General features: G+C 34.7%; 3 protein-coding genes across 5 annotated transcripts; 1 reads left to right on the plus strand and 2 right to left on the minus strand.

Annotated features, from left to right (window-relative positions):
- The first annotated feature begins 39,817 nt into the window (after positions 1-39,817).
- Positions 39,818-42,580, plus strand: LOC112275861 (uncharacterized). 2 transcript variants are annotated; one of them, XM_024506551.3, is made up of 4 exons: positions 39,818-40,198; positions 40,301-40,406; positions 40,551-42,112; positions 42,339-42,580. In XM_024506551.3, the coding sequence occupies exon 3, from the start codon at positions 41,083-41,085 to the stop codon at positions 42,097-42,099; it is 1,017 nt and encodes a 338-aa protein (XP_024362319.3). In that variant the 5' UTR covers positions 39,818-40,198; positions 40,301-40,406; positions 40,551-41,082; the 3' UTR covers positions 42,100-42,112; positions 42,339-42,580. The 2 variants fall into 2 exon arrangements, with proteins under 2 accessions (XP_024362319.3, XP_090102889.1); XM_090246763.1 differs by having other exon boundaries at positions 39,885-40,406.
- Positions 42,581-42,771: 191 nt separating this feature from the next.
- On the minus strand, positions 42,772-43,594 carry LOC112275862 (uncharacterized). The gene is made up of 3 exons (XM_024506552.3): positions 43,353-43,594; positions 43,139-43,217; positions 42,772-42,965 (listed from the first exon to the last, which is right to left on the minus strand). The coding sequence occupies exons 1-3, from the start codon at positions 43,505-43,507 to the stop codon at positions 42,897-42,899; spliced, it is 303 nt and encodes a 100-aa protein (XP_024362320.1). The 5' UTR covers positions 43,508-43,594; the 3' UTR covers positions 42,772-42,896.
- A 927-nt stretch (positions 43,595-44,521) lies between these two features.
- Positions 44,522-48,571, minus strand: LOC112275860 (HIPL1 protein). 2 transcript variants are annotated; one of them, XM_024506547.3, is made up of 7 exons: positions 48,399-48,571; positions 47,415-47,557; positions 46,231-47,156; positions 45,918-46,134; positions 45,650-45,816; positions 45,324-45,547; positions 44,522-45,209 (listed from the first exon to the last, which is right to left on the minus strand). In XM_024506547.3, exons 2-7 carry the CDS (start codon positions 47,515-47,517, stop codon positions 44,822-44,824), a joined length of 2,025 nt encoding a protein of 674 aa, XP_024362315.1. In that variant the 5' UTR covers positions 47,518-47,557; positions 48,399-48,571; the 3' UTR covers positions 44,522-44,821. The 2 variants fall into 2 exon arrangements, with proteins under 2 accessions (XP_024362315.1, XP_024362317.1); XM_024506549.3 differs by having other exon boundaries at positions 47,799-48,462.
- Positions 48,572-72,089: the final 23,518 nt, after the last annotated feature.

The following is a 72,089-nucleotide window of genomic DNA, read 5'->3' on the forward strand; positions in this document are numbered from 1 at the left end:
TTTCCAAAAGGTCTTGTAATGCTGATAGTTATTTGCATATTGCTTCTGTTAATTCTGTGTAGTAAGGAGGCAGTGCCGTGCTTCTTATAAGGCTATTGTAAGCCATTGTAAAAATTCTCCCATTATCGGGTTGTTGGTGTCGATCGAATAATGGAGAGTTACTAGCATAATCAGATATTGATTGATATTTGCTTGAATACTATTATTATAAGCAAACTCTAAGAGTGTCAAGTATTCATCACAATCATTAAAATGAACCACCACAAATATCCTCAGCATATCTTCCAAGATTCAATTTACATGCTGTCATATTATGATTCGGCTACCATGTGAAAATAATGTGATTATATATTTAATGTAAAATTTATTTAGCAACATGGTGAAAGCCATGTTATTGGATTTTAGTTGGTTATAGAATGTGGTTAAATTACTACTTTAAGATGAGATTGTTTAAAAGGATTACTATTAGAATTTGTATAACTTTATTTTCTTTTTATAGTGGCTTTTGAGATTGATTTTGTTGGTAGTAACTTTAAATATTTAGAGTCATCTTTATTAGACATTGGTAATCCTTGAAGTTTTATTTTGTTTCTTTTATTTGATATTTAGGACATATATTATATAAATCTTATAAGAAAAAAGATTGGAGAAGGGTCTCGGTAGCAAAAAAGAGAAGTTAAGTCATCCATATGGATGAAAGGAGATGGATGATAAAAATCTCCATTCCTATTGGTCAAAAATCATGACCAATGAGCTTCAAGGATGCTGCCTGAGAGCATATTAGAGATTAGGGTTAGTTTTTGAAAGAGATTCGAATATCAAAGGCTAAAGTCTACAGATATAAAATTTTGACCATGGTTTTGGTGAATATTTTGAGTCATTTGGAATCTTTATGAAGGAGATATAGGCACTCAAAGTTGAAGTACTGATTTTGTACTTACTATGACGTTTTTGGATATAATGCATGCATACAAAAAGCAATAAAAGATCGGCAATTAGGATTAAAAAGAACACTTTCTCGGCTATACTTTACCTATATTTCTTGATGAATTCTAAGCTATGATAAAAGAGATATTGGAAGTTGAAGTAAGCATTTGGAATCTAAGGAATTGTAAGTGACCCAAATTGCTAGTAGTTGTATTTTGAGCTATATCTTATGCAATTTGACAAGATTTTGGCTAAAAATTTCCAAGAATGTATATTTTTATGTAATAAAACTTTTTACATAAGTTTTGTGACATTTGAATTTTGGATTTTTGAGATATGAAGAAACTAGTACTTAGGTGCTTGTGAATTAGGATTTTAGAGCACTTGCTTAGGTTTTTAAGATGCCAGACGATCGGTAGTGACTTTATAGTTGAATTATTTTAAAGTAAAGCTTAAAGGTGAATTCTATGATATCCATAAATTTGGCAAAATCTAAATGGTTGGATTAAGAGATATGAATTTCTAAAGTTCAAAAAATAAAAAATCTTTTGCATGAATATTATATTTTGAAGGGATTTTATGATAACTTGAGTATTTTATACAAAGTAAAGGAGTATTTTAGAAGCCAAGACTTTATATATATGTTAAAAATGGATATGTGGAGCTATGGTTGAAGTTTTGTATAAAGATGAGCTTTTGAGAGGAGATTGTGGATTTCCTTTGAAGTTATTGAAAACCTAATCTACCAGTAAATGGTTAGCTATGATTTGGTATAGCCAAGAATATTAGAAAATTTCTAGATATTTTAGAAAGCCTTATGTATAAACCTTCTTAAGTATAAAAAGATTTATTAGTATAATATCTTTTTGATATTGTAGTATTTATTTGTCTTCTATTTTTAAGGTTAAATAACTTATTGGAGCTTGGCCAATAAGTTAAAATTAAACTCTCTATAGCTAGGTACCCAGTATATTTTCATATAAAAAACTATGCAATATGACAATGCTTTGTTTGTCCATCTGTTTGAGGATGGAAGATTATAGACATGGCAAGTCATGTGCCTAGTAGCTTAAACAAGCCTTGCCAAAAACTTCTTGTGAAGCAATGATTTGGATTTGAAATAATGATATGAGGTAATCCATAGTGATCAAAGATTGTATTAAAAAATACTTATACAATCATTAAGGCATCAATATTCTAGTGCATTATGGCCAAGTAAAGTTGCTTTGAGAATCAATCTACAAAGATAAAAATTGGGGTATGATTTTGAAGTGTCTGCAGCAAATATGTAATGAGATCCATAGTCACTTGCTTCCAACATGCAATAGATAGCAAAATTAACTGTAATAGTCTAAAAGATGCTGTATTGCATACTTTATTATATTGACATGACTTGTAGGAGCATATAAAGGCTTGAATATCACAATCCAAACTTTCCTAAAACTATGTCCTTGAGATCCATTCTCAAGTCTTTTCTTATTCCAGATGTCCAGATATTGGAATATCATATCCTTTGTAAAGTATACACATTTGAAGTTTAACATTATCAGGTACATAAATTTACTTCTTGAAATAGAACAAGCCATTACTGAGAAATTAATCTTCATATTGTATATTGCCCACCTTTGGTTGATGGCTAACCATCTTGAAAAAAATATCTTGATACATAACTTCCTTCCATTCTACCTCTATAGTTTGATCCGAAATAATACTACTAATAGTAGTAATATCTACCTTATCTCCCAATTTTTCTTTCAAGTTGGATCTCTACGATAAGCTGTATGATATTGTATATTATTACCATTGCTTGTCCTCAAGCTGATTATCAAAAAACTACAATTGTTCTTTCCAACGATGATGTTATGAATTTATATTTTTCAAATACAAATCATGTAGCAAGAGTCAATGGTTAGTCTAAATAACCATTGGCTTTTCCAATAAATAGTTTTGCCACACCTTTTTGGCATGTACAATCACTAATTACTCCGGATTACATGTAGAGTAATTATGCTCTATCTTTTGAGCTTTTATGATTTATACGCCACAGGTTGAAGGCTTCTACCAAAGTCTTATTAAAAGACCACTTCAATAGCAAAGTTAAAAGCATCAATGTCAAGTGTACAAGGAAGATAAAGATTATATATTTGTAATATTGGAATAGTAATGAATGCATCTTTCAAGTTATCAAAGGCATTTTACTGCTCTAATTTCCATTCAAATGAAGCACCTTTTTCTAATATGTTTGTCAATGAGGCAGCAATGTGAGCAAATCGCTCAATAAAATGTTGATAATATCCAACTAGGCCTAAAAATGAGCAAACTTTAGAAGCATCCTTAGGGATTGGCTAATCCTCTATTTCTTTTATCTAATCTTCCTCCATATGTATGCCTTTGGAGGACACCACATATCCCAAAAAGATGACTTTTGACTTCTAAAGTTCACATTTGATTGCTTGTAATAAAATGGACTATCTTATAATTGGCGTAGCATTTCTTGTAGGTATTGCTCATGCTCTTTAGAAGTTTTACTGTATACAAGGATATCATTAATGAAGTCAATTATATACTAATCCAAAAGGTCTCAAAATATTTTTTTCATATGACCTATAAAAGAGGTTGGAGCATTGGTGAGTCCAAAAGATAAAACCAGCCATTCAAAATATCCATAGAATGTATGAAATACCATCTTTTTTATATTCATTCTTGCAATAGGTGTTTGTCAATATCTGCTCCAAAGATCCTATTTACTTAAGATGGTTGTACCTCGAAGTTGATCAAAAAGGTCATCTACATGTTGTCTTTATATAATAAAACTATATAGTAAAACTATAATCAAAATTAAAATTCTAATTAATATCTAATTATCTTGATTTAATAATAATTCAAGGTACCTAAATATGATTTTTATGAAAGCCTCTTGGGTTATTTTCTTATTTTAATAGTTGATAGGTTGAAGGTTAATTAATAATTTATCTTTTAGATATAGAGACTCTTTTACTATCTTAGAAAGATCATAAATTAATAAAATCAAATTAGATGAAGTAAATAATTAGTATAGTTGATATTAGGATTAAGTTGAAGGTAGGATTGGGCTAAAAAAAATCCTTAGGATATGTTAGGTTAATACCCGAGTGTCGACCATTTGTGAGACAAGGTCGACATCAGACCTTTGGCCGCAAAAACGACCACCTAAGGTAAAATTCAAGGAGCATTCAAACATCAAAGGCTAAGATCAACAGATTCAAGTTTTTGGTTAGGGTTTTGGTAAAATTTTTGAGTCGTTTGGTTTTTTTATGAAGAAAATATAGGCCCTCAAAGTGGAGGTGTTGATTAGATACTTGTTGTCACTCTTTTGGATATAATGCATACATACAAAAAATAATAGAGGATCAAAAACTAGGACTGGAGAGGACACTTTTTTGGCTATATTTTATGTATATTACTTGATGAATTCTAAATTGGAAGTTGAAGTCAGTACTTGGAATCTAAAGAGTAGTAAGTTACTCGAATTGCTAGTGGTTGTGTTTAGAGCTATATCTTCTGCAATTTGACAAGATTTTGGCTAAAATTTTTTAAGAATGTGTATTTTCATGTTACTAAACTCTATACATGAGATTTGTGGTATTTGAATTTTGAATTAGCAAGATATGGTGAAATCAATATATAGATTTTTGTAAAGGTGATATGTATCAAATCTGCTACTGAACAAACAACATCTAGAGTTTGATAACAAATTTATAGTTTACTTTTTTTTGTGTGGTAGAAGTTATAAATATTATCTTACTCCTCAAAAATTTTGAACTCAATCCAATAGTTGGATTGAAAAAAACTGAGAGCTGAAGTTTTGTAATTTTAAAAGGAGTATTATTATTGCTTATTGATTAGTGTTACTACTATTGGTTATTATTATTAGTTATTGATAATTATTACTATTATCAGTTACTATTATTGCTATTGGTCATTGTTACCATAGTCAATTATCATTACTAGTTATTGATTATTATTACTACTATTGGATATTGTTACTGGATATTGATTACTGTCACTACTATTGATTACTACTACTAGTTATTGTTGCCAAAGCCAATTATTGTTATTGATTATTGATTACTATTAATATTATTGGTTATTGTTACTACTGCAGTTATTGCATTCATTGGATTTTGGTAATTTTTGAGTACTATAGATAAATTGGTTGTTAAATAAGAAGCTATTAAACCAAAAATAAGCTCTCTATAGCCACATACTCAATGTATTCTAAGATAGAAAAATACGTACTACGACAAACTTAGTGAATCTGACATGAAAAAATCTAGGATAGAAGGTATATGATGATATTTGTAGTTACTTAGAATTAATGGCAAAAGAAAGCAAGAAGGTTGAATTTGATGTCTTTGATGGAGCTTTGGATGGAACTAGAAGTAGATCTTCAAGTGGAGATTCAAGTGGATTTTCTACTAGTGAACAAAGGATGTACTTTGATCCAAATACTGCAAAAATATTTCAAGCATTTATATTATTTATGCAACAGCAATATAGCAATAATCGCAAAGAGATTTTGGCAACTAAAGCATTATAAGCAATGGTTAACAAGATTGGCCAATTTGATATGAGAGATATTTTTAAGTATTTAAGAAGATGATTGAACTATTTGAGAAGAAGATGATTGAACTATTTTAGCTTATCACAAATAAGAGAACATGTTTTAGCAATTATGAAGCATTATAAAAATTCATAGGTGACTTTTTCACATGCATTAAAACACAAATATTTCTTCAAAGACATCAATCATGTTATTAAGAAATTATTTCTAGAATGGATTGAATGGCCTAGCAGGAATTTACAAGCAACACAGCTATTAAGAAAATTTGAGAGGCAATATTTTTAATTGTCGAAGATGGAAAAATTGACATTAGAGCAAAACAAGGTTGATTTATTTGTTCAAGTTGCTGATAGAGAATTACAAGAAAAATTGGAATTACTTCTTGAAGACAAAAAAGAAGATGAAGGATTGACAAAAAAGTAGAAAAATATTAAAGATACAGTGGGATTGCTTGCAATACAAGAAAGGAGAAAGGATAGGATTAATATTTCAAGGATAATACAAGCACCTAAAATTCAAGTACATACAACACGACCAACAATACCTACTACTCAACTTGTAATATCTTTATTAAAGAAAGAAGATATGGGAATTAAAGAAATTATATGTGGAATGCAAGATCTTCAAATCAAATTAATAAGACTTGAAAAAAAGACTTCTACGAATAATTTGAAGAGTGTTTTTAAGCAAGATTTTGTACAAAGGTACATTGGATGTGATGATACTTCTCATATTAAGAAGGATTGCAATGAATTTAATAATATAGTACAGCAAGAGATTATTTATTAGAAAGATGGAAAGATAGCATTAAAGAATACAAAGGATTTCTTTCAAACTAATTTTGGTAAGAGAGATATGAAAGCATTGATTCAAGACTATTTAGTAAAAAATACAATAACAACAGAAGATAGTATAAGTTATAGTACTTGGATAGATGATGACCTTAATAGAAGTATAGAGATAAGTAGATTTTGGAATTTTACTATTTTTGTAATATAAAAAAGAAAAAGGCCTTGAGAAGAATTATTGGAAACTATAGCTATAATATGAGGTACAACAGGTTGGAAAGATCATATGTAGGCTCTTTCAGTTCATACATATATTAAGAAATAAACTTGAGGAGACAAGGCTCGTGAGAGAGCTTCACAAGAATTACCTATAAAAGATACTTCAACAACATCGGAAGAAAAAAATAAAAGAGATAAAAGATGAAGATAAATCAATAGCTTATAAACTACTCTTTGATATTGAAGCAACAACAGATTTAAAGGGAGTATTGAAAAAACATTTTCATATTGCATGGTTTTTTATATGACAATATACTAGATACTTAGCTATAGAGAGTTTAATTTTAACTTATTGGCCAAGCTCCAATAAATTATTTAACCTTAAAAATAGAAGACAAATAAATACTACAATATCAAAAAGATATTATACTAATAAATCTTTTTATACTTAAGAAGGTTTATACATAAGGCTTTCTAAAATATCTAGAAATTTTCTAATATTCTTGGCTATACCAAATCATAGCTAACCATTTACTGGTAGATTAGGTTTTCAATAACTTCAAAGGAAATCCACAATCTCCTCTCAAAAGCTCATCTTTATACAAAACTTCAACCATAGCTCCACATATCCATTTTTAACATATATATAAAGTCTTGGCTTCTAAAATACTCCTTTACTTTGTATAAAATACTCAAGTTATCATAAAATCCCTTCAAAATATAATATTCATGCAAAAGATTTTTTATTTTTTGAACTTTAGAAATTCATATCTCTTAATCCAACCATTTAGATTTTGCCAAATTTATGGATATCATAGAATTCACCTTTAAGCTTTACTTTAAAATAATTCAACTATAAAGTCACTACCGATCGTCTGGCATCTTAAAAACCTAAGCAAGTGCTCTAAAATCCTAATTCACAAGCACCTAAGTACTAGTTTCTTCATATCTCAAAAATCCAAAATTCAAATGTCACAAAACTTATGTAAAAAGTTTTATTACATAAGAATATACATTCTTGGAAATTTTTAGCCAAAATCTTGTCAAATTGCACAAGAAATAGCTTAAAATACAACTACTAGCAATTTGGATCACTTATTATCCTTAGATTTGTAAGCACTGACTTCAACCACCAATATCTCCTTCACTTAAACTTGAAATCCATCAAATATTATATTAAAAGTAGAGCAATAAGAGTGCTTTTTTCAACCCCAGTTGCTAATCATCTGTTTCTTTCCGTATGCGTGCATTATATACAAAAGAGTGATACTAGGTATAAAATCAATACCCTAACTTTGAACACCCATATTTCTTTTATATAAACTCCAAATGACTCAAAATTTTTACCAAAACTATAGCCAAAAATCTAAACTTGCTGAATCGAGCCTCCAAGGTTCAAATGATTTCGAAAAATTAACCCTAATCTCTAGTATGCCCTCAGGCAGCCTCCTTGAAGCCCATTGGTCATGATTTTTGACCAATAGGAATAGAGATTTTCATCATCCATCTCCATTCATCCATATGGTTGTCACGGCCATAATCATGTAAGCTAATAATTACATATAGAAATAGGTAGAAGTAAGTAAAAGTAGATAAAAGTAAGTTAATTCTATAATATTTAATATAAAAGCTTCCTAGAAACTTCCTAGATGCTGCTTGACTTCATAGATGTCTTTAATTGACTTTTTGGATTAGAAACGTGGTCAACAAGTTGGCCATGTGCTACACATGTTGTTAGCTTGAAGATCAAGCTAACTATGTGGCCCACACGTAGAAAAACTTGCCTTGTAAGTCAAGGCATGTGTCCTACAAAGTCAACACATATTGGAGGTCCTATAGAACGTCGCCACGTAGCCTCTAATTAGATAGTATATATAGAGACAAGAGTGAAGGCTTCTTCACTCTTGTCAACTCCTTTCTTGCTTCTAGTCTAGTTTCAAGGGTTTCTAGTTTCCTTGTCTTTTGGCAATATCCATTCTAGTTTCTCTTTTCCATATACATACTTATTATTCATATTTTGTTACTTTTCTTTGAATGAAGGCTTACTTGTCTGAACTGTTTTTTCATCGAGTTCTTGCCCATGACAGATTGACAAGAGTGTACTTACAATATCAGAGCTTTGTTTTTCTTGAGTAAGAGTGGATTACCCCTTTCTCTTGACAAGGCATAAGCGTATTAGAAGTTTGCGGATTACCCACTTCTAAACTGATATTGTTTTTAGTATCTTCTTTGTTATCAAGTCTTTCTTTTCTTTTGTCTTGAGCAGTATCAAACAAATTTTTCTTCTTAGTGTCATTATGACAGAGCTTGTTGAAATAAAGAGTGCAATGGTACAAATGCAAGAGCAAATGAAGGAGTTAATGCTTGCGATGCATCAACTCAATTCACCAACACAAGAAAGAACAAGAATAGCAAAAAGTGGAGATATAGAGATGATCGGAGCTGCTTCAACATCTACAACAAATCACGTTCCTTCTCCAATTGTACAACACCCTGTAAGCACTAGAGAACCAAGAATTGCCTTACTCGAGAAATTTGATGGTACGAGATCAAAGTTTCGAGGATTCATCAATCAAGTACAATTGGCAATTGAACTTCAACCGCAAAGCTATCCAACTCCAGGATCACAAGTCAGGTTTATTGGCACTCTACTTTTTGGTTCTGCATTATCGTGGTTTTCATCTTTTCTTGAACAATGAAATCCAATATTGGACAATTTGGAAGCTTTTTTGGCGGAGTTTCGATCTATGTATGGTGAACACGATGCAACTCGTGTTGCAACAAATAAGATCCGAATTCTGCGACAAGGAAATTGCTCAGTAACAGTATATGCTTCACAATTTCGACAACTTGTAATTGACATCAAGTGGGATGATGCTGCACTCATCAGTCAATTTCTTTATGGATTGCAATACGAAGTAAAGAAATTGATGCTCAACTTACCTGATCCTCAAACTTTGAGTCAAGCAATCGATTTTGCGATAAAATGTGATAATCGACTTTTCGAATTTTGATCCGAGAATCATTCACAGGAACCTCAATGTTATTACTCAATGGCAACATCAACATCTTTGCCAAACGTACATTTGGAAGTAGAAGACATGCAAATTGACGCGGTACGTTTTAAACCCCTAACTGAGCAAGAAAAGATTCGTCGTCGTCAAGAAGGATTATGTTTATATTGTGGAGAACCTAAGCACACTGCTTAACATTGTCCAAAGAAATGACGCAACTATAAAATGAGGGGTACGACGGTCAAAGAAGACAACATGTCGGAAAACGGATTCGTCCAGCTACAATAGGGACCGTGCAGCTGGAACCTTGTACAATTCCTAATGAAGGTCCTATCCTCTCCTCAGAACCCTCTCCTTGTTTTATAATAGACTTATATTTAGGACCAAAGAATTACAAAGCCTCTGCTTTATTAGATTCGAGAGCCTCAGCATGTTTTTTAGATGAATAATTTGTTAAAAGTCGTAAAATACCCTTTGTACAGAAACCTAAACCAGTACATGTAGAAGTCATAGATGGTCGTCCCTTGTCTTCTGGAGATGTCACTCATGAAACTCATCCTATAAAAGTAACAATAGAAGGTCATGATAGCTACATAGTTTTTAACATAATTAAATCCCCGTCCAATCCAGTTATTTTAGGTTTATCCTGGTTAGAAAAATATAACCCTCGAATAGATTGGAATTTACGTAAACTTGATTTTTTCCAGAGCGTTATTAATAGTTCTACCAACCAAGTAAAAAATTATAAGTCTAGTATAGTAAAACCCGTACTGATAGGTGCAAAAGCATTTATACACGCAGCAAAAGAAGGATCAACTTTTGCTATTTATGCTGCACCTATTTCTGAAAACGTAAAGACTTCAAGTGGCATTCCAAGTCAATATCAGGAGTATGAAGACGTTTTTGAGAAAAAGAATGCAGATATTCTTCCTGAGCATCGCCCATATGATTTTTCAATCGACCTCAAGGAAGGAACTCAGCCACCATTTGGACCAATTTACAGTTTATCGCAAGATGAGATGGCTGAACTCAAGACATATATTGACGAGAATTTAGCGAAGAATTTCATACGCCATTCAAAATCTCCAGCAAGAGCTCCAATTCTATTCATAAAGAAAAAAGATGGATCTTTACGAATGTGTGTTGATTATTGAGGACTCAACAAGATCACAATCAAGAACAAGTATCCATTACCTTTGATATCAGGACTCCTTGACCAGTTGAATCAAGCTAAGATCTATACAAAAATAGATCTAAGAGGAGCATATAATCTAGTACGGATCAAAGAAGGAGATGAATGGAAGACTGCGTTTCGAACCAGGTATGGACATTTCGAATATAATGTCATGCCCTTTGGACTCACGAATGCACCAGCTGCTTTTCAACATCTCATGAATGATGTATTTTATGAATTCTTAGACAATTTTGTCGTCTGCTATCTAGACGATATCCTGATCTATTCTAAGAACGTCGAAGAACATGAAATACATGTTCGTCAAGTATTACAAAAACTTAGAGATGCAGGATTGTACGCCAAGATAGAAAAGTGTGTATTTCACACTACTCAAGTTGACTTTTTAGGATACATCATTTCAAATGATGGTCTCATGATGGATTCTAAGAAAGTCCAAACAATCATGGATTGGAAGATTCCAAGGACAGTAAGAGATGTCCAATGTTTCTTGGGATTTGCCAATTACTATCGGATCTTCATCAAAGATTTCTCACGAGTTGCAGCTCCACTTACGCGCTTGACTAGTAAAGATAAATTCCAATGGAATCAAGAAGCGGAAGCAGCATTTGAAGCCTTGAAGACATCGTTTTTCTCTGCACCAGTCTTATATCGTGTTGACTTTTCCAAGGCATTTTTTTATAGAAACAGATGCATCAGATTTTGCCTAAGGTGCAGTTTTATCACAAATGGGAACAGATGACAAACTTCATCCGATAGCTTTTCATTCAAGAAAATTCTCAGCAGTCGAGATCAATTATAAGATCCACGATAAAAAACTTCTTGCGATCGTGGATTCCTTTCAAGAATGGCATCATTATCTAGAAGGCGCTTCTAGTCCAGTCACTGTGTATACAGATCACAAGAACCTCGAGTATTTCATGTCAGTACGCGTGTTGAATCGTCGTCAAGCTCGTTGGAGTATGTCTTTGTCAAGATTCGAGTTCATTATCACTTATCGGTCAGAAAAATAACAAGGTTTGTCTGATGCCCTATCTAGACGTTCTTATTTTGCACCAAAAAAAGGAGATGCAGCTTTTGAGCAACAAAGAACGGTCCTCTTGAAACCGGAGCAATTTCATCTCCGAGCAATGAAATCAACATTGACTGTTGATTCAACTTTTCTCAAGCAAATCCAGTCCAGTATGTCCTCAGACCCTCTTGTTTATGATATCGAGAATAATTCTTCCAAGTCTCATGATCCTTCTAAGTTTGAGTTCAAGAATAATCTATTATATTTTGAAGGACGCCTATATGTTCCAGAAGGAGAAGCACGTTTACGTGTTCTTCAAGCACGTCATGACTTTCCAGCAGCAGGGCACTTTGGATATAATAAGACTTTGGAACTCATATCAAGAGATTTTTGGTGGCCACAAATGTGGAAGTCAGTCAAAGACTTTGTACAATCATGTGATATTTGTTCAAAATCAAAAATTCCTCGTCATCGATCTTACGGACTTCTTCAGCCATTACCTATACCAGAACAACCATGGTCTTCTGTTTCTATAGATTTCATCACAGATCTTCCAAACTCAAGATCTTATGATTCTATATTTGTGATAGTAGATCGTTTCACCAAGATGGCACATTTTGTGCCATGTACAAAATCTATCACAGGTGAAGAAACAGCTAAGCTTTTCATTGATAATATCTATCGCTATCATGGATTACCTAAAGATATCATATCGGATAGGGGAACTCAATTTGTGTCAAGATTTTGGAGGACCCTTTTCAAGATTTTAAAAGTGGACATAAAGCTATCTTCGGCTTTCCATCCTCAAACTGATGGACAAACAAAGTGCGTAAACCAAGTCTTGGAGCAATATTTAAGGTGTACTATCAACTACCAACAAGATGATTGGACAACCCTTCTGCCATTGGCAGAGTTTGCTTATAATAATACGGTACATTCTTCCACGCAACAAACACCTTTCTTTGCCAATTATGGCTATCATCCATAACTTGATACTTTTGATTTTTCAAAAGTTGATAATCCTGCAGCAGAAGATATGGCAAATCGGTTATCAGAGTTACATGCAATAATGAAGACGCAATTGAAGGAAGCTCAAGAATGACAAAATATAAACGCAGATCTATATCGTAAAGAGCAACCACAACTCAATGTGGATGATAAGGTATGGCTACTTCGTCGCAATATGAAGACTACTCGACCTTGTGACAAGTTGGACTATCATAGGCTTGGCCCCTTTTTTGTTTCTGAATAGATCAATCCAGTTGCATATCGGTTACATCTACCGGAGTCAATAAAGATCCATCCTGTATTCCACGTGTCTCTTCTTGAACCATATAAGACAGTGGATATACAAGGAAGAAGACAAATGCCACCGCCTCCTATAGAAGTAGATAATAATGAAGAATTTGAGGTAGAAGAGATATTAGACTCAAGGCGGCATCGAAATAAGATGGAATATCTTGATCATTGGCACGGATATGATATTAGTGAACGCACATGGGAGCCATCCAGGAATCTAGCAAATGCATCAGCTAAAGTCAAAGTTTTTCATCAACGACATCCATCAAAACCAAGATGAAAATCTCTCTTATAAAAGAGACAAGATTGAGGCAAGATAACATTCAATTTCCAATCCTTGTTTGTAACTTCTTTGCATTTGTGACGCTAATTAGATGGAGAGCCAACAACCAGTGGATTCAACTCAAGAACCTTCGTTTGCTGACTTGCCGGACGAGACATTATGATTGTCACAACCTTCAAGACGACGCAATCAAGATGAAGATCTTCAAGAATGACATGTTCTTCATCGAATAGATGGTGAGATACAATGCGTTTGGTATCACGATTTGGGAAGGGACTCTTGATGTTTGGTGATTTTGCTAGAGGTAGGAACAACTCCTGATGGTGTTCCAAATATTCTATTCGAAAGAAGTTACGAAGGCCTCAACAATGATCAAATAACTGGGTAGTCTTCCCGCCCTGGTATGGGACACTACCGATGGTTGAGAGGCCCTATCAATCATCTTTGAAGAGAACAGAGATCAGAGTATGTGGCGAATATAATTCGTCGCATCATAGATTTCCTCAACATATGATGACCGCTCCTCGTGGAACTCGTCTCTAGAAGGGTGGGTAATGTCACGGCCATAATCATGTAAGCTAATAATTACATATAGAAATAGATAGAAGTAAGTAAAAGTAGATAAAAGTAAGTTAATTCTATAATATTTAATATAGAAGCTTCTTAGAAACTTCCTAGACGCTGCTTGACTTCATAGATGTCTTTAATTGACTTTTTGGATTAGAAACATGGTCAACAAGTTGGCCATATGCCACACATGTTGTTAGCTTGAAGATCAAGCTAACTATGTGGTACGTAGAAAAACTTGCCTTGTAAGTCAAGGCATGTGTCCTACAAAGTCAACACATATTGGAGGTCCTATAGAACGTCGCCACGTAGCCTCTAGTTAGATAGTATATATAGAGACAAGAGTGAAGGCTTCTTCACTCTTGTCAACTCCTTTCTTGCTTCTAGTCTAGTTTCAAGGGTCTCTAGTTTCCTTGTCTTTTGGCAATAGCCATTCTAGTTTCTCTTTTCAATATACATACTTATTATTCATATTTTGTTACTTTTCTTTGAGTGAAGGCTTACTTGTCTGAATTATTTTTTCATCGAGTTCTTGCCCATGACAATGGTTGCCTTAACTTCTTTTTTTTGCTACCAAGACCCTTTTCTTATAAGATTTACATAATATATGTCCTAAATACCAAATAAAAGAAAAAAAATAAAACTTCAAGGATTACCAATGTCTATTAAAGATGACTCTAAATATTCAAAGTTACTATCAATAAAATCAATCTCAAAAGCCATTATCAAAAGAAAATGAAGTTATAAAAATTCTAGTAGTAATCATTTTAAACAACCTCATCTTAAAGTAGTAATTTAACCACACTCTACAACCAACTAAAATCCAATAACATGGCTCTCACTATATTGCTAAGTAATTTATACATTAAATACATAATCACATTATTTTCACATGGTAGCCGAACCATAACATGACAACATGTATTAAATGCTAAGGTGGAATTCACATTGAAAGAGATTTTGGAACTTGCAAGAAGGAGTTTCATAATATTATCATTGATAGTATTAAAAAGCAGAGACAATTAATGGGTAAAGCTGGGATGAATCATGTTATTAATGTAAGCTTATGTATAATGAAGAAGAAAGTGATAAAGATTATAAGCAATCAATAAATGAAAAGAATGGTTATAATCAACAAATACGTTTTGAAGAGTATAGTGATAAGAAAATAAAAGCTTCAAGCCATTATACTCGAAAGAATTGGGCAAGGATAACTACAAAAGTATTAGTGAAGGTAGATGATATAGAAGAACCAATTGTTGCTTTAGTTGACCATCATTCTAAAATAAATCTTATGTCTAGGAATCTTTATAAGAAATTGAGGTAGCCAATTGATATAGAACATTGATAGGTAATACGAGCAGCTAATAATACACAAGGCAAATTATATAGAGCTTGCCTGGATGTTAAAATCTAGATTGGAGATGTTGCAATAGAACAACATTTCTTTGTTCAAGATACAACATCATATCCATTGATTTTAGGACAACCTTATATTACAGCAACATGGATGGAAACAAAAGTTCTTGATGATAGTTTAGCTTATGCACAAATATGGAATGAAGATGGAAGGAAAGTTGTATAATTTCTAATTATGCCTCCTAATCATGAACGAAATTGAGATAAGTTAAGGGAGAAGCTATTACCAAGAGTTGTTGAAGAATTTAAGGATTTTAGAGAAGTACCACTATAAAGCTGGATAATAGAGGTACAAAAGAAGAGATACTCTCGCAAGATGTAGGTATCTTTGATACAAGTTTTATTGGCATTTTTTAAAATAAAAGTATTATATATAAAAAAATTGAATATTTAAAATAAATCAAAAGAAAAAGAATTTATTATATTGAAAGGAAATTATATAAATTAGGAACTTTAGAAGATGATAAGAAGATTTTAGGAGTGTATGAAGAAAATGGATTGGAAGATCCTTTTGAGTTAATTACATCTATTGGATTAGGAGATGATGATAAGATTGTAGAAATACATTCAAGAGAAATTTATACTATTCTTGAATCTTTTCAAGGACCAAAAGTTATTGTTAAGATAAAATATTAAATAATAGATAAGAAGATAAAACTTATTGCCAGACCTTTATCAGAAGATTCAATAGAATAAATGAAAGAAGCATCAAAGGAAAAAAGTTTAAGATATCCAAAGAATATTAGACATCAATTTACAAAAGAGACTTTTGAAGAAATGAACATTGGATGTGATGGTTCTTTATTACCAATAGAGATTGAATATTTCAAAGAAATGCTTAAAAAATGAAATAAATCATTTTTCTTTGAACCTTGTGAAATAGGATGTGTAGATTCTAATATTATTGCTCCTATGGTTATCTTTACAATACTACATGTGCTTTGGAATTTAAGGCCAATTCTTGAACCAAGGTCACATTTACCTAAATTGGTCGAACTATTGAAGGAAAAAATACAAATGAAGATTTTAGAGCCTTCTTTTGTTATATATTCTAGTCGTTGGTTTACAATGCCTAAGAAAAATAGATCATTATGCTTTATTCAAGATATATAGCCAGTAAATGTAGTAACTATTAGAAATACAAGTATAGGACCTTTAGTAGATGAATTTGTAAAAGCATTTGCAAGAAGGGCAATTTATTCAATGAGTGATTTATATTCAAGTTATAATCAATTTCAACTCATACGTGGAAGTAGAGATTTACTATAAACAAAAGCACTCACTTACTGCCTTTGATTTAGATGCATTGACTTCAACTCTCTATAACTTCTTCATTTGAATTTCAAATTCATCAAATAGTTTATGAAAAGTGTAGTTGAGAAAGTTGCCAATTCTTTGTTGCTCTTTGTGAATATATATATATATATATATATATTGCCTCAAAGAGTGATAGAAGGTACAAAATTGACACCTTAACTTTAAACATTAATAATTTCTTTATAAAAATTCCAAATCATATAAACTTTGCATCTAATCTGTATCCAAAAAACCTAAACTTACTGACCGTAGCATCCAAAGCTCGAATGACCTTGAAAGAGAAATCCTAATTCCTAATAAGGCCTCAAATAGTTTCCTTGAAGTCCATTGGGTATGATATATGATCAATAGAGATGAAGATCTTCACTCTTTTCTTTCATCCAATCATATCTTACTTTCATCTTTCTCAATAAGCCTCATAATAGCTTAAAATTTTATCTTTAAACTCCAATCTTCTCTTAAGCTTTATACTAAATATCTAAATCTTACATAATATAAATACTATAATAAAAATAGATAAACCTCTAAATAAATTTGTTTATATCAAATCTCTTTAAATTTACTTATTAATTATTTCTAATCTACATCAAGACTTAAAAACATAATATTTTTTTTAATTATTTTTTTATATATTATAAGCAATTACAATATAACAATGACTTATATTACAAAATCTTATGCTGCTATGTGATATTAGGTTACAATAACCAATGCCAACGGAGTTTGATGCCTTATAAGGATCATTAACATGACAAAAACAACAAATATTGGTGCAAAAAGGATTGTATTTTTATTGTCCAAAGTCAGGCCACCAAATTAGAAGTTGTTCAAAATGTCAAAATTTATATACCAGCAATATAAGGTGGATTTAGAGTTTCAAAACTCACCAAGTTGATAATGAATTAGAGCAAGAAAGCGAGGCTTCCTAATAAAGGCACTAAGGGCGAGTATTGAGGATAGCTATTGTTTCTCAAAGAAAAATGGCATGGCCTCGTAGAACTATAAAAGAGTCAATTGATGCATCTAATAAGACTACTAAGAAGACAACTATGTCAAGTGCTTGTAGGTTATAGCTCTACAAAAAATTACATCTCAACTGAAATTATTGACCGGCTTAGAATTAAAACTAATGTAATCAAAGGAGAAAGTATATACCTTGCAGATGATCAAGAAAACATATTGAATGAGATGTATGAAGAAAAAAACTTAAGATTGATAGATGCCTATAGCTTAAGAGAAAAATTCAAGGTGATAAAGCTAGGATATGATGTTATCTTTGATATGCCATGGTTGGAGATGGAAAATAAGCAAGTTGATTGGATAGCAAGGACAATCTCTTTTAAAGATAGAAGATATAAGGTGATTGTTTGTACCTCTATATCAAGTAAAGAAAAAAGATAATTTGCAATCAAAGACTTACTTGTAGGGACGACCTTTATGAAGAAGCAACCATAGTCTGAGCAACCAGTATATATGGTGGTTCCAAATCTTGCATCAGTGGTAGAAAAGACAGCCAAAGTAGTAGAACGAGCAAAGTAATTCATATGGTGTCATGTTGTGATACAATTATATGGTGAAAATATAACTAAAAATAATTTTTTAATTAATATTCTATTATATTAATTCAACATGAATTCAACATATTTTAATAAGGCTTTTATGAAAGCTTCTTAGCTTATTTTCTTATCTTAATAGAAAGTAGATAAAAATTAACTAGTATTTTTAGCTTTTAGGATATAGAAACTCTTTCACTGTCTTAAAAAGGCCATAAATTGATAAAATCAGGTTAGAAGAGGTAAATAATTAATATAGTTGATACTAAGATTAAATTAAGGATAGGATTGGACTATAAAATCGTTAGGATAGATTAGATTGATATCCTTGGATTGACCATTTGTGAGACAAGGTCAAAATTAGATCTCTAGCGACTAAAACGACTGCCTAGGAAAAAATAGGATTTCATTTAAAGATCAGAGATTAGGATTTGAGAGCTAAGTTAGAGCTTATTTTAAAGAAATAAGATTGATTTTGGTAGGATTTAGAGAGAGTTAGAAATTATTATTGGAAGTCAAGGTTTTTATTGGCAACTTGGAATTTATATAATGAAATTACGACTAGCACTCTTGGCTAGTTTGTAAATTTAGTATAACATCTACAATTCAAATTTTGAAAATTCTTGGATAATTAGATGTTTTAAGTGTGCAAAATTTTATGATAATTCAATAGTGTAATTGGGAGATATCTAGGTTTTGGTACAAGTGCATATCGAAAGTTGGCAGTTTAGGATTGGATAGGATTTCTATGATATCTAAAGATCTACTAATTAGATCAAGGTGAAATTTAGCATAGTATTGAAAGACTTGAAAATGAAGCTGCAAACCAATTTTGAGTCAAAATTAATAGTTGAAGAAGGAGAAATCACTACTAGAATTTTTGCTTCACCTTTCAAGTTGGCGTCTGAGTGATATTAGTGTAGTTTTTGGAGGTTTTCTCACAACCTATAAGTTGGATTGAGCTGAAAATTATTGAGCATATGGAAGACTTATATTGACAATTGTATGCAAAATTTCACATCAAGTAAATAGTCAGATTAGAAGTTACAGCTTATCAAAGCTCATTGATTAGAATTGGGGCTTACAAGAAAAATCTAAATTGCTTAAATATAAAAGTAACAAGGTAATTGAGGTTTATGTATAAATGAGGCTACTAAGAAGAGTGTTTTTTAGTACTTTTGAATTGGTATTTGGATTATATTCTTCTTATATGGGTAAAACCTATTAGAATTTCTTAGATGTTTGTGAAACATAACCTCATCTTCCATAGCTAGGAGCTCGGTGCATTCTTAAGCAAGACAATACATAATATGACAATGGGAATATCAACATGTTTTTCCAATGGACATATCTAATGGTGTACCTTTTAATCAAGGTGCCTCCTTTTAAATAGAACTATTGCTTAGAGTGTCACGGACATACTCATGTAAGTTAGTAATTATATATATAAATAAGTAGAAGTAAATAAAACTAGATAAAAGTAAGTTAATTTTATAGTATTTGATATGGAAGCTTTTTAGAAGCTTCATAGATGCTGCTTTGACTTCATAGGTGTCTTTAATTGACTTTTTGGATTAGAAACGTGATCAACAAGTTGACCATGTGCCACAAATGTTGTTAGCTTGAAGACCAAGCTAACTATGTCGCCAATACATAGAAAAACTTACCTTGTAAGTCAAGGCAAGTATCCTAAAAAGTCAACACATATTGGAGGTCCTATAGAACGTCACCACGTAGCCCCTAGTTAGATAGTATATATAGAGACAAGAGTGAAGCCTTCTTCACTCATGTCAACTCCTTTCTTATCTCCAGTCTAGTTTCAAGAGTCATCATATTTTCTAGACTTTGGCAATAGCCATTCTAGTTCAATATATTATCACCTTTGAGTGGTTTCTAAGTATTTTCGACTGACACAAGAGTGTATTGAGATTATCTTTCTTTGGAGTTCATATCCTTGATAGTTTGATAAGAGTGCTAACATATTATTTGTGTCTTATTCTAGAAGTGAGTGGATTACTCTACTTCTATTATTGTATTTTGAAGGTTGTGGACTACTGACCTTTAAACAAAAAGTCTTATTTTCTAACATTGATCTTTTCCTTAAAGAGAGTGGATTATCCCTCTTTGTAGAATTTGTTTTTAGAGGTTATGGATTATCCTCCTCTTATTTAACTTTTGAATTCGTTTGAGTTGTCTATAGAAGGAGAAATCATGGATGCTACACTTGGTGGAAGTGAAAATAGATTTGCAACTATTGCAGATCTTCATGAGCTTGTCAACACTCTTAGGACCAAAATTTCACGCATCACCAATACCAACCATGGAAGCACTATTCCTACTACTATGAAAGAAGTTCAGAGTCTACGTCAAGAAGTTGTGCAGTCGAAGGAAAGAAGTCGATTAGCCTCGCAACTAAATTTTGGGAGTTTTGCTTCTACAAGCTCCAGGGAGGCAAGGATTAATATGCTTGAAAAGTTTGACAGAACAAGATGAAGATTTTGAGGGGTTTTGCAACAAGTTAAACTCTACTTAAAGTTGCCTCCTTTCCAATACCCTGATGGATTTACTCAAGTTGGATTCATAGTCGCACTTCTATCTGGAAGTGCTCTCTCTTGGTTCACACCTTTGATGGAAAAAGATTCATGACTACTCTATGATTTGAACTCATTCTTGGAAGTATTTATGACTATATTTGGAAAAAGTGATAGAGAAAGGATAGCAGAGATCAAGCTTGTATCACTATGACAAGGATCACATTCAGCCACCACATATGTCGCTGAATTCTAAAGTCTTGCTTGTGATGTAGACTGGAATGATAAAGCCCTTATCAATCAATTTTTCTATGGGTTAAAGGATAATGTCAAAGATTTATTATTGACAATATCAAAAATAGATTCTTTAGAATAATTCATTACTGAAGCTATTGCATGTGATAATTGTTTATTTGAAAGACATCAAGAACAAAGATATGGTTGGAGAGGAACAAGTCAAGTCATGGCAACACCTTCTAAGTTTTTGGAAACCTTTCTATTAAGGCCAGAGCCAATGCAAATTGATACGGTACGTTTTAAATTCCTCATGGAGCAAGAAAAGACTCGACGATGTCAAGAGGGCTTATGTCTATATTGCGGAGAAGCTAAACACACTGCTCAATATTGTCCAACGAAGTAACGCAATCACAAAATGAAGAGTATGATTGCAAAAGAAGACAATGTGTCAAAAAACGAGTTCCTCTAGCTATAATAGGGACCGTGCGGTTGGAATCATGTGCAACACCTAGTCAAGGTCCTATTCTTTCCTCAGATCCCTCACCTTATTTTACAATAGATATGTGTTTAGGATCCAAAAATCATAAAGTCTTTGTATTATTAGATTCAGGAGCCTCAACTTATTTCATAGACGAAGTCTTTGTCAAAAAATAAGAAATATTGTTAGTCGAGAAAATCAAACCCGTACATGTGGAAGTCATAGATGGTCATTCATTGTCTTCTGGTGATGTTACCCATGAGATTGTTCCTTAAGATGTAGTAATTAAAGATCATAATAGTGTAGTAATATGTAATGTGATACAATCTCTTTTGAATCTAGTCATTTTAGGACTATCATGGTTAAAAAAGTACAATCCTTAGATAGATTGGATTTCTCGTAATCTTAACTTTCCTAGTAGTTTATTTCAAAATTCTATTAATCAAGAGGAAATACATAAGTCTAGTGCATCTAAGCCCTTACTAGTAGGGACAAGAGCTTTCATGCATGTAGCCTAAGAGGGATCATCTTTTGTTATATATGCTACACCCATTTCACATAGTGAAAAGACATGAAGTGGTATTTTTAGTCAATATTAAGAATTCTAAGATATTTTTGAGAAGAAAAATATAAATATTCTTTCACAACATCGACCTTATGATTGTTCAATTGATCTTCAAGAAGGAGCTCAACTACCATTTGGACCAATCTATAGCTTATCACAAAACGAGTTGGCTGCACTAAAGGAGTATATTAATGAGAACTTGGCTAAAAACTTCATACGCCATTCAAAATCTCCAACAGGAGCGCCGATCTTATTTGTGAAGAAAAAAGATGGATCTCTATGGATGTGCGTAGACTATTGGGGCCTTAACAAGATCACCATCAAAAACAAGTATACTTTTACCTTTGATTTAAGGACTTCTTGATCAATTCAATCAAGCAAAGATCTACACAAAAATAGATCTACAAGGAGTATATAACTTGGTCCACATCAAAGAAGGAGATGAATGGAAGACTGCTTTTCAAACTAGGTATGGACCTTTTGAATATAATATCATGCCTTTTGGACTCACAAATGCACTAGTTGCTTTTCAATATTTTATGAATGATGTTTTTTGTGAGTTTTTAGATAATTTTGTTGTTTTTTATTTAGACAACATTCTAATCTACTCTAAGAACACAGAAAAATATGAACTCCATATTCGTCATGTGTTACAAAAACTAAGAGATGTAGGATTATATGCCAAGTTAAAAAAGTGTGTATTCCACACTAATCAAGTTGAATTTTTAGGATACATCATTTCCAATAAAGGTGTGATGATGGATCCCAAGAAGATCCAGACTATCATAGATTGGAAGATTTCAAGAACTGTACGAGATGTGCAATACTTTTTGGACTTTGTAAATTACTATCGAAGCTTCATCAAGAACTTTTTTCAAGTTACAGCTCCACTTACCCGTTTGACTTATAAAGACAAATTTGAATGGAATAAAGAAGCTGAAGTAGAGTTTTATGCTTTAAAGAAAAAATTTACTTCTGCACCAATCTTGTATCGTGTCGACTTCTCGAAGGTATTTTTTATAGAAATAGATGCATCAAACTTTGCATATAACTTATGCACAAAGTTTACTAACATGAAATTACACATTCTCTGAAATTTTGAGCCAAAATCTTATCAAATTGCTCAAGATAGAGCTCAAGAAACAACCACTAGCAAATCAGGTTACTTACTACCCTTAGATTGCATGCGTTGACTTCAAAATCCAATAACTCCTTTGCTTCAACTTGGAATCCACTAAGCAGTATATGAAAAGTGTAGCCGCAAAAGTGCTCTCTCGAGTCGTAGTTGCCGATCCTCAATTGTTATTTGTACGCATGCCTTATGCCAAAAAGAGTGACAGTAGCTTCCAAATCAATACCTTAACTTTGAACGCTTGTATCTCCTTCATATAAACTCCAAATCATACAAAACTTATACCAAAACCATATCAAAAAACCTAAACTTTCTGATCTTAGCCTTCAAAATTCAAATGCCCCTGAGAATATAACCCTAATCCCTAATATGGCCTCGAGCAGCCTCCTCAAAGCCCATTGGTCATGATTTTTTACCAATAGAAATGGAGATTTTCATCGTCCATCTCCATTTATCTATGTTGGTGCCTTAATTACTCCCTTTGCTACCAAAACCCTTCTTCAATCCTTTTTCTTATAAGATTTACATAATTTATCCTCTAAACATCAAATAAAAGAACCAAAAGAAGTTTTCAAAGGTCACCGATGTCTTATAAAGGTGACTCTAAATATTTAGAAGTTACTATCAACCAAAATCAATCTTAAAAGCCATTATTAAAAAGAAATTAAAGTTATAAAAATTATATAGTAATCTTTTTAAATAACCTCTTCTCAAAGTAATAATCAAATTATATTCTAAAACCAACTAAAATCTACTAACATGGCTCTCACCATGTTCCTTAATAAATTATATATTAAGTACATAATTACATTATTTTCATATAATAGCCGAACCACAACACGACACCGTTCTCTATACAGTTTCGAGAAACGTCCTTTCCGTTGAAAGATCCTCTAAGAGGCGTGAATTCCAAGGAATTAATATCAGCCCAATTGGGAGAATAATCTTACCCGTTGAAAGAACCAATTTTACAGGCTCCGTCAAATTCAATTCCAGGAGATTTACCAATTTTTAGTATAGAGAAAACCAATTTACCTGCGTCAGTGTCTAAGACTGGAAAGAAGAAACAGACATTGGAGATTATCACTAATACAGAATCATATGATATTCTAAAAGATTTGGATACCATACAGTCCATGATCTCTATGAAGCAACTATTGGCGATAGTACCTGAGTGCCAAACTATCTTGAATTCCTCATTAATCTGTTGTAGATCTCGAAATAAAGAAATTCGAGAAGTAAGTTTGAATTTTGATCCGGGTTCACCTATGATTGATGTCTCAATTGATGGAGTATTATTATCAAAAGTGTAAGTAGATGGAGGATCTAGTGTAAATCTTATGAATGCCACTACAATAGAAGAACTAAGTTTCGATCACTTATTCCCTACTATAGTGGTTTTGAGAATGGCTGATTCTAGTTGAGTTAAATCTATGGATATTTTACGAAGTATTGATATAGTAATTACAGGAATTACTTATAAAATTGATTATATTATTTTTTGATTGCAAAGCTCTATATTGTCATACCCAATTTTATTGGAACGACCATGGTTGTATCAAGCTAAAGCTCGAAATGACTAGAGCCATGGTACATTTACAATTGGAAAAGGTAATGATAAAATTATGCTTCAAATGTACCCTAACTAATATTACGGAGAAACTCAAGTGGCCAATTCAGACTTCATGTCGGATTGTGAAGATGAGTCTACAGAAGAAGAAATTGGTGCACTTGTCCTAATTTATGCTGATATAAGGCAAGTTGTCAAGCACACTAGAATGAACTACCAGTATAGGAGACCGGGAGAATACTTAGTTCCTCTAGATGTTATTAACGATTTTAATTATATAATTGCATATTAGATGAATAGATGGGATGTTAATCACGTTAGTGCTATGGAACTGGTATTGGAAAGTTTTCATGTATCAAATTTTATTAAAGATTTTGGAATTGAGTAGAACAGAAGTCCAAGAACTCCTGAAATTCCACAATGTCAACCAATTAATTTAGGTATAGGGAAGGCTCTCCAAATCATTCAGATTTATGACAGTATAAAAGACAAGGAGAAAGAAATTTAGGTGGATTACTTTTTAATGCATAAAATTGCTTTTGCATGGTCATATGTGGATTTGAAAGGAATTCCAACTGAAGTTTGTGAGCATCGAATTATATTAGAGGAAAATGCTATACTAGTACGCCAAAGATAATATCAACTTAATTCAAAATAATCACTTATGGTAAAAGAAGAACTGAATAAACTCTTGGAGGTCAGATTTATCTATCCAGTTCTTTTTAAAGAATGGATTTCATCAATTGTTATGGTACCAAAAAAGAATGGAAAAGTTGCATTTGTCAAGGTTTCTGAAAATTAAATGCGGCTACCAAAAAGGATTATTTTCCTTTACCATTCATGGATAGTATATTGGATGTTGTCGCTGGACATGAATGTTATTTTTTTCTTGATGGATTCTCCTATTATAATTAAGTTAATATTACAAAAGAAGACCAGTTAAAAACTACTTTTACTACGGATTAAGGGGACCTTTGCCTATAAGGATATGCCATTTGGGCTTTGTAATGCACTAACTACATTTCAAAGGATAATGATACAAGTGTTCCAGGATTATCTACGAATTTCAATGGAAATATTTCTAGATGATTTTTGTACATTTAGTACAAGAACCAGGCATTTAGAATGTTTAAGTCAATATTTGAATCAATGTACTAAATATGGAATTTCTTTAAATTCAAAAAAGTACCAGCTTGGTATGTCTTCTAGTAAACTGTTGGGTCATATAGTTTTGATGGCAGGCATTGCTACAAATCCGGATAAAATAAAGATTATAGTAGAATTAAAGCAATCAGACACTGTTATGGGTGTTCGAGCAATTGTAAGCCATGTGAGTTATTATCAGTGATTTATCTATCTATTTGCAGTTATATGACTTCTCTTGACAAATCTCTTGAAGAAACCACCAACCGATGGGACCAGTCCATTTTGGACAAAAGAATGTACAATTCCATTCGAAACATTGAAATAGAAATGAATTTCAGTACCAATATTGGTAGCACCTTCTTAGACAAAACCATTCCAAGTTTATGTGGATGCATCTAATATCGTGATTAGTTTTGTGCTAAGCTAGAAAAATGACTAGAATTTTGATCATTCTATTTATTATGCAAGTCATCTATTGGTAGCAGCTGAAAGAAATTATACAACAACTGAAAGAGAAGCATTGAAAATGATTTATTCCATACAAAAATTTTGACATTATCTTCTTGGTTATAAATTTGTTTTCCATGTCAACCATAATGCTTTAAAATATATGATTAATAAGCCTCAATTGAATGGTTGTATTACACAATAGATTCTATTCTTGCAAGAATTTGACTTTATTATTCATGTGAGACCAGAAAAACCACATTCCAATGCAGACCATTTATCTTGGTTATCTAATATATTACGTAATGAATCCATTAACGATGCACTACCCAATGCGGAACTATTTGCACTAGATGTAATTACTCCGAAGTATAGTGAAATAATTCAATACTTGATATTTCAAACCTTTCCATCTAATTTCAATGAAAAGCTTAAACGATGCTTAATATTAAAATGTACACCTTATACGATGATTGGTGAAGCTTTATATAAACAAGGTAAGGATGGAGTTTTATGACGCTGCATTTATTAAACTGAAAAGCGTACTATATTGAAAGGTTGCCACTTGGATAGTTATAGTAGATATTTTACGGAAGACAACAGAACTCGTAAAGCTTTACAGGCTAGTTATTGGTGGCCAATACTATTTACAGATGCCCACCAATTTGTCTATCATTGTGACCCATGTCAGAGAACGGGTCGACCTACTAGAACTTCAGCAATGCCATTGGTACGAATTCTGGCTCAAGTGCCTTTTGAAAAATGGAGAATTGATTTTGTGGGAGGAATTGCACCAGCCTCGAGAAATGGACAAAAATGGTATATATTGATAGCAATGGATTATGTAACAAAATGGGATGAAGCAGTAGCTACAAAATTGATAGTGCAAGTACAATAGCAAATTTTTTGTATGAAAATATTATTACACGGTTTGGTTGTCTACGAAAATTGGTTAGTGATCAAAGAACTCATTTTATAAATAGTACAATCAAAGCACTCATGGCTAAATACGAGATAAAACATTAAAAAACTACACCATATCATCCTAGAACCAATGGACAAATAGAAAAGACTAATGGAATTTTATGTAAAATCTTAACAAAAACAGTTTCAGAAGCGGGAACAGATTGGGACACTAAGTTGTTCGCAACTTTATGGGCATATCATATTGCGTATAAAGTTACTACCAATGCTATCCCTTTCCAATTGGTTTATGGCCAGGAAGCAATCTTACCTATTCAATTGGAAGTCCAAAGTTTACGAGTTTCTATAGATAATAGATTGAGAGATCAGGATTCATTACGACATTGTTTAGAAGAATTGAAAAAATTGGATGAAAGTAGAGCCAATACATTAATGATAATGGAAACTACCCAAAAACAAAGGAAGACTTATTATGATAGTAAGCTTAGACCAAAGGCTTTTCTGCCAAATGATTTGGTACTTCTTTACGATAGTCAATTTAAAAAATTTTCAGGAAAATTTCAAGTTCGATGGCATAGTCCATTTCAAGTTATTGACAGATTTCCAAATGGTTCAGTACAATTGGAAGATTTTATGGATACTAAATTTATAACATGGATCAATGGTAATCAACTTCAACTTTAGTATACATAAACCTGGGATGAGTTTTCTGTTATAAAAAGGAGAGTCAACCCAATTGATTGGACCATAGTAAGAAGTAGGAGGGGAATTCTTGACAAGCATCGTGTTTTCTTTTGTGATTAAGGAGAAGATGGCAAACATGATATCTGAGATAGTAAAGATGGTGACCAATTGGAAGGAATGGCAAGAACAACTACAAGTAGAGGTTGCGATGTTGTAGACTAATCTAGCGGCATTAGCAAAGGAGGCCAATAATTTAGTACGGACTAATACGCCAGTTTCAGCGATAACACCTTCAAAGATATCTTTGAAATTGACAAAAGAATGGCAGAAGATGTTGGAGGAGCGTGACAACCAAATTCCTCGACGTGAGTCTCAAGTACGAGAATTGGATTTGTTGAATGAAGATCTGATGGCATATTTGGATAAAGAACCATCAAACACCAAGGTAGACGACGAAGATATAAAGAGGAGAAGGTCACCAATTCAAAGGGTGGTAAGCCAACGCCATTGAATGAAGAAGCTAACGCTGCTACGTCTTTATAAGTTGAGGCTAAATAATGTTTGCGAGAATGCTGCACAATTAGGAGTGGAGCTATGTAGAATAGGTAAATAAACTTTGTGGTAAGTTACTAGTTGGTTATTGACAACCTTGAGAATTAGACTGATGGTTAGGCAGTTTAGCTGGTAACAATAGGTTGTTAGTAGAATAAATGGTTAAGAATTTAAAGGGGCATAACCTTTGAAATTCGCTGGCCAATAAATAGGTTGAAGAAAGAGAAGCTGAGAGCCAGACTGAGAGTCGTAAGTCAAGAGCTAGACTAAGAGTCGTAAGCTGGGGTAAGCTTGGTGCTACCTATTTGTTTTCTTTATTATTTGCTTATGAAGAATAGAGATTGAGAGAAGTATTGTTGAATTGATAACCGTAGAATGGATTATGGATTGAATTAAGATGGAAGTAGTAAGCCTTGGTGTTTTATAGTTTGATACTTGATTTCAGATAGCCAAAGTACAGTCAATTGTGATACTAATTGACCCAGTTCATATAACCAATCTTTCCCTGTGTTCGGATCCACCTGTATTAGTTCAATTGCTTTGATCTATTAAAGCTTGAACACAATGAGAACAACAAAGATTAAGCCAACAATGTGGCCCTCATGTAGAAAAACTTGCCTTGTAAGTCAAAGCATGTGTCTTACAAAGTCAACACATATTAGAGGTCCTGTAGAACGTCGCCATGTAGCCCCTAGTTAGATAGTATATATAGAGATAAGAGTGAAGCCTTCTTCACTCTTGTCAATTCCTTTCTTATTTCCAATCTAGATTCAATAGTCTTCATGTTTTCTAGTCTTTGGCAATAGCCATTCTAGTTCAATATATTATCACCTTTGAGTGATTTTTAAGTATTTTCGAGTAACACAAGAGTGTATTGAGATTAACTTTCTTTGGAGTTTATGTCCTTGATATAGATTCAAACCAAAAAGTGAATTAATTTATCACCTAGCACCAAAAGAAGTTAAAGAGATACAGAAGACATTAATCGAACTCTTGGAGAAAGGCCTCATTCAAGAAAGTACATTAACATGGAAAGTACTTGTACTCTTTGCACATAAGAAAGATGGTGGACTTTACCTTTGCATTGACTATTAAAGCCTCAATGAGCAAACTGTTAAAAATGCATATTGACTTCCACATATGGATGATCTTCTTGACTAACTTTGAGGTGCGACCACCTTTAGTAAATTAGATCTTTGGAGCAGCTATTAGCAAATACCTATTGCAAGTGATGATGTAGAAAAGACACCATTTTGTACACACTATGGACATTTTGAATGGCTGGTTTTATCCTTTGGCCTCATCAATGCTCCCTCCTCTTTTATGGATTAGATAAACAAATTGTTTTGAGACCTTTTGGACAAGTTTATAGTCATCTTTATTGATGATATTCTCATATATAGTAAAAGTTCTATAGAACATGAGCAAAACCTATGAAAAATATTACTCTAATTATAAGATAATTGCTTCTATTGCAAGTAATTAATATATGAACTTTGAAAGTCGGAAGTCACCTTTTTAAGGCATGTACTATTTTTTAAAGGTGTACGTTGTCACATTGTAAATGCTTATAGTATGTAAAAATTAGTTTAAACATATAATATGTTCATAAGTCTTGGTGTGTGTTAGAATGGTTAATAGGTTAGTTTAAAGAGAGTGGATTTAAGAAACTTTATTTTGAATTTTATCTTTTTAGATTATAGCATTTAAAAAAATTTGTAAGACCTAAATGTTTAGTATAAAGCCTTGAGAGGAGATTAGAGCCTAAAGAAGAAAATCTTAACTAATAAAAGACTTATTGGGAGGGATGAAAGCAAGGCATGGTTGGATGAAGGCAAGGAATGGGAAACTTCATTCCTAGTGGTCGAAGGCCATATCCAATGGGCTTCAAGGAGGTTGCCTGTGGCCTTATTAGGAATTAGGATTTTTCTTTCGAGGTAATTCGAGCTTTGGAGGCTAGAATCGTAAAGTTTAGGTTTTTGGGTACAGATTGGATGCAAATTTTGTATGATTTGGAGTTTTTATGAAGGATTTATTAGCACTCAAAGTTAAGTTGTCAATTTCGTATCTACAGTCACTCTTTGAGACATAACATACGTTAACAAAGAGCAACAAAATATTTGCAATTAGGATTGAAGAGAGCACTTCATTGACTACATTTTTTATATATTGTTTGATGAATTCGGAGTTTGAATGAAGAAATTATAGAGGATTGAAGTTAGCAAATCTAAATCAAAGGTAGTAAGTGAGTTATTCTGTTTTTAGTAATGGTTTGAGCCATATCTTGAGTTTCTAGAAGAATTTTTGGCTCAAATCTTTTGGAGAAGGTAGATAATTGTGTTAAAAATTATATATATAAACTTTGTGGCATTTGGGTATTTATTTTGTAAGATATGAAGAAAATTGCACATGGGTGTATAAAAAATAGGGTTTGAAGCTACTATTGGAGTTTTGGTGATATCTTAAGATTCGCAATGAATTTGTAGTTGAAATTTGTTGTAGTAGTTGTTAGAAGTACATCAGTACTTCATGTAAAATTTGAGTGTCTTTGAATAGTCCAATTAGAAGATATGAAGTTTTGAAGTTCAAGAATAATATCTAATAAGGATATTTAAGGATTTAGATTTTTTATCATATTTTGGATGTTTTTGGAAACTTAAGACTTATATAGTTGGTATAATAGCACTTAAAGATGTTAAATATAAATATACAAACTTGGCCTTTCTTATATCAAGACTTAATTGAATAATTACTAGCAGCTAAGAGCCCAATGCTTTCTTGAGGCAAACTCTCTCTACCCCGACAACATATGGAGCAAGATAAGATGAAAGCAATGGAGGATTGATCTTCTATCACATATGCTTCTAAATTTTGCTCATTTTTAAGCCTTACTAGATACTATTGCCATTTTTTTTGGTGATTTGCTCACATTACTACCTCATTGACTATTTTGCTATTAACTATTCATTTTGCATTGACCATTTTGCTATAGGATCATATGGTTGTAATATTTAAGCAGTAATGAGTGCATCTTTCAACTTATCAAAGGCATTTTGCTACTCTAGTTTTCATTCAAATAAGACATTTTTCTCCAATATCTAGAGAAGAATAATTGTAGCTTTTTGATATCTAACTTTAATACAAACAAAGAGAACAACATACAATATTATATGGCTTATCATAGTAACCAGACTTGAAGGTCAAATTAGAAGACAAGACAGATGTCACTACTATTAGTAGTATCATTTTAGATCTAATCAAAGAGGTAGAATAGAAAGAAGCTACGTATTTGGATGCTTATTTTAAGATGATTAGCGATCGACTGAAAGTAGGTGATATACAATATGAAGATTACACTCTTAGTGATGACTTGTTTTATTTTAAAAAATAAATTTATGTACCTGAAAATGTTAAATTCTAGATGCGCATACTTTAGAAAGCACATGACATCCTAATATTTGGACATTTAGGATGAAAAAAGACTCTAGAACTAATCTCAAGGATATGGTTTTAGGCAAGTTTGGATCTTAATGTTCGAGCCTTTGTACACTCTTGCGAGTCATGTCAATATAATAAAGCACGCAACACAATATCTCCTAGACTATTGTAGCTAATTTTTCTATGTACGACACGTTGAAAGCATGTGACTATGGACCTTATTATATTTTTGTTGCAAATAGTCCATAATCATACTGCGATTGCCGTCTTTATAGATCAATTCATGAAACAACTTCTTTTGACTACAATGCACTCAAATATTGATGCTTCAATGCTTCAAAAGGCTTTTTTGATGCCTTCTCTCATCACCATGGATTATCTCGTGTCATTATTTCATATCAAGTTCCATCCTTCACGGGAAGTTTTTGGCAAGCCTTGTTTAAGCTATTAGGTACATGACTTATCATGTCTACAACCTTCCATCCTCAAATAGATGGGCAAATAAAGTGTACAAATTTGACCTTCGAGAATATGCTGCAAATATTTGTGGTGGTTCATCATAATGATTGAGATGAATACTTGATACATTTGGAATTTGCTTATAATGATAATATTCAAGCAAGTACTGGTCATTCACTATTTTTCCTCAATAGTGATCAGCATCTGATTATGCCAGTAACTCTCCATCATCCCATCAATACCAACAACTTGACAATGGGGGAATTTATACAATAGCTTATGATTACTTTATAAGAAGCATGGTATTGCCTCTTTACTACATAGAATTGACAAAAGTAGTATGCAAACAACCATGAGCAATATAAGGCCTTCTGAGAGGATGATCAAGTATTATTCTCCAATGCCAACTTACTACTTATTACATCAATCCAAATCCATAAACTAGTACCTCGATGGCTTGGACCTTTCTACATTTCTGTAATGATTTTTGATGTTGCATACTACTTTGAGCTTTTGCCACATATTTGGATCTATTAAATCTTCTATGTTTTTCAATTGAAGAAATTTCATACCGAATTCAAGCGCTTTCTGGATCAACACCAACCACAACCACCACCACCACCAATTGTAGTTGATGACCAACAAGAATATGAAGTGGACAATATTTTAGAGCATTGTTATTTTTGTTATGGTAGTGGACATCTACAACTTTAGTACAAAGTTCTTTAGGAAGGTTATCTCATTCACAATGCATCATGAAAACATGCCCAAAACTTCATCTATTACCAAGAAACAATTTGGAGATACCATCAGAAGCAAAACGAGGACGTTTTATATTAATGGAGGGGGATTAATTGTAATAGAATATAGATAAGATAATTGTATAGATAATTAAAATCATAGAAGTTTTTAGAATTGAGATTAGATTAGTGGACTAGGTAGGATCCACTGAAGAACATTCTAGGAAGAATTTAAGGTGGTTATTTAAGTGGAGCCTACAATAGAACTTTCTAAAAAAAACTTAGGATGGTAATCTAGGTGAGATCCATCACTTAAGAACATTTTAGAAAATCCAAGGTAGTAGGACAAGATATAAATAGGACTAGTTATGGCCTTTTAGAATATCTAGTTAGGTATGGCTTTATACCCTTTTCCTTGGTAAAGTTTGGTTCTCCATCTTTTGTATTCAGATATGTTCTCTTCTATTTTTGTTTGCTTAATTTTACATTTCATGTCCTATTCTCTTTAGTTTCATTCAATTTTATTATGGTCTATTTTTTCCTATTTTTTGATGAGACTTTATGTTGTTGTAGATTTGAAGCATCTTGGATTTTTTTGAGATAGTCTAATCTTGTTTCAAAGTCAATTGGAAAGACATCCAAATATTCATATAAGAGTTGTTTTAAGTCTTCTACTCTTTTGATTATCTTTTCCACCATTGAGACAAGATTTAGAACCACTATATATATATATTAATTATTTATGTCATATTTGCTTCTTCATTAAGATCATTCTTACAAATAAGCCTTTAGCCATATACCATTTTACTATCCTACTTGATACAAGAGCACAAAGAGTTATAGTGTGTACTCCATCTTTAAATGAGATTGTCCTTATTACCTAATCAACTTATTTATTTTCCACTTTTAGCCATGGCATACCAAGGATAACATCATATCTAAGCTTTGTTATTCTGAACTTCTCTCTCAAGGCAGAAATGTCACTAAATCTCAAGATTTCTTCTTCACTTGTCTTGCTCAATATATTTTCTCAATCAACTACTAGATATATACTTCTTCTTTTGATCACATTTGTTTTAATTCCAAGTTGGTGGCAATTGCCGTCGAGATGTAATTTTTTGTAGAACCATAATCTTGTATTAACTTAGATTGTATAAGAATAGCCAACTGATTGCTTGTTAACTTTTTCACATAGATGGGCTGAAATTGACTCCTAAGCTTGGTCTCAAATTCCTTTCAATTACAAAATCTACCTTAAGCTCTATAGCTTTGAGCTCAATGTTGCTACCAAATGGCTGCTGTACCTTTTAAATAACTAGAGGCATATATAATCTCTTTTGCTGGTATTTGCCTTAAATAATTAGAAGTATTGTCATATATTGAAGAGCCATTGGCATACATCTTCTTGCCTTGAGGTCCTTGAGTATGTATCGGACTTATTAAATTTCAGTCTAACAGATATTAACTCCCTTATTTTAGAAGCTCCTATTTGTGCTTATAGAGTGGCTATCTTGCCTAAGAGATGTTGTATCTTAGTTTCTATGTAGGGTTGCTTTGCCATATTTTCTATGTTGCAATTTTTTTATTAAACTTTGCTACTGTAACACCTTCTTTCTTTTTAATTGACTTCTTAAAGTAGCTCATTGTAGCTCCAAAATAATATTCGATGTGATCACAACAATTGACTTCTTATCAAATGGTGGCTATCAATATACTACTTAAGAATAGACTAACATTTGCTCTGATATCAATGAAACAGGATTAAATTCTTTAAGGTCTAAAATCTTATCAATTCCATAACAACAAAGATCTCAATACAACATAAGACCAAGTACATTAGAATAAAACTAAAAATAACTAAATAAAATAAAATATAAAAGTCAGAACCTTTATCAATGTTGAAAAAAAGTATTTGATAAATCTTATTGTTTTTTGGATTGATAAGTAATCTTGGAATCAAATCATGATAAAAACATGTTCCAATAGACTTAACAATGATTCAAAATATGTGCCAATATGAAGTACTTAAGGTTCTTATGATCTTTATATACAATAATTTGAGTAGAAGCAACTTCTAGATAATGATGTCATTCTTAAAATGAATCCATGATTGCAAAAAATTCTTTATTGTGGATCTCATAATTAATCTCAATTGTTGAAAATTTCCTAAAATAAAAAGCTACTAGGTGGAGTTTGTCATTTGCTCCCATTTGTGATAAAACAATAGGTATATCAAAGTCTAATACATCTGTTTCTATGAAGAATGCCTTTGAAAAATTAACATATTATAAAATTGGTACAAAAAAAAATACTATCTTTAATACTTCAAAAGATACTTCAACTTCTTTATTCTATGTAAGTTTATCTTTACATGTCAAATATGTAAAATGACGTACAACTTGAAAAAAGTTTTTAATAAAAATCATATAATAATTGACAAATTTTAAAAAATATTATATATATTTGACTATTTTTGGAATCTTTAAATGTATAATAGTTTAAAAATTCTTTAAATCTATTATTAATCTTTTATTAGAAATGATATATCTTAAGAAGTCAACATGAGTAGTATGGAATATATACTTTTTCATCTTGGCATACAATCCTATATCTCTAAGTTTTTATAACACATGATGAATATGAAGTTCATATTCTTTTTTATTCTTAAAATAGTTTAGAATGTCCTCTAAATAATAGATAACAAAATCATCAAGAAACTCACAAAAAAAATCATTCATGAGATATTAAAAAGTAGATGGTGCATTTGTGAATTCAAATGGCATGACATTATATTCAAAATATCTATACCTACTTTAAAAAGTAGTCATCCATTCATCTTCTTCTTTGATGAAGACCAAATTGTATACAATCATATAGAACTATTTTTCTGTAGATCTTTGTTTAATTGAGTTAATCAAGAAGTCTTAAAATCAGAGGAAGGGAATACCTATTTATGATGGTAATCTTATTATGTCTTCAATAGTTTATATACATTTATAAAGATCCATCTTTTTTGCTTCACAAATAAGATAGGAGCTTCTACTCAAGATTTTAAATGGCATATGAAGTTCTTAGCCAAATTCTTGTTAATATATTCATTTAATGTAGTCAACTCATTTTGCGATAAGTTGTAGATTAGTCTAAATAGTGATTGAGCTCCTTCTTATAAATCAATTGAATAATCATACAATCAATGTTTTAGAAGAATATCTATATTTTTCTATTAAAAAATGACTTAAAAATCTTGATACTAGTTAGGAATACCATTTGATGTCTTTCTACCATTAAAAATGGATGTGGCATATATAGCAAAAAATAATCTTTTTTTTCCACAATATTGAAAGCTTTTTCATATATTAATAAGGATTTAGATATATTAGACTTATGTTTATCTACATGACTAACAAAATTTTGAATCAAACTACAAGAAAAATTAAAGTTATAAGAAATTTAATGTATGTGAAGGTTATATTTTTCTAATGACAATAATCCTAAAATAACCAATCTAGATAGAGATCTTATTATATTAATTATTATTATATTATTACAATCTTTAATTGCTACATCTATAGAAATAGTTTTATAGATAACATCTTCAAAAGATGTCAAACAACCATCTATGACATCTACATGTATGGATTTAGTTTTTTTAACTCACAATATTTTTTATTTTTTGACAAAGTCTTTGTCTATAAAATAGGCTTAGCTTCCTAAATTTAATAAGACTAAGACTTTGTGATTTTTTGGTCCTAAATAAACTTCTATTATACAAAAAGGTGATAGATCTAAGGAGAGAATAAGACCTTTATTAGGTATTACATAAGATTCTAGCTGTACGGTCCCTACTATGGCTTGAGAAGCTCATTTTTTGACACATTGTCCTCTTTGGCAACCATGATCCTCATTTTGTGATTGCATTGCTTTCTTAGACAATATTCAGTAGTATACTTGGATTTTCTATAATATAGGTATAAATCTTCTTGACAATAAAGAGTCTTTTTTTGCTTAATAAGAAGTTTAAAATATATTGTGCTAATTTGCATAAGCTTTGGCTTAAACAAGTAAGCTTCTTAAAACTTAAAAAGTGTTACTATGGCTTGACTTATACTTCTTCAACCAAATATTTATTCTTATTATCTTTTCAAGAATCAATTAATACATGCAATGGCTTTAACAATAAATTGCTCTTGTGAATTTGGTCTTGACATTGTCAAAAATAAATATTTGATATTATCTTTTAATCCATATAAAAATTAATTGATATAAGCTTTATAAGTCCAATCTACATTGTAAGTAAGATTTTGGAATTCAATAATGTATTTGGTAGTTGAATGTGATTCTTATTGTAGCAATACAAGCTTAGTCTCTGCTATCCTTTTTCAATCACTTTTTGCAAATATAGCTGTAAATACTTTAAAAAATGACTTCAAATCATAAAATAGTTATGAATCTTTTTCCATCAAAGGTACAAACCAAGAAAGAATACTTTTTAATAGAATTTTTCTTATGAATCCTACTTGAGTAAATCCACTAGTATATTAAAAAGAATGTAATTTTAAATAAAGCTTAAATTATTGCAAAATTTTTCAAAACTTTGATCTTGTTCCATCAAACTTCGTAGGCATACTAATCCTTGTTTCTTTTGGCTTGTACAAGCAAGACTTCTTAAATTTGGTTTTGAAACTAATCTACTTGCTTCCTTCAATTGCACAACTTCTTCGTGTAGACTTTAGACTTCTTCCATATATGTAGAAATAGTACATCCATGATTCATATTAAAAATATTTGAGATTTTTATTCTTAGAGTGTTGACAAGCACATGAAGATCAACAATAGTTGCAAATCTATTCTCACTTGTGCTAAAAGTAGTATCCATAATCTTTCCTTTCATAAACAACTCAAATAATTTCAAAAAAATTAAATTAGAAGAGGATAATCTATAACCTCTAATATCAAATAAGAATTTCCACAAAAAAAGATAATTCACTCTCTTTAAGGAAAAAATCAGTGTTAGAAAACTAAAGTGTTTGTTTAATGGTGGATAATTCATAACCTTCAAAATACAACAATAGAAGTGGGATAATCCACTCACTTCTAAAATAAGATAAAAACAATAAGTTAGTACTCTTATCAAATTGTCAAGGACATGAGTCTTGAAGCAAGAAATCTTCAATACACTCTTGTGTTACTCGAAAAGACTAAGAAATCACTCAAAGATGGTAATATATTGAACTAGTATGGCTATTACCAAAGACAAGAAGACTAAAAAGTCTTGAAATAAGACTTAGGACTAAAAATGCATTGACAAAAATAAAGAAGGCTTGACTCTTGCCTCCATATATACTCTTTAACTAAGAGCTATGTGATAATCTTCTATATGACATTCAATATGTCTTAACTTTGTTAAAAAAATATCCTAAGTTGCAAGAAAAGTTATCTATATGTGAGCCACATAATCAATTTGTTCTACAAGCTACTAACATATGTGGTACATAGTTAATTTGTTGACCCAGTTTCTAACCTATCAATGAACTACAAACATATATAAAGTCAAAATTATATCTATAAAGCTTTTAAAAAGCTTCTCTACAAGATATTATGAAATTAATCTATATTTACATATTTCTATCTAATCATATAAGTAACTATTGGAGTATATGTGTATGTTTATGAAAGTTGGTTGCAAAAAGTAGAAAAATATTTTACAATGCTTGCATATATAACATCAATTTTATTTCAACAAACATATAAGGTTTAATCTCAACGTCTATTCTATCAATAGGTATAGTATTAATTGTGCTCTCTTCTATCATTAAGTAATAGTTTTGTGTCATTATCATATCAAAGACTAGAAAAAAGACACTTCAAATGCTCATAAATTTTATATTATATGCACATGCATTTTTCAACAAACAACACTATGAATTGAATTTTCTTCTAGATCCTTGGCATTGCTATTACATAGTGACTACAAAACATATATATCTAAGGATGATTTGAAAATAAATCTTTGGAACTTCAAAGTAAACAATCAAAGTTATAAAATTGTTGATTTGAAGCTAGTAAACATAGAAGATCTCATAGATATTGCTTCATGCTAAAGACATGATTTTTTTTCTTACATTTCTTTGAGATAGAGTAGCTTTGTATTTCATATTTTTTTTTCAATAATAAGAAGATGAGGCTAGTGGGCAGGTCGAACTCTTGTGGATTTGGATATTGTGTAAGCAAAGGTTATAAAATCAATGGAGTTTCATCCTACACATTACAAACTTGCTTGCATACAATGGCAATAAGGGATTTATCTGACTTATTGATATGTGCCATGACAATGTGACTATGAGATGAGTTCAATTAGGAAATTTATATATATATATATATATATATATTGATTAAATAGACCCACGCTTTTACAAAATAGATTCATCTTTAATAAAGAATATGGTAATAATGATGAATGTGATTGATTTTTATTGGTTAGAGATTAAACAATGGAAAAATAAATTTAAATGCCATTTGTTTTTTACAGGTGGGTGGGTGGATTTAGTGGAAACTTTGGGTCTATTTAACATTCCCCTGTATCTATCTATCTATATTTTCATAATCGATGACAGCGCCATGGAAGTGAATACTCACACTAACACAACTGTTACAGTAATTTTAGTCGCCACCGTGAAGACTTGAGGAGGCCCTTGCGGCGGCGACCGCGTCACGTGCAGCACGGCGGACGTCGCGCCCGCTTCGAGGTGGAGGCGAAGACGGTGAGCCAAGGGCCAGTTTAGTGCAGTGCAGTCTCAGCCCTGTGCAGTTTTTGGAGAATCGTGGCCAGACTCCGCCTCGATTCCGCAAGGGAAACAGCCAGAAAACCGTGTCGGGAGTTGGTGGCCGGTTATGGCGAACAGGAGTTAGGCTTCGAGGAGGAGGAATGGGGGTTGCGAGTCATGGTGGGGGAAGCGTGCTCCAGCCTTCTGTTTCGTGGCAGCTCACGCGCCCTTTGGACATGGCCCAGGCCCAATCATGACGACGTGGATTGGAGCCTTTGTTGGCCTTCGACGCATCCCTTTTGATGGCACCCCCACGTGCTGTGGAATTGGCTCCGGAGGTTGAGTCTATTCCTTTTGTGGTGCAGAGATACATAGATGATGAGGTGGGTTTCGATAGTTTTATGGGTTGTCGCAAGTTCCGCTAATATGCAATTTTGCAGGATGAGGCGGAAGTGATTCTGTCGTATGAGGGGTGACGGAGGTGCTAATTCCGGTGGAATTGACTTAAATTGGACGAGTTGCACGTCGGTGGGTAATCGCACTCATGTAAGCCCCTTAACGACGATTGCGGGCATTGTTTATTTTTTCCAATTTGAGGTTTTGATTACGACGTTTTAGTTGGAATTGCGCTTCTACTTCTCTGTAAAATTACGAAAAACTAAATGTTTGTCTGTATTTGGGTTTGATAAGGTGTTCAAGACTCCCTGCTTCGCATTTGTGGAATGGTCGCTCGATCACTCTGAATGATGGAGCTGGGGCGGGTGCGTTATTTGGGCTTCGACACAGCCTCCAGGGTTTTTGAATCATTTCGATCCTGCTCTGACGACAACCTATTCTGCTCGGGTCCTGCCATGCTGAGTTGAATTACCGTGTAGATTAAACTCTTTGCTGCAGGTACTCGCAGTACGATGGTTTTTGAAATTCGAATAGTTAGTGAACCAGGCGGTCCGCTAGACGTCGTGATGTCCAACTTTCGTAAGATCCTAGTGGTCTCCGAGTATCTGTCTCATCTCTTGCTTACCTAAAATGGCTGCAAGTGGGCGTTCCCGAAATTCCTGAGGTGTGAGAGTCTACAACCTCGTCTCGTATTAGTGCTGTGTTGATTAAACTGGGAGTTCACCTCGCCCTTTGAACGACTAGATGTAGAGGCACCTTTGAACTTGAATACGAATTGCCAACAAGAGTCGAGGTCAAGGCGGTGCCACGAGAACGAACCACCGCGATGACATGGAAAATAAAGATCATGGGTGTGCGAGACGTTGCATTGCTGTTCACTGTGGCAATCCTTGCTTATCTGATAGGAGTTCTCACATCTCCGGCATTCTCCCTTTCTTCTACAAGTAAAACCGCGCCGTATATAGACTCGAACACTCAACAAATTTCGGCTTCTGCCACACATTCGTCACTCCGAAGTTCCCCACAACTATCTCCACCTCCACAGCCACTACGACAACAAACACAGAAAAGCGATGACTGCAAGAACCAGCCACCACCTGGTTACGGGATTCTTCCCACAGACCTCATCACATTTAACCATGAGTGCAAAACTGAGGCAATGCCTCCGGAGACAATACGAGAATTTCTCATCAATGAGCTATTCGACGGCCTGTCGCCTTATGACCTCTTCCCACCCAAGCATGTGGAGGCTCTTCTGCGGCCGGAGCAAATCAGAGGGTGGGGCTCCAACGGGACCGTGTTTCGGCGTCTCATGGAAGAAGTGAAGCCCAGGTCTGTGATAGAGCTGGGAAGTTTTCTCGGCGCTTCGGCAATACATTTAGGCACCATTGCCAAGGAACTAGGATTGCAGACCGACATTTTCTGTTTCGACGATTTCCGTGGGTGGCCTGGGTTTCGGAGGGGTAAATTCGCTGACATCAAGCAGCAGAATGGGGATGCCATGCTCATGAACCAGTTCATACAGAATGTAGTTAGTAGAAACTTGGCGGGGTCCACTCTACCAGTACCTTTTGCTACTGTTGCGTCGCTGACGAGCTTCTGTAAATGGGGAATTTATGCCGATTTGATTGAAGTTGACGCTTCTCACGACTTCCATTCTGCGTGGTCAGATATCAATATTGCCTACAGGTTGCTGCGGCCGGGCGGTGTGATGTTCGGCCACGACTACTTTACGGCGGCAGATAAACGAGGAGTTCGGCGAGCTGTGGATCTGTTTGCGAGGCTGAACAATCTACGAGTGGAGCCAGACGGACAGCATTGGATATATAGAAGACCTAATTAAAGAATAGTAGTTCGTCAGTAGTAAATTCTTACTTCTACTCATTTTGTTTGCTGAAGCGTAGGAAATCTGTTCGATTTCAAGTTGGTTAGAGTTGGTGCAGAGAATTGTTCACGTGACGTTCGCGCTGTTCATGTTGGAATGTCCACCAGTACTTATTGCATTCAGGTTTTGCTTGATGATACACATTTTCTTATTTTTATTCCATGGGGAGGATTTCATTGAGCCACTCTTTGATGCAGGAGTGCGTGCTTTCCATCAGGTTCGAAATTTGAGCTGATTCAAGGTCGATAAACCTCGCCATTGCTGGTAGAAGATCTCATATGATTTGTGTTTCTACAGTATCAATCAAACAGACGCAACTCCCTCAGGTGTGCCACTTTAAAACATCAGTCTAGGCAAGTAGAAATGAATTTGAAAACATGAAGGTGATTCTGAAATGGAGCCAAGCTGTATAAATAAAATCTGAGTATGGTTGATTGAATGAATCATGCAATGGAACTAAAAGGTCTGCACACGGAGATTAAAGGCTGAGACTCCACTAAAGATCACTAAATTCATAATACGATTTAAGATCTCACTCGACATGATCGATTGACAGTTGGCAACAATTGCAAGCAAATTCAAAAGAAAAATAAAACCTACAGAAAGAGCCCATTCATTAATAGATACGGGTGAATACGAACCAATTGAATGAGCTTCTTGTGCATAATCAGGGTAAAGCCCTACATACAGGTATTCCATTTCAGCACTTTGGCAGATCATCAGCCACTATCCTAACATTTAACACTAATCCATGTTTAAGGGAAGTAATCTGCCCAGTTGTGGTAGTACGATTCGCGCTGCGTCTTGTTCAATATCTTATTCCACTGAACACAATAACCACGCACACGGTTTGCAAATCGTTTCAATCAACCAATTCTCTTCTGGAAAGTCTCAATTACTACCCAATCTTTTAGGGTAACCAACGAGTAAGCCATCTGCTCAACTCACGACACCCTAAAACCCTACCGAAGTTCGCCAGAAAGTGCAAGGAACTGACCTTGAATTCATAGTCCTTCCCCTTTTTCTGCGCGCGCTTCCAGTGATGCTGCTCATGCACCATAGCGAGGTCGTGCCAGCTGCGATAAACATCATCCAAGCTCATTGTCAATGCGATATATACGCATAAGCCCCGAAACCCACCTCCAGGAAAACACTCAAAATCAACCAGAAAACACAAGACGTCAAGAAACAGGGTGAAAACCGAAACCCACTTGAACATATTGTTGCACTGCTCCCAGTAGTAAGGGCAGGCGATTGAGTACGCGGAGAAAGCCACGGAGCCCCAGAAAATGGAACCAAAAGCCTCCTTGTCCGAGTGGGGCACTCCAGGATCGCCGGTGTACGCAGGCCCAAACATTTTCTCCATCTTGGTGACTAACTGCGACTCTGGATTGCACTCACAAACCTACAAGAAGCAGCGGAGGGATGATGCAAAACGCAAGAACGGTGTGGGAGCAAGATAAATGTCTGCTCAACGCAGCAGGGAAGCCAAGTAGCAGGGAGGCGTGAGCAGGATTGGGTACCCCTATCCATTCCTCATCCATCCTCGTGACACATCCACTCGCCCCTTCGCGTCTTTCCGTCGATGAGTGTCATGGGTCCAGGCCGGGTGGGTCCGCAATGAACGATGCAAATGCGATTTTGCGGCACTTGAAGCAAACGAACGACCTGTGAGATGAGGGGTTAGACATGAGCAACTGAACTTCGATATACAGCGTATTCAAAGTTCCTCGAGCACGCATGTTTAATCCAGAATTAAAACACGCAAAAATTCTTGAAGTACATTTCGATTGTTCTGTGCTTCTGAGTTTAGTTGAATGATCAAATCTATATGTGTATATATAACACATTATGGGTAAACGGGTTTTATTGATTAAAAGGAGGTGGAAAATACCATATGAAGCCCTAGTACCTGTTTCAAAGGGGCAAATTTGAAAGAGCACGAACTTGAAAGAAGTACAACTTACCCATGTACTGGGTCCGCATGTGGTGTGTGAGCAGTTAAGCTACTTTGTAGAACAGCAGACTACCATCTGATTCTGTTTTTTGGTTTTCTGTGATGTTATTTGCCGTCTAGGAGTTCTCCCATCTACTACCAAGGATTGCTTCAAACTCCGGGGTTCTTTCTTCATTTTTTGCTTCAAACTCCGGGGTTCTTTCTTCATTTTTTGCTTCATGTCTTCCCACAATATTAGCCTGTATTCAATAAGGCCAACTCGTATGATCTGTTGGGTATATTGATTACTCAAGGTTTCCCTTTCAAAGATCATTCACCGAAATACTGAGCAGAGGGAAATCTCCGTTGTGTAACCTACAAATTTTCATACTTAAGTGATAATCACATGTAATATATCATACAAAAAACTTCTAGGGACCGTGATGAAGACATGCAAAATGCCGCTTGAGCAAATGGTAAATGGATGCTTCGAAATTTTCACAGTATTCTCTCGACTCTGACGTTCAAGGCGGTCAGACTAGTAAGACAGCGGTGACTGTCACGCGGACCTGATCTGCATTGTGATGAGTTTACTCTTCCTTCTAAAAGATATTGTACAACCGAGGGCAAATGAAGCCGCCGCATTGTTATTCACCTGCTACACTACATTCACCGCGTCTTCGAGTATCGGATTCTCTTCTGTGGACAAAACCCAAGTACCTGATCCCCTGACTCCCACGTACTTCAGAGCCAAACAAGAGCACACAACGCAAGAATCACACAGAAGGCGCTGTTCCGCAAAATGAGGAAGAGAGAGGCTGCGTTGGAAGGGGGCGATGGAGGGAGGGGACCAGGACTCGGGGCGGGACCGGGAGGCAACACCGCCTTGCATTCAATTTGGCATAGGCTGGGATTCACCATTCGGTACACCCCGTCTACGCCCAGAATGTAAATGTCGTTCTTCGCGTCCTCGCCGAAGGATATGACCCCGTTTAGAGGGGCAGTATCAGAGCAATTTAAGGGAGATTTGGAAGAGCACTTGAAGGGCAGGCTGCTATTCACGTATTTGCCACTCATGGGGGGATTCTCAAATGCAGAAAACAGAAACCCGTTCAAGTCTGCATACAGATACCTGCAATGCAACTCTCAATATTAGATTCCGCGTGAAACCATTAGTGATTGGGATTTTCTTGTGGCAGCAGGATTTCAGTTAGAGATAGCCATTGTAGGTTTGGGTGAATCTTACGATCCGTAGACACAAGCATCTTGTCTGGAATACGAGACGTAGCCGCCGGCGATCGAGATCCCTACTGTGTGATTATACTCAAGGATCGGCATGATCGCATTTATAGAATCTTCGGACGTGTAGCCGCCCGGAGACACTGCTGGGTAGAAGCGCGATGTGCCTTCGTACACGCGCCACCCGTAGTTCCCACCCTTGGATATCAAGTCAACTTCCTCGATGTTGTTCTGAAAGACGATCCCGTGTAAGAATGACAATCATGTGGTCACTTGCACTCAAATTTCGTAGCACTAATATAGCTGAGAGGTGAGTGAGATTCAATGACTCACCTGGCCAACATCCGCGCAGTAGAAGTACGATGGCTGCATCTTGTCGAAGCTGCAGCGCCATGGGTTGCGCAGTCCGTATGCCCAAATCTCTCCCCGCGTGTTGTTCACACCATAGAAGGGGTTGTCACGCGGAATGCTGTAGTTTCCAAACAACCCAGTTGTACTCCCTGTTCATTCACATAAACAATGCAGACGGTCATCACACAACATTCAAGAATTTGTTTTACAACAACCCATAGCATGATCCACAGCGAGTGGGCTCACTCACCAGGAAAGTTGTCGATATCCAAGCGCATCATCTTCCCCAGCGGCATGTTAAGATTCTGTGCGTTGTTCCAAGGGTCGTCGTAGGAACCTCCATCTCCTAAGGGGTAGTACAACTGCTTGTCCTGGGGACCAAACCACAATCCTCCAGCATGGTGATTCTCGTATGGGAGCCCGTATGTGAAGATTCTCCTCACTTCGTTGGGACTTGCTTGCAGCGCCTGCTTCAATTAGGCGGTCAGCAACAGAATCGTTACTATGAAGTTCAATGAACCCAAGAGAAAGAGATCATCGTGAGGATGGTCGATTCAAATTACCTTGTTAGGCGTGACTCCCGTAGCGTTGACGGTGTATTCCGCCACAATAGCAGACCAGGTGCACGCATTTGAGACATTGCTGCACCGATTGACGCTGCTACACCCGCACGCCCCCTTGCAATCGGGAAACTTGGTTGTATTGCAATTGTAGGAAATAAAAAACCTGCCATTGTTGAGAAAGTCTGGATGGAAGGCCATGCCCATGAAGCCCAGCTCACCTTTGCCCTCCGTTCGATGAGAAATGTTCAAAAACGGTTTCGAGTAGTCGATGGTGAGCGGCTTCCCTGAGCCCGGTTCGGAAAGGGTGGCCATGTACATGAGCCCGGCCTGTGTGTTCACAAAGACGCGGTCGGAGCCATCCGGGTGCGGAATTAGATTCAAAAAGTATCCTTTCTGTGCATCTTCCAGCTTCTCCAGGCAAATCCCAGCCGGAGGGCTGTGAACTATGGGCTGTGGAAGCTTCAAGGGTGTCCCGCTAAAGCAGAAACCCCCCGCCGCGCTGGACGGCGGCGCTGCGCCTGCGCAGAATGCCGTGTCATTACTGTAGAATTTGTTGAGCGCAGCTGTGGCCTTCGAGCTACTATTGCCAATGGATTGAAGACCAGGCTCGAACGGGGAGTTTGTGATGTTCACATTAGCGCAAGCGCCCCAAACTTGGTTGCAGTAGGAGCCGTTGCCACTGGCGCATAAGTAAGGCACCGGGCGCGCCTTCGAAAGCTGTGAAGCGCCATACAAATCCGCTGAGTATGGATCACATACTGAGCACAGGATTTGCTTTACGACATTTGCACATCTGGTATCAGAGATAAGCATGCCGTCGAAAGTAGCCTTGAGCTGAGCATCGTCTTTTGGGTCACAGCATCCACTGTTCGCGAACTCAGGTGCTGAGCAGAATGTTAAGTTTGTTTTCGCTCGTCCGGGAGCTTCTGCAATCACAAACACGTAATCGAGAATTCAGTTGCAACCTCTAGTATTTAATCGAGAAGTCGAGCCTCATGTCAAATCAAATACTGCCAAACATGTACCAGAGGCGAAGCTTGACAACTCTTGTGTGAACATTTTGATAGATCGACTATCCAGCTCTGACATGATTGTGACGACTCTGCACTAGCTGTAAAAACATTATTTGGTGATCAGCAGCTTCCTGCACAAGGCTTGGAGAGAGTCAACGGTCGCGAGGGTACCTAGATTATCTGCACATAGAGGGTAAGCTGTGGTGAAGAAGACGAAGAACGCCAGGAGTAGCAGGGCTACCGCACCACCTCTTAAACCCAACCCTGTAGACATAGTTGCTGACGAAACTTCACGCCGAGGAAATCATGGCGAACTGCATCAGAGAGCAGAAATCAATAGACGGTTCATACAAACGGAGCATTAGAAAATTTTATGAGGAGACTGGTTGTTATGAACTGCCACGCTCGATCTCCGCTCTCTGGCTCCAGGTTCAATCGAATGCAACCCATGTGGAGTAAATACATCCGCGAGGAATTCCTAACTGATCCCAACCATGAAATGTGAGAAAAACCTTCTACTGTCCGATCATGCAACAGCCACTCCGAATAACTTACTCGAAGAATATCAAATTTTCCAAACTAGGGATTCCACCAACACGATTGCTGCAGCAGCTCGTGTGCGTACTCGCGCCCGACGCCGCAGCTCAGTTCGAGGTTGAAGCCACAAACCAAGATGCGGTATTAGCTGGAAGCTTCAGTAAACCACATAAACCACCACTGCTAAGGGGATTGGTTTCGTCAGAAAGATCCCACGAACTCACAACTACAAATCCGTCGAACCAACAGAAGCTTTTGGGAATAATGTTTTTGAGCTGTTCGGAGGTCTTTGCTATCAATCAGAAGCGTCATTGCAATAGATGGTTATAACATCGAAGTGCTGTGGCTTTACAGCTATTAAATTCGTTTCACGTATAGTAAATATTTCTCGACACTCCGCGCCGGTATTACAGCTCATCTGAATCCGTTGCGTGCTAATCAGTCTGCCTCTTCCACGATACACGCACTCACACAACCCACCATCTTCCAATTCTCAAAATCGAGAACCACCAAGTAAGAAAAAAACACCGCCTCCAAGTTCGCCAGAACCACAATCTCTCAACTCGCCGACAAAAAGGATCGCACGCTCAAAACCCACCGCTGCTAGTGGATGCATACCTGAATCGAAGCGGCAATCTGTTGACAAACTGACAGCCCCCTTTCCACCAGGAGAGTACGGAATAGTTTCGGACAGCGAGACGGATCGTATGAGGGAGCGATGCATTTAATCGATGATCCAACCCGAACTGGTAGCGATGCTCAAAAAGAGGCATGAACCGTGCCGAAGCTCGTGGGTTACTTTACCTTCTTGCGGGACCAAGCCAGCCAACATTTTCTATCTTGAGATTTGCCATGTGAATCATTTGCTGATGGTGTCAACCCATGCAGTTTACCGGGGATGATCTGTATGGCGGCAAGTACAAGCAATAAGGGAATCCAGGAAGAGCTTAATCCAGTTGGTACAACGAAGCAGATGGTCTGCGATGTGTGCCACGTTTGCGATGACGCCAAGGCATCTTCGGCATCCCCGGCATGTCAGTCTTCGAAATTGACCCGGAAAATTTTACACGAACGCTTTCTAACCGGCCAACCTCGATTGAATTGCGTTCCAACACCGTGCAACAAGGTCCACAGTGCTCAGTCTAGAATTCCCGCACCTACCGCTAGATGACTGAAGGCCGGGAATCCAGATGGTTGAATCCAGCCAACTCGAGGATCAGCTAGAGCGGCGTAGTCGGCCAAAGCTTCAGCTGCACGGATCCTTCGTCGTTGAGTTGTCTAGACAGCAATTAATCTGCCTACCAGTGCCCCCCGATGATGCGAGTCTATCACGACTCGGAGAGCATTTCTGTATCAATGAAGCTGAAAATGTTGTCGCTGCATTTGGTACCAGTTGGGTCGGATCCTATAGAGCGATTGAGAAGAATCAGGTCACGACGTTTTCAGCTTATCAGAAACTTCGCGAATCGTTATTATTTTTGCAGCATTCATGTGTTAACTGGTGACTATGACATCCTGATGTGGTGTGTGTTCATGTGTGTGAATACACTTATTAACTGAACATCAGAGAAAAATGACCCAAAGTTTTTCCTTAATGCTTATCTTCTCCGTCGTCATCAACAAGATCATAGCGAAGTTTTATGTCTGGCAGAGTCCAAACCCCAGCTGTACTCCAACACATCTAAAGGAGCCTAAAAGTCAACATCTAAAGCTCCGGGAACTTTTAGACTTGGTGCCCAATTGACCATTCACTGGATTTTACTCAGCAGCACAAAAGCTAATAATTGTTTTCTCACACATGTTAGAAAAGGAACATTTTTGCGACTATTATAATTAACAAATGGAATCACCACGCAAAGAGCGGAGAAGTTGGCTGAATCTAGATGGCTTACTTGAGAAAGTTGCTGTATTTACGAGCAAGTTTGAAGCTCCTTTTTGTGCATCTCGTGGAATAACTGGGATCGTTTTCTGTGGTCACATGGCTCGACGTTTGGCACGTGGAAGGATTACGGAGTTCAATGCAATATTCCAGAAGTTCAGGTGAAGCTTTCGCTCTGGACAAGGACCATTTGAAGATAGTCAACCCATGTCAAGATTCTACCTAGAAGCCAACTTCACCACACGATGCAATGCCGGAAGAGTTTTCCCACCAGTCCATGATGGCGAAAGCCTGAGTCAAATAGCGACAACTGCATAGTCTATAGTCGGCCAATCAGAAGGCAGAATATTTGTGCATCGAAACCACTAATTCGAATTAATTGCACATCATTGCAATGTTTTAGTGGATACATACGTGAAGGGAGCCAAAGGTTTAGGTTGGCACTTTGTAGCACTCTCCAATGTAAGTTGGTGGATATTGAAAAAGTCACAGTGGACAAAACACGGCTCACAAATTGGTATTTATTTAACCCGCAGGAGCTAAAAACAAACATAAGGAGTATCAGAGTGCACTGTTTCTTTTCAACAAGCGACTCCACTGTTTTCTAATGATAATACATTACTTCAGCTTATGCTAGTTGGCTCATGCACAAGTTGCCCCAATGGAATATATTCTATAAAGCTTTTATCTATTCCTATCTAATCATATAGGTGTTTATTAGAGAACATAAGTATATTCGTGATAACTTGTCTCTACACTTCCATCAAAGCCATCCTCTATGCTAGCACCATAACTTGCAACTTCCATTGCTACAAGCCCATGTGTAATCAAATAATTCTTAACTAATGCTTTCATATCTTCCTTATCAAAGTTGGTTTAGGAAAGATACCACTATTCTTCAAAGCAACTTTTCCATCTTTCTAAAAAATATTGCCTTGTTTTATCGCCTCATTGAATACAATGCAATGTTTTTGAGAATGAAAAATATCATCACACCAAATACATCTTTGCACATATCCTTGTTTAGAAGTAGTCTTTGAATCATTTGTAGAAGTCTTCACCTCAAGCCTAGCTAGTTTGATTTGAAGATCTCGCATCTTATGTATAATCTCTTTAAGTTTTATATTTTTTTTTCTTTGATGTAATTGTTGGAGGTTAATCAATAGATATTATAAATCGTGAAGTAGGTACTTGAGTTTTAGGTACTTATACTACTCTTAGAATATTAATTCTATCTTTCTTCTTTTATTGTTTTGCAAGCAAATTCATAGCATCCTCAACGTTTCTCTGCTTCGTTGTCAATCTTTCATCTTCTTCTTTGTCTTTAAGAAGCAACTCTAATTTTTCTTGTAATTCTTCATTGGCAGCTTGAAGAAATAACTCAACCTTATTTGGCTTCAATGTTAACTTCTCTTTTTGATGATTGAAAATACTATCTTTTAAACTCCTTCAATAACTTTGTTGCTTGTAAATTATTGTTAGGTCGCTCAATTGTCAAGGACAAGAACTTGAAGAAAAAGTAATTCAGACAAGTGAGCCTTCACTCAAAGAAAGGTAACAAAATATAAATAAACAAGTATGTATATTGAAAGAGAAACTGGAATCGCTATTGCCAAAGACTAGAAAACATGAAGACTCTTGAAACTAGACTAGAAACAAGAAAGGAGTTGACAAGAGTGAAGAAGGCTTCACTCTTGTCTCTATATATACTATCTAACTAGGAGCTACATGGCGACGTTCTATAGGACCTCCAATATATGTTGACTTTGTAAGACACATGCCTTGACTTACAAGGCAAGTTTTTTTACGTGTGGGCCACATTGTTAGCTTGGTCTTCAAGCTAACAACATGTGTGGCACATGGCCAACTTATTGACCACGTTTCTAATCCAAAAAGTCAATTAAAGACACCTATAAAGTCAAAGCAGTGGCTATGAAGCTTCTAGAAAGCTTCTATATCAAATATTATAGAATTAACTTATTTTTATCTACTTTTACTTACTTCTATCTATTTATATATGTAATTACTAGCTAACATGAGTATGTCCATGACATTACCCCCTCTTCTAGAGACGAGTTCCACGATGAGCGGTCATCATATGTTGAAGAAATCTATGATGTGATGAATTATATTCGCCACATACTCTGATCTTTGTTCTCTTCGAAGATGATTGATAGGGCCTTTCAACCATCGGTAGTGTCCCATATCACGGTGGAAAGACCACCCAATTATTTGATCATTGTTGAGGCTTTCATAACTTCCTTCGAATAGAACATTTGGAACACCATCAGGAGTTGTTTCTACCTCTAGTAAAATCACCAAACATCGGGAGTCCCTTCCCAAGTCGTGATACCAAATGTCTTATATCTCGCCATCTATTCAAGGAAGAACATGTCATTCTTGAAGATCTTCATCTCGATTGTGTCATCTTAAAGGTTGTGACAATCGTAATGTCTCATCCGGTAGGTCAGCAAATGAAGGCTCTTGAGTCGAATCCACTGGTTGTTGGTTTTCCATCTCCTGAGCGTCACAACTACAAAGAAGCTACAAACAAGGATTGAAAGTAGAATGTTATCTTGCCTAAATGTTGTTTCTTTTATAAAGAAGATTTTATCTTGATTTTGATGGATGTCGTCGATAAAAAGCCTCCACCGTCTTTGCTGCATTTGTAAGATTCTTTATTGGCTCCCATGTGCATTCACTAATATCATATCTACGCTAATGGATAAGATATTCTAATTTATTTTGGCGCCGCCTTGAATCTAAGACTTCTTCTACTTCAAATTGTTCATTATTGTCCTCTTCCATAGGAGGGGGTCGAGCTTGTCGTCTTCTTGGTATGTCCACTGTCGTGTATGGTTCAAGAAGACACACGTGAAATACTAAATAGATTTTCATTGACATCGATAGATATAAACAATATGCAATTGGATTGATTTGTGTAGAAATACAAAATGGTCTAAGCCTTCGATAGTCCAACTTGTCACAAGGACGAGTGGTCTTGATATTGCGACGAAGTAGCCATACCTTATCACCCAAGAAGAATGGTGGTTGTTCCTTTCGATAGACATCTACATTGACCTTTTGTTGTTCTTGAGCTTCTTTTAACTGTGCCTTCATCGTTGCATGTAGCTTTGACAAATAAATCGCCAAATCTTTTGCAGCAAGATTATTAACTTTTGAAAAGTCAAAAGTATCAAGTCGTGGATGATAACCATAATTAGTAAAAAAAGGTGTTTATTTTATAGAAGAATGTATCGTGTTATTGTAAGCAAACTCTGCCAATGGCAAAAGATTTGTCGAATCATCTTGTTGGTAGTTAATGGTATATCTTAAATATTGCTCCAAAACTTGATTAACACGCTCCGTTTCTCCATCAGTTTGAGGATGGAATGTCAAAGATAGTTTTATATCCACTTTTAGAATCTTGAAAAGAGTTCGCCAAAATCTTGATACAAATTGAGTTCTCCTATCTGATATAATATCCTTGGGTAATCCATGATAGCGATAGATATTGTCATGAAAGAGCTTAGTTATTTCTTCACCTATGATAGATTTTGTACATGGAACAAAATGTGCCATTTTGGTAAAACGATCTACTATCACGAATATAGAGTCATAAGAACTTGAGATTGAAAGATCCGTAATGAAGTCCATAGAAACAGAAGACCATGGTTGTTCTGGAATGGGTAATGGTTGAAGAAGTCCAGAAGGTCGATGACGAGGAGTTTTTGATCTTGAGCAAACATCACATGATAGTACAAAATCTTAGACTGCCTTCTACATTTGAGGCCACCAAAAATCCCTAGATATCAGCTCCAAAGTCTTATTTTATCCAAAATGTCTTGCTGCTGGGAAGTCGTGACGAGCTTCTCCTTCTAGAACATATAGGCATCCTTCAAAATAGAGTAGGTTTTTTTTGAACTCGAATTTAGAGGGATCATAAGATTTAGAAGAATTATTCTTGATATCATGAACAAGAAGGTCTGAAGACATACTTAACTAGACTTGCTTGAAAAAAGTTAAATCAACAGTCAATGTTGATTTTATTCCTCGAAGATGAAATTGCTCCGACTTCAAGAAAATCGTTCTTTGTTGCTTAAAAGCTGCATCTCCTTCTTTTGGTACAAGATAAGAATATCTAAACAAGGCATTGGACAAACCTTGTTGTTTTTCAAGCGGATAAGTGATGATGAATTCGAATCTTGATAAAGATATGCTCCAATCAGCTTGATGATAATTTAATATGTATGTTGACATGAAATACTCGAGGTTCTTGTGATCAATATATACGGTGATTGGATTTGAGGTGCCTTCTAGATAATGATGCCACTCTTGAAAAGAATCCACAATTGCATGAAGTTCTGTGTCATGGATTTCATAATTGATTTCTGCTGCTGAGAATTTTCTTGAATGAAAGGCTACTGGATGAAGTTTGTGATCTGTTCCCATTTATGACAAAACCGCACCTAGAGCAAAGTCTGATGCATCTGTTTCCATAAAGAGCACTTTGAAAAAATCAGCACAATACAAGATTGGTGTAGAAACAAACGTTGTCTTCAAAGATTCAAAAGCAACTTCCGCTTCTTGATTCCATTGGAGTTTGTCTTTACAAGTCAAATATGTAAGTGGAGCTGCAACTCGAGAGAAGTCTTTGATGAAGATCCGATAGTAGTTGGAAAATTCCAAAAAGCATTGAACATCTCTTACCGTTTTTGGGATCTTTCGATCTATAATAGTTTGAACTTTCTTAGGATCCATCATAAGTCCATCATTTGAAATGATGTAACCTAAGAAATCGACTTGAGTAGTGTAGAATACACACTTTTTTTTATCTTGGTATAGAATCTCCCACCTCTTAATTTTTGTAACACATAACAAACATGAAGTTCATGTTCTTCTAGATTCTTAGAAAAGATCAAGATATCGTTTAGATAACAGACCACAAAATCGTCCAGAAAATCTTGAAAAATATCATTCATTAGATGTTGAAAAGGTACTTGTGCATTTGTAAGTCTAAAAGGCATGACGTTGTATTCAAAATGTCCATACTTAGTTTGAAACGGTGTCTTCCATTCATCTCCTTCTTTGATGTGTAGTAGATTGTATGCTCTCCAGAAATCTATTTTTGTATAGATCTTAGCTTGATTCAACTGATCAAGAAGTCCAGATATTAAAGGTAGTGGATACATGTTCTTGACGATAATCTTATTGAGTCCTCGATAATCACCACACATCCATAATGATCCATCTTTTTTCTTCACAAATAGAATTGGAGCTCTTGCCAGAGATTTAGAATGGCATATGAAATTCTTGGCTAGATTTTCTTCAATATACTCCTTGAATTCAGTCAACTTATTTTGTGATAAACTATAGATTGGTCCGAATGGCGGTTGTGCTCCTTCTTGAAGGTCAATTTAGCAATCATAGGGATGATGTTCCGGCATTCTTTTTTTCAAATACATCTTGAAATTCTTGATATTAGCTTGGAATGCCACGTGAAGTCTTTGCACCGTTAGAAATGGGTGAGGCATAAATAATATATGGTGATTCTTTCATAGCAACATGCAAGAAAACTTTTGCATCTATAAACACGAGTTTAATTGAACTGGACTTATGACTCTCTACTTGATTAACTACACTTGTAATTATACTTTTAGAAAAATTAAGAGTTTGGAAAATCCAATTTATTTGAGGGTTGTATTTTTCTAACCACGATAAACTTAAAATAATTGAATTAGAGGGAGATCTAATGATATTAAATACTACAAAGCTATTATGACTATTGATTATTACTTCTATAAGAAAGGTTTCGTGAGTAATATCTCTAGAAGATAATGGACGATCATCTATGACTTCTACATGAACAGGTTTAGTTTTCTTTACTAAAGATATGCTATGTCTTTTAGTAAATTCTTCATCTAAGAAACAAACTGATGTTCTTGAATCTAACAAGACAAAGGCTTTGTAATGTTTAGGTCCTAAAATAAAATTTAATGTAAAACAAGGAGAGGGTTCTGAGGAGAGAATAGGATCTTTATCAGATGTTGTGCAAGGTTTCAGCCACACGGTGTCGTGTTGTAACACGAGTATACAGTGAAAATAAAAAGAAAGGGAAATTTTATTAATATTCAGTTACCTCGAATATTGGGAGCATCGACCAACTCCAGCGCAAATACTGAGTGGTCAGGTTCAGTCACCCCGTTACAGTCAGCCGGGGCATACTGAAATGCTCCGTTCGATTCTAATAACGGGAGTTAGCAGGATGAGAAGGACCAATTCACACGACGGGTTTGAAGAGCCAATTGGATCCAATTTCGAGAATCCAATCCGGGTCCTCTTACCCAATATGAGACCTGTATTGGTGGGGCAACCCAATGCAGTCTAGTTACAAGAAAATCCAGGTCTTACTACGGGCTTCAGCCAGTCTGACGCGAAGACCAATTTGACCCAATTACGCGAGCATCCAGGTTACTACGGGCTTCAGCCAGTCTGACGCGAAGACCAATTTGACCCAATTACGCGAGCATCCAGGTTACTACGGGCATCTTACCCAATATGAGACCTGTATTGGTGGGGCAACCCAATGCAGTCTAGTTACGAAAAAATCCAGGTCTTACTACGGGCCTCAGCCAGTCTGACGTGAAGACCAATTTGATCCAATTACGCGAGCATCCAAGTTACTACGGGCATCTTACCCAATATGGGACCTGAATTGATCGGGCGACTCAATGTGGTCCCGATTACGGGGTTTCGATTCTGTTTCGGGCTGTCCTGTTCTCTGTGCCGTTTCAGGGAACGTTGTTTACGGTAAATGGATCTCTTAAAGGTAAAAACGGAGGAGAAGGCCTTGATGACGTGAGCCAATTTTGGATCTAAGCTCTGACGGCGGGAGCCAAGTCCGGATCTAAGATGGAAGATTGAAGAAATTCAGGGGATAAAGTTAGGGGAATCGGGGGGGAGCGAGTTTTTTCAAGCTTTTGCAAGGTTACTAGTTCGGTTTTCAATGGAGGTTTTTGAAGATCAAGGGAATTAGAGAGAGGAGCTTCACGCTTTGGATCGGGGAAGGAAAGACATAGAATTTGGATTTTTCTTCTTCGTAGAGTTTTGGGAAGACTGAGGCAATCGCTGCTGAAGTTAGTGTTGTAATGGTGAATCGGGATTTTTAAATGAAGTGGGTTTGAATACTCTTGACTATTTTGTAAAATCGAGTTACGTCTGTGATTGAAGGATTAAAAGGGTGTCTATAGGATTGAGTATGCGGAGTGAATGAAATTTATTGGGTTAATCTAACAAGACAATCAGTGGATACAAGATCGTAAGTACAAAGGGGTATTGAAGATTAACAGTTTGGGTTGTTCGGGGTTCTCTGTAACGTCTAGAGACCTACCGGTTGGGGCAAAAAAAAAAAACTTCAACAAGCAGTCGAAGAGCATCCGTATAGATTTACGGTACATTGTTGCAGTCGTTTATATTCCAGCAGTCAAAAACTGATAGACTGCTTGACTATCGGCGAATCTCCATACTACCTTCTACAGCTAGACGCCCGGCGCATTCTCGAGCAGGAAAGCACGTAATATGACATAAGCGGTGAACCCGACGTGAAAGCTTGAGGTGGAAGGTATTGGATTTTTGTTGATTTTATCTTTATTTTTATGAAAAACGAAAATAAAAATTTTGAAGGATTTTTGGGAGAAGTTTCTGGTGGGGAGTCTTCTAAAGGACAAGGTATACACATGGATCCGTCTATTGCTAGTTTGTTTCAAGCCTTCTCATTGTCAATGAAGCAACAGCAAAGCAATGATCGAAAGAAAGCTTTGGCAACCAAAGCATTGCAAGCAGTGGTCAATAAAATTGATCAATTTGATGGGAGGAATATTTCAAGGTATTTAAGATGTTATGTTTGTGAAATGGAATTAAATCGGGTTTCTGAGAAGTAAATGGTTGCACTATTTGGACTTGCCACGATACCTGAGATAAGGGACCACATTACATCGATTACGGATCGTTGTGGGAATTCATGGGAGGATTTTTCACATGCATTGAAAGACGAATATTTCTTGGAAGATGCTGATCGCGTTACTAAGAAGCTGTTTCTGGGATGAATTGAACGGCCTAATAAGAATTTGCAAGCAACAGAGCTACTAAGGGAATTTGAGAGGCAGTACTCTCAATTATCGAAGGTAGAAAAATTGACATTGGAGCCGAACAAAGTTGATCTATTTCTTCAAGCTGCTGATGGAGAATTGCAAGAGAAATTAGAACCCCTTCTTGAAGACAAAGAAGAAGATGAAGGATTGACAACGAAGTGGAAGAACGTTGAAGATGCGGTGGGATTGCTTACAAAAAAAGAAAGGAGGAAGGATAGGAGCAATATTCCGAAAACAGTACAAGCACTCAAAGCTCCAGTACGTACAACACCACCGACAATGCCTACAGTTCAACCTTCGACATCCTTGTCAAAGAAAGCAGACATGGGTATGGAAGAAATTATATGAGGAATGCAAGATCTTCAAATCAAATTGGCAAGACTTGAAGAGAATACTTCTATAAATAATTCGAAGAATGTTTCAAAACAAGGATATGTACAAAGATGCATTTGGTGTGATGATGCTTCACACACTAGAAAAGATTGCAATGAATTTAATAATATGATACGGCAGGGAATTATTTGCTGGAAAGATGGAAAGATAGCATTGAAAGATAGGGAGGATCTTCTTCAAACCAATTTTGGCAAGGGAGGAATGAGAGCATTGGTTCAAGATTACTTAAAAGAGCATGAAACAGTAGTACGAGAAAGTGCAAGTTATGGTGCTAGAGTAGATGATGAAATTGGTGGAAGTACGGAAACTAGTGAGTTTTGGGCTTCTGCCATTTCTACAATGCAAGAAGGGAAATTACCTCGAGAAGCGTTATTGAGAACTGCAGCTACAATACGAGGTAGAACAGGTTGGGAGGATCCTGTTGAGTCTCTTTCAGTTCATGCATATATTGCTAAGAGCCAACATGAAGCTTTGATGGAAGAAAAAAGACGAGGAAATTTTGATGATACTAGAGAAGGAAATTCTTTTAAGAGGCAAACTCGAGGAGACAAGGCTCAAGAGGCAGCTTCACAAGAATTGCCTGTAAAGGATACCTCAGCATCATTGGGAGAAAAAACAACGAAGACAAAAGATAAGGGCAAATCAATTGCTTATAAGCTACTTTCTGACATTGAAGCGGCAACAAATTTGAAAGGGGTGTTGGAAGAACGTATATTAAATGCTAAGGTGGAATTCACATTGAAAGAAGTCTTGGAAATTGCAAAGAAGGAGTTTCATGATGTTATCATTGATAGCATTAAGCGAAAGAGGCAATTAATGAACGAAACTGGAATGAGTCATGCTATTGATGCAAGAATATGTAGAGATGAAGAAGAGGTTGATATTGGTTACAAGCAACCAACAAATGAAAAGAATGGGTATAATCAGCGAGTACGTTTCGAAGATTCTAGTGACAAGGAAATGAAAACTTTGAGCCATTATACTCGAAAGCATTGGGCAAGGGCAACTACTGAGGTATTGGTGAAGGTAGGAGATATAGAAGAACCAATAGTTGCTTTGGTGGACCATGGTTCTGAAATAAATCTCATGTCTAAAGATCTTTATAAGAAGCAAAAATGGCCAATTGATATGGAACATGGATGGGCAATACGAGCAGCTAATAACACACGAGGCGAATTATATGGAGCTTGTCCAGATGTCAAAATTCGGATTGGGGATGTTGCGACGGAGCAACATTTCTTCGTTCAAGATACAACGTCTTATCCGTTGATTTTAGGACAACCTTATATCACGGCAACACGGATGGAAACAAAGGTACTTGACGATGGTTCTGCTTATGCAAGGGTACGTAGCGAAGATGGGAGGAAAGCTGTACAATTTCTAACAGTACCTCCTAACCATGAACGGAATTGAGATAGGTTGAGGGAGAAACCATTGCCAAAGATTGTTGAAGGATTTAAGGATTTTGGGGAGGTACCACTGTAAAGCGAGATTATGGAGGTACAAAAGAGGAGGTACTCTTGCGAGATGAAGGTGCCTTTGATGCGAGTTTTATTGGTATATTGGAGAATGGAAATATTATGTATAAGAAAGTTGATGATTTTAAAAGAAAAGAAAGAAAAAGATTATATGATATTGAAGGACAATTACGCAAGATAGGTACATTGCAAGATGATGAGAGGATTTTGGGTGTTTATGAAGAAAATGGACTAGAAGATTCATTAGAATTGATTACATCTATTGGGTTAGGGGATAATGATAAGATTATTGAGATTCATTCGAGAGAGGTTTATACCCTGCTTGAATCTTTTCAAGCACTAGAAGTCACAGTAGAGACGAGATATAAAACGGCAGATAAGAAGGTAAAGGCTGTTGCCGGACCATTACCAGAGGATTCTAAAGAACAAATGGGAGAAGCATCAAAAGAAGCAAGTTTAAGAGATCCAATGAGTATTGGACATCAGTTTACTGAAGAGACTTTTGAAGAATTGAAGATTGGTTCTGATGGTTCTTTATTGTCGGAGGAAATTACTTGCTTCAAAAAAATGTTGGCTAAACAAGGTAGATCGTTTGCCTTCGAATCTCATGAAATTGGGTGTGTGGATCCAAATATTATAACACCTATGGTTATCTTCACTGTACCGCATGTACCTTGGAATCTAAGACCGATTCCAGTACCGAGGGCACATTTACCTAAATTGGTGGAACTATTGAAAGAAAAGATAAAGATGAAAATATTAGAACCTTCATTTGCACCGTATTCTAGTCGATGGTTTACGGTACCTAAGAAGAATGGGTCACTACGGTTTATTCAAGATATGCAGCCGGTGAATGCTGTAACTGTCAGGAATGCAGGAATTGGACCTATTGTGGATGAATTTGCTGAGGCGTTTGCTGGAAGGGCGATCTATTCAATGGGTGATTTGTATTCAGGTTATGATCAATTTCAACTTGCCGAAGGAAGTAGAGATATGACAATGATGACGACACCGCTTGGATTGGTTAGAATGTGCACTCTTCCTCAAGGCGCGACCAACTCAGTTGCGCATATGATGAATGGGATGAATAAGGTATTGAGAGATTTTATTCCGGAAAAGACTATGCCTTTTCTGGATGATGTTCCTATAAAAGGGTGCAGAGAAGGAGACAAGGATGAAACTTTAGATACGAGGGGGTGTCGCAGATATGTTGTTGATCATATACAAGATTGTGAAAAGATTTTAACTCGGCTTGGAGAAGTTCATCTTACATTATTGGATATGAAGTCCGTATTTGGAGTGCGAGAGGTTGTAATTGTTGGACATTTATGCGGATCTTACGGAAGAAAATCAGATCCGACTAAAGTTGATGCAATTGGAAGGATGAAAGAGGATTGTGGTTCTTTAACAGAGGTTCGCAGGTTTTTGGGTGCATGTGTATTTTATCGAATCTGGATCCCTCATTTTGCTCACATAGCGGATCCATTATATGAACTGTTACGCAAGGGTTACCGATTTGAATGGAAAGAAAGGCATATTCAGGCAATGCAAAGATTGAAGAAATTATTGATGTCACCTCCAATATTGAGGAAGGTTGATTATAAGTGCAATAGACTAGTGATTCTTACTGTAGACGCTAGTTCAATTGCCGTTGGATGGGCTGTGGGTCAAGATGATTCGAATGAGAGTAGATTTGCAGTTCGATTTGGGGCTAAAGTTTTAAGTATTCGTCAGCGTGCATATTCGCAAGTCAAAAGAGAACTTTGGGGAGTCGTTTCGGCTATGAAAGCTGAAAAGGACTATTTGATTAGGGCAGTAGTAGTAATTGAAATAGATTGCCTGCCATTGCTTGGAATGATTATTAACTATTCAACGCCAGATATTGCAATGTTGAGATGGATTGCTTATATTAAGTCACTAAATCCAGAATTTAAGCATATCACTGGAAAGGAAAATTTAGTAGCAGACATGCTATCTCGAGCAAGATACGAGAGGGAGGACGAAATGGTTGAAGACATTGATGATGTCGGATTGAAATTCTATTCAATATCAAATCTCAACAGAGAAGACAAGCTATTTCTTGAAGAATCTTATGAAGGAGAATTATTGGATATTGGTCATTATTTGAATACCTTGTCTAAGCAGGGGAATTGGTCTACAGAAAAATTCAAACAAATAAGAAAAAAAGCATATGGATTTTTACTTCGAGATGGATTCTTATGGAAGAGACCGAAGAAAGGAATTGGGATGCCACAACGAGTGATAGGCAAAAGGGAAGAAAAACTAAAATTATTAAAGGAGTTTCATGATAGTTTATGGGCAGGGCATAGAGGAATCTGGGCTACTTTTGCTAAACTCAAGGAACGATATTGGTGGAAAAATATGTATCGAGATGTGCTCTCATTTGTAGAGTCATGTAAAATCTGTCAATCGTATTCTAATATCCGACATCGAGATGGTCTTCATCCTACGTATCCTCTGGCTATTCATTTTAAATGGGTTGTTGATTTGGTTATTATGCCGGTTGGGTTATGGCAGATGAGATATTTGGTTTTAGCTCGTGAAGATTTATCAAATCAAGTAGAAGGAAGAGCATTGAGGACAAAATCTACAGAGGGGATTTGTAGGTTTTTGCTTGAAGATGTCATTTGCCGTTACGGGTGCGTAGGAAAAATCACTGCAGATCGTGGAGAATTAAATGCACAAGAAGCTCGTAAGTTCTTTGAAAAATGTGGAGTTAAACTATCACTGACTACTGCTTATAATTCGGAAGGGAATGCGAAAAGCGAACGCGGTCACCCGTCGATTGTGAAAGCATTGGTTAAAGCTTGTAATGGAAAAGTTAAAGAGTGGCCACGGCTTTTGTCATTTGCATTATGGGCTGATCGAACAACACATAGTTCGGTGACAAGATATATGCAAGTAGAACTTATGACAGGTCAAAAACTAATTATGCCGATTGAAAAAAAGGTACTTACTTGGAGTATGCTACCATAGGAAGATGGATTGACAAGAGAAGAACTTCTGGCTATTAGGATTCGACAATTGGAGCAAAGAACAGAAGATGTCCAGATAGCATTGGAAAGGTTAAAAAGAGCAAGGTTACAAAACAAGGCGCGATTCGATAAGCAACATCGATTGAGACCAAAAGCAATCGAGAAAGGTGATTGGGTACTTGTTTATGACAATAGTCTGGTTAATCAACATAGTACTTTGCGGAAATTTTCAAAACGTTGGTTTGGACCATATGTTGTAACAACTGTTCATGATAATGCGACTTACTCATTACGGGAGTTAGATGGTACAAAATTGAAAATACAAATTGCAGGGAAGCGAGTAAAAATATTTAAACGAAGACACGCAGAGATGAATATGGAAGACCTTAATGAAGGTATAGAGATTCCACAGCAAGAAGATGAAAGTGATATGGATAATGAAGGTGACGAAGACGAACTGGACAAAGACGTAGGGAATATATTCTGAATCAAACATCAATTGGGTAAATTGGTGCATACCAGAGGATGCACAGGTTCAGAGGGGGTGGATGTCGTGTTGTAACACAAGTATACAGTGAAAATAAAAAGAAAGGGAAATTTTATTAATATTCAGTTACCTCGAATATTGGGAGCATCGACCAACTCCAGCGCAAATACTGAGTGGTCAGGTTCAGTCACCCCGTTATAGTCAGCCGGGGCATACTGAAATGCTCCGTTCGATTCTAATAACGGGAGTTAGCAGGATGAGAAGGACCAATTCACACGACGGGTTTGAAGAGCCAATTGGATCCAATTTCGAGAATCCAGGTTACTACGGGCATCTTATCCAATATGAGACCTGTATTGGTGGGGCAACCCAATGCAGTCTAGTTACGAGAAAATCCAGGTCTTACTACGGGCCTCAGCCAGTCTGACGCGAAGACCAATTTGACCCAATTACGCGAGCATCCAGGTTACTACGGGCATCTTACCCAATATGAGACCTGTATTGGTGGGGCAACCCAATGCAGTCTAGTTACGAAAAAATCCAGGTCTTACTACGGGCCTCAGCCAATCTGACGCGAAGACCAATTTGATCCAATTACGCGAGCATCCAGGTTACTACGGGCATCTTACCCAATATGGGACCTGAATTGGTCGGGCGACTCAATGTGGTCCCGATTACGGGGTTTCGATTCTGTTTCGGGCTGTCCTGTTCTCTGTGCCGTTTCAGGGAACGTTGTTTACGGTAAATGGATCTCTTAAAGGTAAAAACGGAGGAGAAGGCCTTGATGACGTGAGCCAATTTTGGATCTAAGCTCTGACGGCGGGAGCCAAGTCCGGATCTAAGATGCAAGATTGAAGAAATTCAGGGGATAAAGTTAGGGGAATCGGGGGGGAGCGAGTTTTTTCAAGCTTTTGCAAGGTTACTAGTTCGGTTTTCAATGGAGGTTTTTGAAGATCAAGGGAATTAGAGAGAGGAGCTTCACGCTTCGGGTCGGGGAAGGAAAGACATAGAATTTGGATTTTTCTTCTTCGTAGAGTTTTGAGAAGACTGAGGCAATCGCTGCTGAAGTTAGTGTTGTAATGGTGAATCGGGATTTTTAAATGAAGTGGGTTTGAATACTCTTGACTATTTTGTAAAATCGAGTTACGTCTGTGATTGAAGGATTAAAAGGGTGTCTATAGGATTGAGTATGCGGAGTGAATGAAATTTATTGGGTTAATCTAACAAGACAATCAGTGGATACAAGATCGTAAGTACAAAGGGGTATTGAAGATTAACAGTTTGGGTTGTTCGAGGTTCTCTGTAACGTCTAGAGACCTACCGGCTGGGGCAAAAAAAAAAAACTTCAACAAGCAGTCGAAGAGCATCCGTATAGATTTACGGTACATTGTTGCAGTCGTTTATATTCCAGCAGTCAAAAACTGATAGACTGCTTGACTATCGGTGAATCTCCATACTACCTTCTACAGCCAGACGCCCGGCGCGTTCTCGAGCAGGAAAGCACATAATACGACAACGGTCCCTATTGTAGTTGAATAAACTTGTTTTTTGACATATTGTCTTCTTTGACAGCCATACTCCTCATTTTGTGGTTGCGTTGTTGCTTTGGACAATATTGAGCAGTGTGTTTTGGTTCTCCACAATATATACATAATCCTTCTTGACGACAACGAGTCTTTTCTTCTTCAGTAAGAAGTTTGAAACGTATTGCATCAATTTACATATCTTTTACTTCTTAAGTTATGTGTTGAAAAGACATAGGTATTGCCATTGAATTGTAAGAATGTTGAGGCCTACTTATGAGACTCTCAGATCAAAATTCAAAAAGTCGATTGTCATATTTTATAGCAAAGTCAATTGCTTGACTCAATGTTTGAGGATCGGGTAAATTGAGCATCAATTTTTTTACCTCATATTGTAGTCTATAAAGGAATTGGTTAATAAATGCAGCATCATCCTACTTGATATCAATCGCAAGTTGTTAAAATTGTGAAGCATATGTTGTTATAGATCGATTTCTTTGTCACAAGATACGGATCTTATTTGTTGTAATACAAACTGTATCATGTTCTCCATACATAGATCAAAATTCCACCAAGATAGCTTCTAAATTATCCAATATTGGATCTTGTCGTTCAAGAAAAGATGAAAACCATGATAATGTAGAATTGAAAAGTAGTGTTCCAATAAACATGACTTGTGATCCTGGAGTTGGATAGCTTTGGGATTGAAGTTCGATTGTCAATTGTACTTGATTGATGAATCCTCCAAACTTTGATCTTGTACCATCAAATTTCTCAGGTAAGACAATTCTTGGTTCTCTAGCATTTGAATGATGTTCCATCATGGAAGAAGGGACATGATTTGATGTAAATGTTGAGAGAGCTTTGACCATCTTTACATCTCTACTTTTTATTATTCTTGTTTCTCATTCTATTGGTGAATTAAGTTGATGCATCACAAGCATTAATTGCCTCAGTTGTACTTGTATTTGTATCATTATATTCTTTAGTTCGACAAGCTCTACCATGGTAAGACCTAGAAAAAAAAATATTTAATATTGCTCAAGACAAGTAAGAGAACGGACTTAAGAACAAAGAAAATACTAAAAACAATATCAATTTTAAAGAGGGTAATCCGCAACTCTTAATACGCTTATGTCTTATCAAGAAAAAAGAATAATCCACTCTTAATCAAGAAAAGACAAAGCTTTGATATTGTAACTGTACTCTTATCAATCTGTCAAGGATAAGAACTCGATGAAAAATCAATTCACACAAGTGAGCCTTCACTCAAAGAAAAGTAACAAAATATAAATAAACAAGTATGTATATTGAAAGAAAAACTGGAATGGCTATTGCCAAAGACTAAAAAAATATGAAGACTCTTGAAACTAGACTAGAAACAAGAAAAGAGTTGACAAGAGTGAAGAAAGCTTCACTCTTATCTCTATATATACTATCTAACTAGGGGCTATATGGCGACGTTCTATAGGACCTCCAATATCTGTTGACTTTGTAAGACACATGCCTTGACTTACAAGGCAAGTTTTTCTACATGTAGGCCATATTGTTAGCTTGGTCTTCAAGCTAACAACATGTGTGACACATGGCCAACTTGTTGACCATGTTTCTAATCCAAAAAGTCAATTAAAGATACCTATAACGTCAAAGCAACGTCTTTGAAGTTTCTAAGAAGCTTTCATATTAAATACTATAGAATTAACTTACTTTTATCTACTTTTACTTACTTCTACTTATTTATATATGTAATTACTAGCTTACATGAGTATGTCCATGATATCAATCCATTCCAAAAATAATTTCTTAGTAACACAATCAGTATCTTTTAAGATTTTTTTTTTTAATGTATGTAAACATATCTCTTATGAATTCCTATAATACTTCATAATTGATGTAATATTTTCTTTTGTCTTTGATATTATAGCAAGTCCAAATAGTTCAATCATCTTCTTATCAAAAAGTCAATTTAATTTTAATTCTCATATATTACATCTTAAGTACTTTGAAATACTCCTTCCATTAAATTCGTCAATTTTATTGACCATTATTTAGAATGCTTTTGTTGCTAAAGCTTCTTTGCAATCATTGCTTTCTTATTAATGTATAAATAATGAAAAAACTTAAAATATACTTACAATGGTTGGATTCATGTACATACCTTATCTTTTAAAAGAAATTCCACTAGGAGCTCTACTTGAAGCTCTATCAAAAGCTCTATCAAAAACTTCAAATTTAACCTTCTTGCCTTCTTACGCCATCAATTCTAAATAACCACAAATACAATCCGATACCTTCTATCTCAAACTTTTATATTGAATATACCACTTATATTGTGATATATATTGTCTTGTTTGGAAATGCACCAGATCCTAAGCTATAGAAGGTGAAGTTGTATTTCACAAATATCCAAGAAATCCTAATAGGTTTCATCCATAGAAAAAGAATGTAATTTTAATTTTAATTCAAAAGTACTTAAAGTCAATACAAAGTGCTCAAAAATACTCTTTTTAGTAACTTCAACCATGTATAAATCCCAATTGCCTTATAACTTTAATAATTAAGCAATTTTGATTTCTCTTTGTAAGTCCTAATTCTAATCAATGAGTTTTGGCAAGCTATAACTCCTAATTTGATTATCCATTTGGTATAAATTTTTGTATATAAATGCCACTATAAATCTTTTATATGTTAAAAAAATTCAATCCAATCCAACTTACAAATTGTGAAAAAGAGCCCAAAAACCACACTAATGTCACTTGGCCACCAACTTAAAAGTTGTTTCAGTTATTCTAGTAGTAATTTCTCTTTTTCTAACTATTAATTTCAATTCAAAATTATTATATAACTTAATTTTAAAGTCTTCTACGACCATGCCAAATTTCACCTTGATCCAATTAGTAGACCTTAGATATCATAGAAATCCTATCCAAGCTCAAACTGCCAACTTTTAATACCCTCTTATACTAAAACCTTGATATCTCTCAATTTCACTATTAGACTAATACAAAATTTTAAATAAATTTAACACATCCAATCAACCAAGCACTTTCAAATTTTGAACCATAGATGTGACACCAATTATACATTATAGTTGAAAGTATTATCCCTAATTGTATTGCATAAATTCCAAATCACCAATACAAATCTTAACTTTGAATAATAATTTCTAAGTCATTCCAAACCTTTTCAAAACAAATCTTATATCTATAGAATCAATCTCAAGCTAGATCATCAATCCTAATTTCTAATCTTCAAATGTCCTCCTATTTTATCCTAGGCACTCATTTTAGTAGCTAAAAGTTTGATTTTGACCATGTCCTACAAATGGACAACCTCTTGATATCAATCTAACTGATTCTAGGGATTTTTTAGGCCAATCCTACCTTCAACTTAATCCTAGCATCAACTATACTAATTATTTACCTCTTTTAATTTTATTTTATTAATTTATGGCCTTTCTAAGGTAGTATTAGAATTTCTACAGCCTAGAAGATAAAATTACTAACCAACCTTTAATCTATTAGCTATTAAGAGAAAACAATAAACTAAGAGGCTTTTATAAAAGCCATATTAAAATATCTTGAATTATTATTGAACCAAGATGATTAAATATTAATTAAAATTTTATTTTTGATTATATTTTCATCATATAGTCATATTATAATATAACATTGGCTATCAATTTTTAATAATTTGAAATAAGTTTTACTTTATCTTATTGTTAACTCTCTCTTTAACATGATTATATCAATTTTTTATCTCATTTACTTTAATTTGGCTCATTTATGCCTCTATTAAGTAAATAAAAGTTTCTTCTACAAAAAAGCAATATTAAAACTAAATCTTTTACTATCTTTCAATATTTAATTTTTTATTACATCTTTCTACTAGATCCTTCTATAATGACATATATATTTTATTTTTTACTATGTGGTTGTATTATCAAATGACAATGTCGTGAAAAGTTCTATATACCTCTCCTTGTGTACTAATTAATCATTGTCTCAAATTCCTTTGAATATAAGGAAGTTATGAGACATAGGGACTATTTGTAAATCCTTAGGAATTATTATTGGAAAATCCTTTGATTGAACCAAAAGATTGATGGATATAGGAGTCAAAGTTGATTCTTTTTCATATTCTATTAAAAAAAAAGGATGTATTGACCATTCTTTCTTTTAATTTAATTCTATAAATAAGTTAAGAGAATTAGGTTCTAACTCTTTATCTCATATATATTTATCTATATTTAATTCAAATGGATCTAAAGCAAAAATATCTTCTAATGTTAGAGATAAGAGCTATTTTTCCAACCATTAAATCTCTACTCATTTGAATCTTCATTTATTTTTTTTGATAGCTACTTTAGGATTTTCTACAAATAAAGATAGATTCAATTGCCTAGATCTAATAGAATGATGCATCTAAGTAATTATCAACTTATCGTTCAACTTAATGTGATTTAATCTATCAAATCTATTGATAATTAAAATTTTGGTTCCTCTACTTGCAATTCACTTAAAATATCTTCCAATAAGAAAATAAGAAAATAAAACAAAACAAAACAAAACAAAAATAACTAAAGGAAGAATACTTGTTTGAATATTTTGAGTCATCAAATTGACTCATTAGTTGTTTTCAGATAAAAGAATATATATAGAGTGCCAAAATTATAATTTTTAGCTAAAGATATGCTAAGAGGATTTTAAATGAAGAAAAATAGTATTAGTAGAGAAAAAATGGAATCTTAGTAAGTCTTAGAGGTAATTATTTTAGTTGGTTTAGGATTTTTATTTATTGTTGAGTAGTAAAGATTAGTTATTAAGGTCAATATTTATATTAGCCTTCTATCTAAATATATTATTTATAAGAAAAACTATAAATATTAGTTAGTAGTTAGAAGAAGCATGAGAATGAACCTCATGTTTTTTTAGTTAGTTATATAGAAAGTAAGATTTATAGTAAATTTTAATTTATTTTATTACTATAAAAATTATCAAGGTAGAAAATTATAGACTTCAACTGATATTACTATTATAGATCTATTATAGGAATATTAGAATTTATTTAGAATTTATTTAGAATTTATTTGGAATTTTTAGAGTAATTTCTAAGACTTTGGTAAAAATGAGTTTTATCACATTGGGAGCCATTATAAAGAAATGGAGTAAGATTTGAAGGCCATTGAAGATTTATAGTCTAATAGGTTGTTTTTAAATACTGAAGTGAAGTAAAAAATGCAAAAAAATGAGTTTTACTAGTAGAAAATAGGAGGACCAATAGCTAGTCTAGTCCTTGTAGGAAGAGAGGGGTACAAATTCTATATGGGTTGTAGCACCTTGGGTATAGGTAGGAAGATAAGACTAAGGCCTCAAGGCCTCTTTAGACAATCCATATACATTACTTGTGAGCCTTGGTGAGGCTTGAACTCTTAATCTCTTGAACAAGTTACCATTGAGGTAAAAATTATTTAATTAACTTTTCATTTATTTACTTGTTATTTTACAAACCTTCATAACTTATTCATAGTAACTCGGATTTATATGTTTTTTATACCATTGAAAAGCTTAAAAAAATAATTTTTTTAAAAATTAATTTTTTATTTTTATTTTTTACTTTTTACTTTTTATTGGATGAAAACTCAATGAATAAACTGAGACTCGTTTTTTAGTGTACAATTGCTTGATTGCACTTGTTCCACTTATTTTGTATTTTGCTTCTCTTATTTTTGTTCTTGCAAATTTCACTTTACACCACCCATTACAAGCACCTCTTAATTGAGGCCATTTGATAATTGGATTAAAGAGTGAATTTTTCACTCACAAATATCACCTCAAGCAAGATTTTTTTTTTTACTTTAATTGTTATGCAAAACTACCATTGTTTAGGAGTAATCTTAAGAAATATTAGTTGTAAAAAAGATTTCTATAGGTAGATGGCAAGGAGTCTAAGCTCTTATTTTTTTTTTTGCCTTTTCACAACAAGACAATTAGAAAATTACCTACTACAACAATTAACAATAATTTTTATGAAACAAAAATATGTTTTGCAAAAAAATCACATCACATTGAAAAAAGGTTCACTTAATTACATCTCTAGCCTATTTAACATATGTTAAAGAATTTCTCATGTGGATTTTTTTCTAATCAATCCAAACTAAATAATTAATAAAAAAATTGATTAAGATAGAGAAAGGTTCTAAGACTTTATTGAAATTAGAAAAAAAAATCTTTAAGAAAATCACAAGATTACTTCTTTTTGTGTCTTCTTCCTAAATCTATCCTCTATCTCCTAGCTTTTGGTCATTGCATTCAAGAAATTTGTTAAAATTTCATAGAAAGAACTAATTGATAAGATTTTTGGAACTTACTTGTTTGCTAGCAATTAATGCTTTCTTTTGTTCTTCTTTTATTCTTTCACTTCAAACCACAATCTATGTTAAAAAAATAAATTAAGATTCAATGAAGTTTTTGAAAAAATACTTATCTTGGATTATGGCTTGAATTTGTGGATCTTTAATTTTCTTCTTTTCTTCTTTGCTTATTTGTTTTTAAAAATTCTTCTATCTAAATTTTCTATCTATTTCTTCTTCTTAAATTTTTTTTTCTTTTCTTATTGATGTAGAATTTTCTTGAAGATCTTACTAGTTGCTTCTATACTACTCCTTTGAATAGCAAGAATAGAAGAAGTGGAAGGAGTAATTAAATCTTCCTACCATTAGAATAAAATCTTCTATAAGAAAAATTACAAGTTGAAAAAAAATAGTACAATGGATAGAAGAGGTAATTAAATTTTCCTACCACTAGAGAAAAAACCCTCAATAGAAAAATTTACTAAGAGTGAGAATGAGATCCTTGCAAATGAATTCTAGCTCCAAAAAAATCAAACTCTTTTACTACTTTAAGTTAGAATTCTACTTGATAATATTACACACAATTTTCAACCAAAATATCTTTCAAATTTTCTTCTAAGCTCATTAAAACCACCTCACTCCAAATAGATGCATTAAAATACAAAATAAAATAAACTTTTATAAATTAGAAATCTATTCTAATTCATAACTATCAATTTGTTTCAAATTTAATAATTTAAATTATCTTTTATTTCATTTAATATTCTCAATACTTTTAATTAGTAAAAAATCACTCATATATACCATAAAAATAATACAAAGCACTCAAATAACTCAAAAATAATTCACACTTAAAAGATAATTTTTTTAAATATAATTTAATTTAAGTCTATATAATTTTTAAAATTTTAAAATTTTTTTATTTAATATTAATTATCATCTAAAATTTAAGATTCATCCAAGATAAATTTCTATTTATGAATGAATTTTTATATACAAATAACATTTTATCTACAAATAAAATTCATCTAATTTTTAACCTAGCTTCATC

This window comes from Physcomitrium patens, chromosome 23, assembly GCF_059467195.1.
Source record: "Physcomitrium patens ecotype Gransden chromosome 23, ASM5946719v1, whole genome shotgun sequence".
Lineage (NCBI taxonomy): Eukaryota > Viridiplantae > Streptophyta > Bryopsida > Funariales > Funariaceae > Physcomitrium > Physcomitrium patens.

What these genes read in the sequence shown, in the direction of transcription:
- LOC112275861 (XM_024506551.3), top strand. Translation starts at nt 41,083, where the DNA reads ATGACATGGAAAATAAAGATCATGGGTGTGCGAGACGTTGCATTGCTG.
- LOC112275862 (XM_024506552.3), bottom strand. Translation starts at nt 43,507, where the DNA reads ATGGAGAAAATGTTTGGGCCTGCGTACACCGGCGATCCTGGAGTGCCC. An exon ending in CAGTGCAACAATATGTTCAA is followed by an intron (nt 43,218 to 43,352) that starts GTGGGTTTCGGT and finishes TGTTTATCGCAG; the next exon opens with CTGGCACGACCTCGCTATGG. An exon ending in GGAAGGACTATGAATTCAAG is followed by an intron (nt 42,966 to 43,138) that starts GTCAGTTCCTTG and finishes TATTGTGTTCAG; the next exon opens with TGGAATAAGATATTGAACAA.
- LOC112275860 (XM_024506547.3), bottom strand. Translation starts at nt 47,517, where the DNA reads ATGTCTACAGGGTTGGGTTTAAGAGGTGGTGCGGTAGCCCTGCTACTC. An exon ending in TCTATGTGCAGATAATCTAG is followed by an intron (nt 47,157 to 47,414) that starts GTACCCTCGCGA and finishes TTGTGATTGCAG; the next exon opens with AAGCTCCCGGACGAGCGAAA. An exon ending in CGGGAGTCACGCCTAACAAG is followed by an intron (nt 46,135 to 46,230) that starts GTAATTTGAATC and finishes TAATTGAAGCAG; the next exon opens with GCGCTGCAAGCAAGTCCCAA.